The following is a 72,089-nucleotide window of genomic DNA, read 5'->3' as shown; positions in this document are numbered from 1 at the left end:
TGGTACGATCTATGACCATGACCGTACCAGCTATAGAGGCCTTAACAAATATCTACAGTCACGACATTACTTAGCCACGGGTGACCTCTACAGATAGTGCGATACCACTCTCGTAAGAGGGTATGCTGTTATCCACTGGGAGTGGTCCTCTTATGTCTTTCAAGAATAGATAGGGGAGGGAGAAACAGATACCCCGAAGGGCAACGAGAACAGATACCTCTCTGAGATAAAAAGCCTAACAAGACACTTGATGCAATATGCATGTCAATATAGATACACTTCAGACATACAGGCTTCATTCCACTTTTCTTTTTCTTTGCTTTAATACTTTTTTCTTTTACCGATTACATATTATATTTATTGTATGCAAATTCATCAAGTGTTTGCAATTCACATAACATGCTTGAAAACAAGAACAATTTAATTCATATCAATAAGAGGCATACAAAAAAAGAAAAATAACAATCATAATAAAATAGTTTATCTAAAAATACTCCTTAAGATATTGAAAAAATACTAGATTCCTTATCGAAACCTCGATATTTTCTCATTCACCGTTCTTCTTTCTTTTTCTCTCTCATTCTTTCACTAGACTACTATCTCTCTCTCTAGATCTATAAAAAATTGAAGAATGGAAGTGTGTAGGGGAAGGACAATTTATAGAGTTTTGCAACCATCGAATCCATGCCAAGTAGCAAAATCTAGTGAAGAAAGAGGAAAAAAATATGTTCGGCACAAAAAATGAGGGAGGATGACCTCCTCCATCGGTGGTGGCAGCGGCAGCGCACTGTCCGAGGTTGCAATGCCCTGACCGACGCGCTACAGGCTAGCTTACAGGAGCACACGCCTCTACTGTGCACACAGGCCTACTACGCACAGGCCCCAAGTGCACAGAGCCTATCCACGTAGGCCTGTTGCGCGTGTAGTGTGTGACGCCTATTCGTGCGAGCGGTGACGTGCAGACAGCCCACCTGCGTGCGAAAGGATGCGTGCAGGTCCTAACCCCGTGTCATGCATGCGTGTGCGCGCTGTGGTCACGTCCCGCAGAAATTATGCAGGAGTGCGCATACGCATAGTGTCCAGCACCCCGCAGGCAATTTGTCTCCCTGCTAGTTTTTTCCTGTGGGATTTTCTTTTCGATTCGCCGTTTTTCAAAATTTTTCTCAATTTTTATAATTAATTTAAATGAGTTTGAATTAAAATTAAACTAAATAAAATTAAATAAGAGAAATAAATAAAAATCAACTAAAATTACGAAATACGATAAATATTAAGTGGCGTAAATAAATTAAGTTTAACGTGGCCAAAGACTCGAATAAATAGTGTTTTCAAATTATTTTAACATAGTGATGGACAGGGTGTTACATCCCCCCCTCCTTAAAAGAATTTAGTCCCCAAATTTGCCTCAAATAAGTCCATATATTTTTTTTTAATTTTGTCCTCCAAATCCCACGTCACTTCTTCTGGGGTATGATACTGCCATCGTACCTTGACCATGGGAATTTTCGTGTTATGCAAAGAACTTATTGGTCCACCCAAGAATCTCCACAGGAACCTCCTCATAAGTCATGTCAGCCTGTACCTGCACCTCATCACGATGAATAATATGAGAATGATCAAGGCGATACCTCTTGAGCATCGAGACATGAAAGACATCATGCAGACCCATGAATTCTCGGGATAGAGTGAGGTGGTATGCCATAGGTCCAATGCACTCGATGATCGAAAAAGGTCCCACATAACAAGGGCTCAACTTCTCTCTCTTTCTACACCGCATCTTGCCTTTGTAGGGGTAGACTTTTAAAAAAACTTGATCTCCCACAATAAACTCCAAGGGTCACCTATGATTATCCGCATAACTCTTTTGGTGGCTCTGGGTAGTTGCCAAATTCTTGCAGATGATTGCGACCTTCTTGATGGTCTCCTGAATGAATTTTGGTCCTAAGTGGCACTGGTTCCCAACTTCACTCCAACAAGTAGGGGAATGGCATGGCCTTCCATATAAAGCTTCATATGGGACCATATCGATGCTGGAATGATAACTGTTATATAAATAAATTCACAAAGAGAAAGATACTCATACCAGTTATCACCAAAGTAGAGAACGCAAGTATGTAACATGTCTTCTAAGCTCTGCATCATACGTTTTGATTGACCATCCATCTGGGGATGATAAGCGATATTAAAGTACAACCAGACCTCAGAGCTTCTTGGAAGCTGTTGCAAAAGTAAGAAGTGAACCAGGGATCGTGGTCGGACACAATGGATGAGGGAACTCCATGAAGTCAAAAAATCTCATCAATATATAAACGAGCTAACTTGCTAGTGGAGTCCGTGGTTCGAGTAGGTAAGAAATGGGCAGTCTTGATCAGCTTATCCATGATGACCTAGATGGCATTTTGACTAGAACAGGTCCTGAGCAATCCAGTGACAAAGTTTATAGCCACATGCTCCCATTTTTATTCGGGAATCGGGAGACCCAGTAGCAAGCCATCGAGTCTCTGATGTTCTGCCTTTATTCATTAACATGTGAGGCATCGATAGACGTAGTCAACTATATCCTTCTTTATTCCTGGCCACCAATGTTGTTGCTTCAAGTCTTAGTACAATTTGGTACTTCTGAGATGAATGGATAACTTGGAAGCATGAGCGATCTTGAGTACATTCATATGTACAGTAATGGGGACCCAAATTCAGTTCCAGAATCTAAACAATCCATCATCTGAGATCCTGAAATTAGGAGATTCATCAGACATTAACTTACCTAGATTCTTGGTGAGTTCTGGGTTCGTGGCCTGTGCTTCCTAGATCTTCATAAAGAAATTTGGTATAACTCGTATCTGGGCGAGATAGGTGCCCTTGCCACAGTACCTAAAGCAGAGCGATTGTACAGTATCCATTATCTTCCAACTGGAGGCCATGGTTTGAGCCAGCACAGCAGGCTCCTTTCGGCTTAATACACTAGCGAATACATTTTTTCTTCCGAGGTGATAAATGATCTAGCAACTGTAATCCTTCAGAAGATCCATCCAGTGCCTCTATATCATGTTTAACTCTTGTTGAGAAAAGATGTACTTAAGACTCTTATGGTCAGTGTAGATTTCAAAAGTCTAACCATACAAGTGATGCCTTTATATATTCAGGGCAAAGATAAATGGCCACCAACTCCAAGTCATGGGTAGGGTAGTTCTGCTCATGAATTTTGAGCTGTCAGGACCCAAAGGTGACTACTCTGCCATGGTGCATCAGGACAAATCCCAAACCAATATGAGATGTATCGCAGTAAACTTGGAATCTCCCAAAATCATTAGGGAGGATTAATACAAGAGCAGACGTGAGACATCACTTCAGTTCCATGAAGCTTTCACTACACTCATAATTTCAGACGAAAGGTACTCCCTTTTGGGTGAGTAGGGTCACAGGGGCAACAATCTTGGTAAATCCGTCAATGAATCATCAGTAGTAGCCTGCTAAGCCAAGGAAACTACGTACCTCGGCCACGTTGGTGGGTAGACTCTAGCTGACCACCGATTCCACCTTGGACAGGTCTACAGAAACTCCTTCACTTAAGATTACATGATCGAGAGAAGAAACTCAATCCAACCAAAAAGAGTACTTGCTTAGTTTTGCATACAATTAGTTTTAGCGGAGAGTCTCCAACACTTCAGCCAAATGTACAGCATGTTCCTCAAGACTTTTGGAATACACTAGAATGTCATAAAAAAAACGATGATGTACTGATCTTATGTGTTCCAAAAGACTTGGTTCATTAGATCCATGAAGGCTGCTAGGGCATTGGTCAATCTGAACAACATCACCCTGAACTTTTACAAATCGTTCTTGCACCGAAAGGCAGTTTTTAGAACATCTTCTTCTTTAACTCTCAACTGGTGATATCCAGTCCTGACATTGATCTTAGAGAAGATCGTGACTCCTTACAATTGATCGAATAGATCATCGATCTGGGGTAAGGGGTACTTACTTTTAACGGTCACTTGGTTGAGTTCCCTGTAGTCCACACAGAGTTGGAGGGAACCATCATTTTTCTTTATGAACAACATCGGAGCGTCCTAAGGGGAATGGCTACGGCAAAGGAATTTTAAGGTGATAAGGTCAGAAAGCTGAAGTTCCAGTTCTGTTAGCTTAGCATGACTCATGCGATAAGCGGGCTTTGAGATTGGTTGGGTTCCAAGCAACAATTCAATCAAGAACTCTACCTCACGTGGGGGAGGTAGACTATAACCACCCCCTATTACTGTGCTAAGATGATTAAAAAACTCTATTTATTTGGATATTTGGCCGCTTTAAACTTAAATTAATTTATACTGTTTAATATTTTTTTAGATTCGTGATTTTAATCTATTTTTATTTTTATTTATTTATTTTATTATTTTAATTTTATTTTAAAATATTTTAAATTAATTTGTTTTATTTCAAAAGGAAAATTTAGCAGAAAAAAAATCAGAAAATGGCAAAATGGGAGGAAACCAGCTCGTAGAAAAAATCCTGCGAGAAAATTGTCTGCCCGCACGGGTGCTGGGTACTGTGCACATGCGCATGCGCGCACAGTGCGCACGTCCTGTCCACACGCTAGCACGCACGTCCACTCTGCACGAACGACACGGGGTCAAGACCTGCGGGCGCGTCCTGCATTGTGGAGGTGGGCCATCTGTAGGTCACACTGCACATGGACTGGCGCCACACACGGTGCGTGCACCGTCCACGCAACAGGCCTGTGTAGACAGGCCTTGCTGCACGCGCGGCACCTAGTAGGCCTAGGCCCTACGCGCGTAACCACTGCCTTGGGCGGTGCGCCACCACCACCAGTGGAAGAAATTTTTCTCCCATTTTTCGTGCCAAGAATTGTTTTCTCCTCTCTCTTCACCAGATTTTTCCATTTGGCACGAATCCAATGGTTTCAAAATTTTATAAATTGTCCTTCCCCTTCCCCTCCTCTCCACACTTCCATTTCTTCCATTTTTCAAGATTTAGAGAGAGAGAGTAATTAGTGAGAGAAGAAGAGAAAGAAAAGAAAACAGTGAAGAAGAAAAGATCAAGGCTTCGATAAGGAAACTAGTATTACTTTTGATGTCTTAAATTAGATAAGGAAATTTAATATGATTGTTATTTTGTCTGTTTTGCATGCCTCTGTGTTCAAATGAGTCGAATTGTTCTGATTTTTAAGTATGTTATGTAAATTACTGACACTTGATGAATTTGCATGTAATAAATATAAAATATAATCCGTAATAATAAAAGAAAGAAAAAAGAGAAAAGTCGATTGTGGTCTGAAGTATGTCTGTATTAACATGCATATTGCATCAAGTGTCTCATTAGGCTTTTTATCTCTGAGGGGTATTTGTTTCCCCCTCCCCTATCTGGTCTTGAAAGATGTAAAAGGATCGCTCTCAATGGATGGCGACGTGCCCTCTGACGAGAGTAGTATTGGATTATCTATAGGGGTCACTCGTGGCTAAGTAAAGTCATGATTGTAGATATCTGTTAGGACCACTATGGTTGGTACGACCGTGGTCATAGATTATACCATGGTTTGGCCAGCCAGAAGTGGGTTTGAGTAAATTGCTCTATCTGTATCTGATCTAGTCATTCCACTTGGGTAGTTAAAAATCTGTATCTACCCTCAGAGATGGAAGTTTGTAATGACTTCGTGCGTCATGAAATGAAATATTTGTACATTTCATGATTTATTTGATTTTCTCTATTATTTGGCATGATGTGTGTATATTTGATTTTTTGTGCTAACATACTATTTTGATATTCAAATAAATGGCTTCCTTTTCAAATGATGAGTTAGGTCAACAAGGAAATTAGACGGTGAGATAAAATAATAAAATTTTAAAATCTTACGATATTAATTTAATATTATTTTCCTTACTAAGCATATGGAACTCACTCTTTTTAGTTTTTCCCTAAATGAGAAAGAAAATGAGGAACCGTAGGCAGACTTACCTTGAAAGTTTATGAGGATACCGATCCACAAGTCTGAGTGCATTACTGTTCCCGCACTTTGATGAATTCCAATAGCATAGTGAAAGAAATGGACCTTATATTTTGTATTTTGTTGCTATTTCTGGCCTCAGTGATATATATATATATATTTGGAACATTATATATATTTATCAGGAATTTGTTAAGCTTTGATTCTGCTGCATAAATATTATTATGCAATTGTTATTCTGAATCTGTACCTGACACCCATTTGCCTTAATTTGCACATGTGATGTCACAGGTGGTATCAAAGCATAATTTCAGGGAACAAATCCCTTGCACTGAGGTCTAGGATAAATAAACCTTTTTAGAGTATCTAGCGAAGAAAAATGTCCTCTTTTTAAAAACTAAACCTCCAACCTGCATCTTCTTTTTTTTGTAGGAATGACGCAGGGAAGACCATCCGTAGAGCGTACTCAAAGACCTAAAGCCCCGGATCATCCAACAAGGACTAAACTTATAGAACTTTTCTAAGTCATTCAAGGATTAACTGCAGCTGTAGGACAAAACCAGCTAACCCTTGTCCACCCCCTGCCCCTAAATTTTGAAACACAGATCGGTCTATCTCCGACAATATACCAGAGTTTAGGAAACTTAACCCTCCCCCCACTTTGAAGGTGGCCCTGATCCTTTAGTACCTGAAGCTTGGATCCTACAAATAGAAAGTTCTTCTTTGTACTAGACCTTATCGAAGAACAAAAAGTCCCTCTTATAACCTTCATGTTAAACAGGGAAGCTGAACACTAGTGGCGACCTAAGAAAGAAGTCCTACCTACCCCTACTACTTGGGAAGTTTTCATGGATGCTTTCTTTGATAACTTTTTCCCTACCTATGTTTGGAAAAAGAAAGATGAGGAACTTCAAGACCTCCATCAAGGAAGCTTGTCTGTAGCCCAATATATGGCCTAATTTGTTCATTATCTAGGTTTACCCATTTGATGATCACCCTCGAAAGCCGAAAAGCTCAGAAGTTTCTCAAAGGCCTTCGTGCCGACATTTATGACCGGGTTGTGACGCTAAGACCCAGCTCGTATGTAGAGATGCTTAAACATGCTTAATTGACTGAAGATCATATCTCAGTTAAGCACCAATGCTTTGCCCGAGTTCGTGCCCAACAACAACCCCAATAGCTTAGAAAAAGATTGCTTGACCCAGTAACTAAATCTCTTGACAAACGAAATAAAATTTTCATTCCTCCTGCCTTTCCCCCACCTACAGCTTCACTTGCCCGAGCTAACCAACCTTGTCAACATTGTGATTGTTCGCATGGTGACCTGTCTTGTTTGCGTATTAATAACGCCTACTATCGGTGCAGAAGCACCCAGTACTTTATAAAAGACTGCCGTTAGCAACTGAAGGATGTAGCCTGACCCATAACACAAGGTCGAGTGTACCACTTAGATGAATCTGAAGTCCTTCCTGCTCCTGTTCTCATCCAGGGTATGCTTTCTATTCATAATACTCTTGCCAAGGCTTTGATCGATACTAGTGCAACTCACTCTTTTATTTCCTGTGAATTTGCTTATAACTTAGAATTTATATTAGAAGCTTTAGGAAAAATGTTAATAGTGGAAACTCCCTTTAAACGACTATTAGAGGCTCATTGCATATATAAGGACTGTAAGATAAAAACTTCAAGAATAGAAGTATGTGTAAACCTGATACTATTAAGTAGACTTTATAGGATTTGATGTAATATTATATATGGATTGGTTGAAAAAGTATAGAGCCATAATAGACTGTGAAAGTAAAATTATAAACTTACAAACCCCAAAAAAGAAATAAAAGTTATTGTTATCATTTTTTTTCTAACAAATGATTGAACATGAATATGGACATTGATCCTATTGTGTATTCCATACTCATTGTTTGCAATTTTCTAATGTCTTTTCCATCGAACTCCCTAGTCTACCTGCCCCACGTGAGGTAGAGTTCCTGATTGAATTACTGCCTAGAACCCAGTTGACCTCAAAACCTGCGTATCGCATGAATCGCACTGAGCTAAGAAAGCTGGAACATTAGCTTTCTGATCTTATCACTCAAAAATTCATTTGCACTAGCCATTCTCCTTGGGGTGCTCCGGTGTTGTTTGTAAAGAAAAAGGATTGTACCCTCTAACTCTACATGGATTATAGGGAACTCAACCGAGTGACCATTAAAAGTAAGTATCCCTTACTCTGGATCGATGATCTCTTTGATCAAATACAAGGAGCAACGGTCTTTTCTAACATCGATCTCAGAACCAGGTATCACTAGTTGAGGGTTAAAAAATAAGATATTCCAAAAACTACCTTTCGGTGTAGATATAGATTATACGAGTTTAGGTGATGTATATTCGGATTGACCAATGCCTCAGCAGCTTTCATGGATTTAATGAACTAAGTTTTCCAATACGCACTAGATCGATAGGTCATTATCTTTATTGATGACATTCTGGTGTATTCCAAAAGCCATTGAGAACACATGGTGAATTTGGCTGAAGTGTTGGAGACTCCCCGCAAAAACCAACTGTATGAGAAACTAAGCAAGTGCTCCTTTTGGCTTGTCAAGTTTCTTTTCTAGATCATGTAATCTTAAGTGAAGGAGTTTCTGTAGACCTATCTAAGTTGGAATCAGTAACCAGCTGGAGTCTGTCAGCCAATATGGCCGAGGTGCGTAGTTTCCTTGACTTGACAGGCTACTACTGATGATTCATTAATGGATTTACCAATATTGCTTCCCTCATTACTCAACTCACTAGAAAGGGTGTAACCTTCGTTTGGAATTATGTATGCGATGAAAAATTCATGGAATTAAAGTGCCATCTCACCTTCGCCCCTGTGTTGATCCTCTCAAACATGAGGGAAGATTCCAAGTTTACTGTGATGCATCTCATATTGGTTTGGGGTGTGTCTTGATGCAGCATGGCAGAGTAGTCACATTTGGATCCCGATAACTCAAAGTTCATGAGCAGAACTACCCTACCCATGACTTGGAGCTGGTAGCCATTATCTTTGCCTTGAAGATATAGCGGCATTACCTGTATGGTCAGACTTTTGAAATCTATACTGGCCATAAGAGTCTCAAATACATCTTTTCGCAATGGGTGTTAAACATGAGGCAAAGACACTAGATGAATCTTCTGAAGGATGATGATTGTCAAATTATTTATCATCCTAGGAGAGAAAATATAGTCATCAATGCTTTAAATCAACAAGAACCTGCTGTGTTGGCCCAAACCATGGCCTTAAGTTAGAAGATGATGGACACTGTGCAATCACTCTGCCTTAACTATTATGGCAAAGACACCTACCTCGCCCAGATCTGAGACCCTATCAGATCTCTTTATAAAGATTTAGGAAGCACAAGCCACAGACCCAGAACTCATCAAGAACCTGAGTAAGTTCACTTTGGATGAATCTCTTGATTTCAGGATCTTTAATGACAAATTTTTCATATTCTAAAATCGAATTTGGGTCCCCAATGCAGTACACACCAATATACTCAAGACCGTCTATGCTGCCAAGTTATCCATTCATCCCGAAAGTACCAAGATGTATCGAGACTTGAAATAACAATATTGGTGGCCAAGAATGAAGAAGGATATAGTTGACTACATCTTACGATGCCTCACTTGTCAACTAATAAAAGCAGAACATCAGAGACCCGGTGGCTTACTACAGGGTTTTCCGATTCCCGAATAGAAATGAGAGCACGTGACTATGGAATTTGTCATCAAATTGCCCAGGACCTATTCTGGTCAAAATGCCATTTAGGTCATTGTGGATAGGTTGACCAAGACTGCCTATTTCTTGTCTATTCAAATCATGGACTCCACCAGTAAGTTAGCCCGCTTATATGTAGACAAGATTGTTCGACTTCATGGAGTTCCCTCATCTATTATATCCTACTGCGACCCCCGGTTCACCTCTCACTTTTGGGACAGCTTTAAAGAAGCTTTAGGGTCTGGTTTGTACTTCAGCACTGCTTATCATCCCCAGATGGATGGTCAGCCTACGCGTACGATCCGGACATTAGAGGATATGTTACGTGTTTGCATTCTCGACTTTGCTCGTAACTGGTATGAGTATCTTCCTCTTTGTGAATTTATTTATAATAATAGTTATCATTCCAGCATCAATATGGCTTCGTATGAAGCTTTATATGGAAGGCCTTGTCGTTCCCCTCCTTACTGAAATGAAGTCGGGAACCAGCACTACTTAGGACTAGGCTTAATTTAGGAGACATAGAGAAGGTTGTAATCATCCGCAAAAATTTGACAACTATCCAAAGCCACCAAAAGAGTTATGTTGATAATCGTAGGTAACCCTTGGAGTTTGCCGTGGGAGATCAAATTTTCTTTAAAGTCTATCCCTACAAAGGTAAGATGCGGTTTGGAAATAGAGGAAAGTTGAACCCTCGTTATGTGGGACCTTTTTTTTATCATCGAGAACATTAGACTCGTGACTTACCACTTCACTTTATCTCATAAATTCGCGGGTTTACATAATGTCTTTCATGTTTCAATGCTCAAGAAGTACCACCCTGATCCTTCTCATGTTATTCCTCGTGATGAGGTACAGGAACAAGGTCGATATGATCTATGAGGAGGTTCCTATAAAAATTCTTGGGTGGATTGATAAGGTCTTACGTAACAAGACGATTCCCATGGTGAAGGTACATTGGCAACATCACACCTCAGAAGAAGCGACATGGGAATTAGAGGACGAAATGAGGAAAAGTTATCCAGACTTATTCAAGATAAATTTGGAGACCAAATATTTTTAGGTAGGGGGATGTAACACCCCATCTATCATTGTGCTAAAATAATTAGGAAACCCAATTTATTTGGGCCTTTGACCACTTTAAATTTAAGTTAAGTGTTTAACATTTCTCTAGATTCGTGATTGTGATCTATTTTAATTTTTATTTATATTATTATTTTAATTTTTATTTAATTTTATTAATTTTGTTTTTATTTTATTTTGAAATATTTTAAGTTGATTCATTTTATTTCAAAGGAAAAATTTAGAAAAAAAAATCAAAAAATGTCAAAACTGGAGAAAACCTTTTTTTCCCTCGTTTTTCATGCCAAAAATCTTTTTCTCCTATCTCTTCAACGGTTTTCACCACTTTGAGCGAATCAAACAGTTCTGAAATTCTAAAAATTATCTTTCCTCTTCCCTTCTTCTCCACACTTCTATTTCTTCCATTTTTTTAAATTTAGAGAGAGAGAGATACAGTAAAATAGTGAGAGAAGAAGAGAAAGAAATGAAAATAGTGAAGAAGAAAACATCAAGGTTTCGGTAAAGAATTTAGTATTACTTTTGATGTCTTTAGGAGTATTTTTAGATAAGTAAACTTAATATAATTGTTATTTTATCTGTTTTGCATGCCTCTGTGTTCAAATGGGTCAAATTGTTATGATTTTTAAGCATGCTATGTGAATTACTGACACTTGATGAATTTGCATGTAATAAACGTAAAATGTAGTTCGTAATAATAAAAGAAAAAAAAAATTGAATAAAGCTTGTGTGGTCCGAAGTATGTCTATATTAACATGCATATTGCATCAAATGTCTCGTTAGGCTTTTTATCTCTAAGGGGTATTTGTTCCCCTTATCCTTCGGGGTATCTGTTTCTCTTTCCTCTTTAAGAATTTGATTTGGAGATCGAGGACAAAAAGGGAATTGAAAACTTGACAGCAGACCATCTCTCTCGGTTGGAGAATCCGAAAGACAAAACAATTCATGAAGATGCATTCAATAATAATTTTCTGGATGAGCAACTATACATGGTTGAGGTAAGTAACTCTCTTTGGTATGCAGATTTTGCTAATTACCTTACTGCTAATATTATCCCAATTGATTTTTTTTACCAGCAAAAGAAGAAATTATTTTATGAAATTAAGAATTACTTTTGGGAGGATCCATTCTTGCATAAGATATGTGCAGATGAAGTGATAAAGAGATGCAACCATGACATTGAAGAGGTCTTCAAATTTTGTCACACTAAGGAAGCTGGAGGGCATTTTGGAACCACAAGAACTGCAACAAAGGTGCTCCAATCAGGTTTCTATTGGCCTAACGTGTTTAAAGATGCCCACAGGTATGTTCAGTCATGTGATGAACGCCAAAGAACATGTAATATTTCTAAAAAACATGAGTTACCTTTTAACAACATACTTGTTTGTGAGATTTTTGATGCGTGGGAAATAGATTTCATGAGACCCTTTCCTAGTTCTTATGGTAATAAATATATTGTAGTTGTTGTAGATTATGTGTCTAAATGGGTCGAAGCTTCTGCTTCTCTTACTAATGATACAAAGATAGTCTACAAATTTTTTAAAAATATTTTCACTAGGTTTGGCACACCAAAAGCTTTAATTAGTGATAGAGGCACACATTTTTGCAATACACAATTAGAAAAGCATCTAGATAAGTATAGTGTGAAGCATAAATTAGCTATGCCCTATCACCCTCAAACTAGTGGACAAGTGGAAATCTCGAATAGAGAATTAAAAAGAATCCTTGAAAAAACTGTTACACACACTAAAAAGGATTGGGCATTAAAACTTGATGACGCTTCATAGGCTTACAAGACTACCTTTAAAACCCCTATTGGTATGTCTCCATATAGGATTATTTTTGGAAAGCCATGTCACTTACCGGTAGAGTTAGAGCATAAAGCATATTGGGCATTAAAATTTCTAAACTTCGATTTGAAGGCTGCACGTAAACGTCAGGCCCTTTAACTTAATGAGCTAGACATAGTTGTGTCTCAATACATATGAGTTTGCAAAGATCTACAAGGAACAGATAAAGAAGTGGCATAATAAACACCTATTGCAACAAAACTTCAAAGTTGGGCAACATGTGCTCCTCTTCTACTCTCGACTTTAGTTGTTTCTAGGCAAGTTACAATTAAGGTGGTCGGGTCAATTCATAATTGCTCAGATGTGGTGAAGTGGAGAAATTGAAGTAACTCACTTGGAGAAAGGTACTTTTAAGGTTAACGGTCAATGATTAAAACCATATAATGTAGGAGATGAGCTCATGACCATTATTACCCCTCTTAACGACTCTTAAAGACACTTGCTACGTCAAGCTAAGAATGAAAAACAAAGCACTAATTGGGAGGCAACCCAAATATGTATATTTATGTTTATTTTTTTCAAACTTTAGATATTTAGGAAATAGTGTTAGGTAGTAAATTTAAAGTCACTTCTGATAGGAAAAATAAAATTTCAGCATATACAGTACTTATCACACGGCTGTGTGTCAAGTGCACACGCATGTGCGTCTCCCGTATGAACAAGATACAATTGTTAGTCAAGCCATGGTTGTTTCTATACTTCCTGGACGCGACATAGGCCCATATCGCTTTAACACACGCCCGTGTCATTCTAACACATGGTCGTGTTGTGTGTGTTTTTTCAAAAAAATAAAAAACACAGGCTCTTTTGAACTCGTGTATAACCCCCCCCCCTTTATTCTTCCTATTGTTTTCCACCATGCCCCCTCTCCAACTCCAATCTCTCTCATTGTTTTTCACTTCATCACAAAAGAAAAGAAAAAACAATCGCTCTTTTTCAAAACTCACATAATCTCCTTGCTATTTATTGAGTAATTCACATAATAAGGTAAGTTTCTTCCCCTTTCTCATGTTTATTCTTCACTTTTAGGGTTTACTTTTCAATTTTGAATTCTCATGGGTTTGGGTAATTATGATGCGCATTATTGGTGGAGTTGATATGGGTTTTGCTTGGGTAAGTTATTGATGTTTAATTTTGCTCCAATTATGCCATGAATTTAAATTTAGGGTTCTAAGTTGTATAATTGCTCTTGAACCCGAATTGGGTAGTTTTGTACATAATGGGTGCCTTGCTTGATGTTTTGCCACATTGTTAATCATGTTAAGTTTATGGAACTAATTGATGAACATAAATTAATCCTATTAGGTGTTTTAGGATTGTTTTTACATACAAAATACCTAATGTTAATTTAATTTTTATTTATTTTAAGAAACACCAACATGATTCTTATGGGTATACTCTGTGGTCTCATTATTCTATTGTACCCCCACTTTGAATAGTTTCTTTTAATTGTAGGACAATGGCTACTGGCAGAAAGCAATCGAAGGCATTCGCCTAAAGGAGTATTGCTACATCTCCAGAGGCGGTGATCGACTGAGTGCTTACCTTTGATAATGAAACACATCAAGAAAGATTCCAATACATCAGGAAGCACAAAATGGAACCCCACAAGTATATTTGTTTTTTTAATTTGGAAAAATTTGGATTGCAGGATGAAGTTATGAGGTTGATCTCTAATGTAAGTTACAAATGTCTTGTGAATATCCGTAGGCCATCCTATTGAGAATTAACCTATGAATTCTTAACCACTTTTGTACTTTCTGATGATGGTTTAGAAAATGAGGATGCAATCCAATTTTGTCTCATGAATAGGGACTTTAGCATTCATGTTTCTACTTTTGTAGTGCATTGTGGTTTTTATACTTTTAAATATGTGAATAGTGTTGCATATAGAAATAATTATGTTGATTTCCCTAATTCATTCATACCAGTTGCATTTTGGTTGGAAATTCATTGTGTAGATCTTCATTACAACCCAAATAGCTCCAAGAGCACTCTTATCAATAGCTATACATTGAAGTATCTCCATAAGTACATTGCATGCAGTATTTCATGTAAAAAGGAGAGTGCCAGGGTATGTGATATTCCAAATGCCAATTAAGGTATAAGGATGTCAGATACAGAAACAAATTATGAGTGCATTATAGAAAAATATATATAGCGGAATAAATAATTACAATCCCTTACAAAATAATAATAGAGTTCCATACATCACTGAGGTGGAAACAAAATTAATTACAAGCCTTTACATAAGATGGACTCATCAGAGTGCAGAATAATTATGCACTCATAAAGGTTCATAGATCCACATGATCTTCAAAGACTTCAAGGGGTAGGTCAGCAATTAGTTCTTCACTATCTTCCTCATCTGGAGGGGGGCATGGAAAAGGGTGAGTTCCATATACTCAAAATAGTATTCAACTAACATCATAAGATTTTAAAGGTGATTAAAAGTACATCATTACTTACCATCAAGAGTCATGTCAGGGTTTTTAATTATGAAAATAATTTATTTTATCAAAGAAAACATCAAACCTATCATGTACAATCATGTTAATCAAATCAATCATGTTAAAAATGAAGAAAACCAAACAAATCATGATATGCACTATCTTTCATTTTTTTCTTTATGCAAAGTAATTTCGACTTGCATTTACTGAGGGTAATATAGACTCCTGACTACCCATATGGAATGACCAATTTATTTCATTTATAATAGTAATTTATGGCTTACCAAACCAATAGCACATTTACAGCTTGGCAAACCATGACACAATCTATGACCACGGTTGTGCCAACCATAGTGGTCCTACATGTTAACTATGGCCACAATTGTATTTCGCCAAAAGTGGCCCCTACAATCATATCGCATCACCACTCTCGTCAAAGGGTACACTGTCATTCACAGTAAGTGGTCCTCTCATGTCTTTTTAGACTAGATGGAGGAGAAACAAAAATCCCTCAGAGATAAAAAGCCTAACGAAACATTTTATGAGTTATGCATGCCAATGTCAATACAAATTTCTCATGTCTATACATCATGTCATACTTATTTTTTTTCACCATCATATGCATCACATATCAATATTTATCTCAAGCATTAAATCATTTAAATTACACATGTAAATAATAAGTACATATACATTCATAAAACATGCATTAACACATAAAATTACTTCATTTTAAGCATAATATTTAATCGTGCAATGATTAATTTAGAGTTTGTTAACTTTATTTTAGAAATACTCATTAGAATGTTTAAAAGTAAATACTAAATTTCTTACCGAAATCTTGATATTTCCTATGCCTTTTCTTCTTTTCCTCCTCTCCCTCCCTCTCTAGATCACTCCCTCTCTCTTTAAAGCTCTTTGGTGAATAGAAGAATGAAATGGAAGTGATGAGGAAATAGTGTAGTGAGGGTCCCTATTTATAGAAAATGGAGACCATTAGATTTACGTCAACTGATGAAATCTGGTGAAGAGAGAGAAAGTCAATGGGAAAGGTGAGATGTGACGACTGACGAATAAATGATGCGATGTGACGGCAACACAAAAATCAGAGGTACACCACCCAAATGATGGCAAAATGTTCCCTAAGCGACGACAACGCACACTGCCCGAAGGTGACGCATAGTGCCCAAAGGGGCAGCACGCACTCCTGTGGCAACGCCCACTGCTCCAGCTTGCCACGCCCGATGGGCCTAGCCTGTTCAGTGCACAGGCCTACTGCACGCAAGCCTACTGTGCGCAGGCCTACTACACGGACGATGTGCATGCCCGTCTGCGCACAATGGGATGCGTGCATAGATCACGCCTCGCACCTCGCACGGACTATACTACTTAAGCACATGCACATGCATGTGGCGCAAAAAACCCCTGTGGGCGTTCCCGCAGGATTTTTTGCCTTTTTCTCCATTTTTTCTCAAAATATTTTTATTTAATTTTAAAAATATAATTTTCCTATGAGAAAAATAAAATAAAAAATTTTGATAATTATTTAACCAAATAAAATGTGAAATTAAAATATAAAATATAAAATTCATCAAAAATTTAAAAATACGAAACATTAAGGAGTTTAAAAGACCTTATGGCCTGAATAAATAGGGGTTCACGTTACAAATTAAGCATAAAGATTTTCAGGGTGTTACAAGGTAGTTACTAAAATTGACTTATTCTATTTATGGTGCACGGTGAAGAATGAAAATATGAATTTGGGTGCATGGTTTGCTTACCAAATAAAAAGCATTACACATAAGAAAAAAGGTACCATTCTTATAGGGGCCTATGTCACAATGCTAGTAGACAACTTAGATGTTTTTGACGAAGCAACATAGAACTTAACAAAGGCTTGTGATGTGGAACACCTAGACATAACATGCCTTCAAAGAATGGGAATTGTTAAGAAGAGAGGAAATACTTGGGTTTTAAAGGATGGGAATGTAGTGGTTGATGACTCCATGGATAGGGTGGGCCTAGCTCTCCCCAGGCTAATGTAGGAGCAGGTTCTAGTTCAAGTTCCATCATAGAGGAGATATTAGAGTAGCTTAGTAGGGTACAAGAAAGAAATAAAGAATGTCAAAGGTGAATGGAGCATTTATATGATGGCATACTTTCAGCGTATAAGATTTCAACCCCCACCCTACCCACCGTCAAACAGTTAATCTCACTTTTGTTTTTATTTTATTTTTATTTTTTATGTTTCTTTTTCAGGCTTTCTTTACCTTTTATATCTTTTAGTTCCCTTATTTTCTTTACCACTTAACTTGCTTGCCCAGTTTTTTTTCTTTAGTGTTTGTCAGTATGTTTTTTTAGGTTTTTTTCTTTTTGCAAACTTCACTGAGGCTACAATGGATTATATTCCATCAAAATTTCAGGGAAGTTTCATTTATTTTGCTGTCATTGTCTTTTATTTTTTTGCTTTGCGAAATATGGGGACATAGTTGCATTTAAGTGTGGGGGATTGGTATTCAAATTCTTTATAATTGTTGTTTTCCTCTAAATCTTTATGTAGTTCCATGGATTGATCTTGATGTGTCCTGTTGTGTCATGACTACCTATGATAATAATTATGACATTAAATCTATATATTCTGGGATAAGATTGTTTGTGGAAACAATTTAACGATGGAAGTATTTGACCTTATTTAGTTTATTCAAGTTTTAAGAATTTAGAATCCTCTACATCCTTTGAGTCATGAAATTTGTTCTTTTATCTAAATTGAATAATTCTTACAAAAGAAAGTGTATTTTGGTACAGAATTAGATATATATGTATGCAAAAAAAATAAAAACAAAAAAGAAAAATAAAATATTCCATTGATCACTCAGTTTTACACACCAATGGACGTATCTTAGGGTTCGGCACTATACTACCTTAACCAAAGGTCTCAATTTTGAGCTCTCGGAACGTAGCTACCTTTGATAGGGAGGTCTTACTCCTTAATGGACCGATTTGGCTCAAAAAATAAAATGGTGGTCATGAGTAGAACTAGTAGCTAAAAAAAAATAATTACACTGCTGATCACTCAATTTTACACCACCAATGGGAGTAGGTTAGTGGTTCAACTCTATGCTAGCTTAACCAAAGGTCTCGATTTTGAGACTGGGAATGCAGCTACTTTTGGTAGGGAGGGCTTACTCCTTAGTAGACCGATTTGCATCAAAAAATAAAATGGTGGTTATAAGTATAGCTAGTAGCCATTCGGAAGTGTGACCAACTGAGTAACTAGGGAACATCACCAATGTCTACACTCGCGTAAAAAATTAACTAACATTCTAGATAAACTAATGAGGAGTGTAAAAATAAAGTTGCATGTATTGTAAAACCCCGCCTATCACTGTGCTAAAATAATTAGGAAACTCTATTTATTTGGGCCTTTGACCACTTTAAACTTAAGTTAATTTACGTTGTTTAATATTTTTTTAGATTCGTAATTTTGATCTATTTTTATTTTTATTATTTTTATTTTTATTTTATTTTATTTTAAAATATTTCATTTTCTTTTATTTTATTTCAAAGAAAAAATTTAGAAAAAAATTAAAAAATGGCGAAACAGAAGAAAACTAGCTTGTGGGAAAAATCCCGCAAGAAAACTGTTTGCCAGCGCGGGTGCTGGGTACTGTGTGCGTTCACATGCACACAAAATGGTCGTGGGGCGTGCGCACAACGTGCACAACCCATCCGCACGCACGCACGAGACGTGCTCACAGCGTGTACGGTGCAGGGTCAAGACCAGTGCGCGCGTCTTGTCGTGCACAGGCGAGCCGTCCGCGTGTCAATTCTTGCACGAACTAGCACCACACACTATGCGCGTGTCGTCTTCACAGCAGGCTTGCATGCAATAGGCTGCGAGCGCAACACCTAGTACCCCTAGGCCCTGCAAGCATGGCAGCAAGCCTACGCACATGTAGGCTAGCCTGCAGTGCATTAGTCGGGCACTGCCACTTTAGGCAGTGCACCATTGTTGCCTTAGGCGACACACCACCCCCGTCGATGGAGGAAATTTTTTTTTCCCTTTTTCGTGCCAAAAATCTTTTTTCCTCTCTCTTCACTAGAATTCATCACTTGGCACAAATCCAATAGTTTTAAAATTCTATAAATTGCCCTTCCCCTACCCTCCCTCTCCATACTTGCATTTATCCCATCTTTTAAAGGTTTAAAGAGAGAAAGAGAGATAGTAAATTAGTGAGAGAAGAAGAGAAAGAAAGAAAAATGGTGAAAAAGAAAATATCAATGTTTTGGTAAGGAATCTAGTATTACTTTCGACGTCTTAAGAAGTATTTTTAGATAAGCAAATTTAATCTGATTGATATTTTGCCTATTTTGTATGCCTCTATGTTTAAATTAGTCGAACTGTTCTCGTTTTCAAATATGCTATAAGAATTATAGACACTTGATGAATTTGCCTATAATAAATGTAATATGTAATTCGTAATAGTAAAAGTAAAAAGGAAAAAAAGAGAAAAGTAGAATAAAGCCCGTATGGTCCGAAGTGTATCTGTATTGACATGCGTATTGCATCAAGTATCTCGTTAGGCTTTTTATCTCTGAGGGGTATCTGTTCTCCTTGTCCTTCAGGGTATTTATTTTTCCCTCCCCTATCTGGTCTGGAAAGACAAAAGAGGACCTCCTAGTGGATGACGGCGTGCCCTCTAACGAGAGTGGTATCGCACTATCTGTAGGGGTCACTCGTGGCTAAGTAATATCGTGACTATAGATATCCATTAGGGCCACGATGGATGGTACAGCTGTGGTCATAGATCATACCATGGTTTGGCTAGCTGAAAATGGGCCTGAGTAAATTATTGTATCTGTATCTGATTTAAATGCCATTTGAGTAGTTGAAAATCTTTATCTACTCTCAGAGATGGAAGTTTGTAACGACTTCACGAAGCATGACATGAAAAATCTATGCATTAAATGATTTATTTGATTTTCTCTACTATTTTGCATGATATATGTATATTTGATTTTTTGTGATAACGTATTATTTTGATATTCAAATAAGTGGTTTCCTTTTCTAATGATGAGTTAGGTAAACAAATAAGCTAAACGGTGAGATAAAATAATAAACTTTTGAAATCTTACGATATTAATTTAATACTGTTTTCCTTACTGATCATGTGGAACTAACTCTTTTCATCCCTCCCCCCCAAACGAGGAAGAAAAAGAGGAACCGCAGACCTACCCTTGAAAGTTTATGAGGATCCCTTGGATCCACAAGTCTGAGTGCATGACTATTCTCCCACTTTGATGAATTCCAGTAGCATAGTAAAAGAAGTGGCCCTTATGTTTTGTATTTTGTAGCCACTTCTGCCCTTAGTGATGTATGTATTTGGAACATTATATATATGTTTATAAGTGATTTTTTAATGTTTGATTTTGTTGCACAAGTATTATCATGCATTGGTTATTTTGAATCTGTATCTAATATCCATTTGCCTTAATTGGCACCTGGGATGTCACAAGAACCAAACATTGTGTATTTGGAAACTATCCCATTTGCTTTAAGAAACTTTGTAAATGAACCAAGTGGTATTATAGTGTATCTATCATAATACTCTCCACCTCCACTAGTCTTCACGATCTTAATTTATTTCTCGCATTATTTCTCTACTTGATCCTTAAAAACTTTAAAGGCATATAAGGTTTCATCTTTATTACGAAGCATATAGAGATACATTTGCCGTGAGTAGTCATTTATAAAGGTGATGAAGTATTCTGACCATATGCGTCCATGTATAGACAACAAATATCCAAGTGTACAATTTCTAATATATTTGAACTCCTCTTGGCACCTTTATTTAACTTGTTGGTCTACTTGCCCTTAATGTAGTCCAAACAAGTGCCAAAATTAGTAAAATCTAAAGTTTCAAGTACTCTATCTTTTACTAATCTTTTAATTCTATTAACAAAGATGTGCCCTAATCTTTGATGCCACAAAATAGAGGAGTCCTCATCCATAACACATTGTTTAGTACTAGCTTGAACATCCATAACATCATGAGATATTTTATTTTGTAAACTAACACATAAAAGACCATCAGACAATGTACTATTCCCAAGAAATTTAAATTTATAAAATAAATTAAAACAATTATCTCAAAAATTAAAAGAATATCCAAAAAGTATAAGTCTTGAAATTGAAATCAAATTTCTAGAGAAACTTGGAATATAAAATACTTTCTCCAACTTCAAAATAAAACCACTACTTAAAATCAAATTGCATGTTCCTATGGCCTCCACATGTGAACGCATCTTGTTTCTTGTATAAATGCATTGCTCACTTGCCAATGGTTTCATTAAGTTTTGCAAACCCTGCAAGGAATTCGAAATATGGATTGTAAAACTAGAATCAATCCAACATGTGTTATGACCAACATCAACCATATTATACTCATAACAAATTAATGAGATTATATTACCTTTTTTGTAACACCTTGAAAAATCTTTGCACTTAATCTGTAATGTGAACCCTTATTTATTCGGGCCCTAAGGTCGCTTAAACTCCTTAAATATTTTATAATTTTAATTTTTCGAATAAATATCATATTTCATATTTTAAATTTTGTATTTTATTTAATTAAATAATTTTTAAAACTTATTATTTTATTTTATCGTAAGAAAATTATATTATATTTGTTATTTAAAATATTTTTCAGGAAAAACAGAGAAAAGGCAAAAAAATCCCTCGGGAGTACCGAGAGGGATCCCCCCTGCGTGGGCTCTACATGCTGCTCGTGTGTGCGCATGCATGGCCAACATAGGACAGCCGCACTACGCGCACATTCTATCTGCGCGGGGTGTGAGGTTCGGTCTGCACATGTATCCCATCGCACGCAGAAGGGCGCAGCTCCATGTGCCCTGAACGCGTGTCATCTGCACGGTAGGCATGTGCGTGTGACAAGCTAGGCCTGCACGCAGCTGGCTGGGGCAGTGTGCAATTGTCTCGAGCAGTGCGCACTGTCCCTTTGGGTGCCATGTGCCGCCTTGAGCAATGTTCACTGCCAGTTGGGTGACAAGCCTCCACCAGCTTAGGCGGTGTGCCGTCGTCGCTTGGGTGATGTGTCACTGTCAATTGGTTGGTGTGCCTCCATTTTTTGCGTTGTCGTCACGTCATGTCATCCATCCGTCGATCACATCTGTCAGTCGTCACATCACTTCTTTTCCCATTTACTTTCTCTCTCCTCACCAGATTTTGCCACTTGGTGCAAATCTAACGGTTCCTATTTTTTATAAATAAAGACCCTTCCTTCACCATTTCCTCATCACTTCCATTCCATTCTTCCATCCTCCAAGAGCTTAGAGAGAGAGTGAGTGATTTAGAGACAAAAGGAGAGGAGGAGAAGAAGAAAAGGTATAAGACAACATTAAGGTTTCGGTAAAGAATTTAATATTTACTTTTAAACATTCTAAGAAGTATTTCTAGAATTAAAATTAATGAAGTTTGAATTTGTGATTTGCATGGTTGAATTTTATGCCAAAAGGAAGAAATTTTACGCGATAATGCATGCTTTAAAATTATATATGAACTTACTAAATTTGCATGTGTAAATTATATGATTTGATGCTCGAAATAAATGTTGATATGTAAAGCTATTGACGATAGAAAAATGATTAAGCATTAAATGATGTAGATATGAGAAATATGAATTGGTATTGGCATGTATAATTCACAAAGTATTTTGTTAAGCTTTTTATCTCTAAGGGATTTCTGTTTCTCCCCCATCTGGTCTGAAAATGCGTGAGAGGACTGCTCCCTGTGGATGAAGGCATACCCTCTGACAAGAGTGGTGACGTGATATGATTGTAAGGGTCACCGTTGGCGAAGTACGATTGTAGCCATAATTAACATGTAGGACCACAGTGGTTGGCACAACCATGGTCATAAATCGTGTCATGGTTTAGCAAGCCGTAAATGTGTTATTGGTTTACCAAGCCATAAATGTTTTGTTGGTTTGGCAAGCCACAAATTGCTTTTATAAATGAAATGAATTGATCATTCTATATGAGTAGTTGGGAATCTGTATTACCCTCAGCAGATAAAAGTTAGAATGACTTTGCAAAGAATAACACAAAAGATAGTGCATATTCATGATTTGTTTGATTTTCTCTATTATCAGCATGATTGATTTGAGTGATATTAATGTGACGTGATGGATTTAATATTTTATTCAATAAATAAATTATTTTTATAATATAATGAAGGTCCCTAACATGACTCTCGACAGTAAGCAATGGTTATACTTTAAATTACCTTTAAAATCTTATGATGTTAGTTAAATATTATTTTCCTTACTAAGTATATGGAACTCACCCCTTTCCATGCCCTCCTCTAGATGAAGAAGATAGTGAGGAACCAATCGCTGACCTACCCCTTGAAGTCTTTGAGGATCCTGTGAATCCATAAATCTTTTTGAGTAAATAATTTGTCTCGCACTCTGATAGTTCTTTTACATAATGATAGAAATGACCCTTTTTTTGTATTTTGATATTTTGTATTTTGTTGCCATTTCTAGGCATAGTTATATTTATGCAATTGGGAATTCATTTGTTTTGTAAGAGATTTATAATAAATTGATCTGCTACATATATTGAACTATTATGCACTCGTAATTTGTTTCTGTATTTGGTACCCTTATACCTTGATCAGCCTTTGGGATGTGACAAACGGTATCAGAGCAGTTACACAAAATAATCCCTTATAACTGAGCCTATATGTAGAAAACCCCTCTAGGATACTTTGAAAATATGTCATCTTTCAAAAACTAGACCACCAACTCTTGTCTTTTTTTTTATAGGAATGACGCAAGGAAGACATTTCGTAGAACGTACTGAAAGACCCGAGACATAAGATCATCTGACCAGGGCCATGTTTACCAAACTTTTACGAGCTATCTAGGGTCTGACCGCAGCCATAGGACAAAATAAAGCCAACCCTTGTCAACATCCTCCTGCCCTAGAATATCGGCTGCTGAAATATCTATCTTCTACAATGTAGCAAAATTTAGGAAGCTTAATCCACCCCACTTTGAAGGAAGCCCCAACCCCTTAGTAGTTGAAGCCTAGATCTTGCAGATAGAGAAATTTTTCTCTCTCTTATACCTAATTGAGGAGCAAAAAGTTTTCCTAGCAGCCTTCATGCTAATCAGTGAAGCCGAATACTGGTGGCGACTTAAAAAGGAAGTCCTACCTACCCCAATCACTTGGGAGATTTTCATGGACACATTCTTTGAGAACCTCTTCACAGTCTATGCCCGAGAGAAGAAGGAGGACGAATTTCAGGACCTCCGTCAGGAAAATTTAATTGTTGCCCAATTTGTCCAACTGTCTAGGTTTGCCCCATTAATGGTCACCCATGAGAGTCACAAAGATAGGAAGTTTCTAAAGGGCCTTTATGTTGATATCTATGATCAGGTTATGATATGAGACCCAACTCGTATGCTGAGGTGCTAGAATATGCCCAGTTGGCTGAAGATCTTATCTTGGCTAGGCACCAATGCATCACCCGAGTTCGTACCCAACAGCATTAACAGCAATCCCAACAACCCAAACGAAGACTGCCTGACCTAGTAAATAGCCACCTTGATAAACGACCCTGAGTTGCCACACCCTCTACTCTACCTTTACTTACTAGACAATCTACCCGACTACCCCAACCATGCCAGCATTGTGATTGTGACATCCCAAGTACTAATTGAGGCAAAGGAGTGTCAGATACAGATTCAGAATAACGAGTGCATGATAAAATTTATGTAGCGAAACAAAATTATTACAAATCCCTTACAAATACATATGAGTTCCAATACATATAAAAACTGAGGACAGAAGTGGCTACAAAATACAAAACATAAAGGTCACTTCTTTCACTATGCTATTGGATTCATCAGAGTGCGGGAACAGTCATGCAATTAGACTTGTGGATCCACGGGATCCTCATAGACTTCTAAGGGTAGGTCAGTCTGCAATTCTTCACTTTTTTCCTCATCTAGGAGGGATGAAAAGAGTGAGTTTTATATACTCATAAAGAAAAAAAATATTAAATTAACATAATAAGATTTCAAAAGTTAATTATTTTAACTTACCATTTAACCTCCTCATTTACCTATCTCATATTATGGAAAATCATTTATTTGTTAAGAAAACGATACGTTAATACAGACAACCAAACATACATCATGCCAGATAATAGAGAAAATCAAATAAATTAAGAAATACTCATATTTTCGTGTCATGCTTCTGGAAGTCATTACACTTCCATTTTTGAGGGCAGATACAGATTTCCAACTATCCAAGTGGAATGACCATATCAGATATAGATACAACAATTTGCTCAGGCCCATTTTCGACTGGCCAAACCATGGTACGATCTATGACCACATTCGTACCAGCCATAGTGGCCCTAACAAAAATCTACAGTCATGATATTACTTAATCACGGGTGACCCCTACACAGAGTGCGATACCACTCTCGTCAAAGGGTATGCTGTCATCTACTGGGAGCGGTCCTCTTACGTCTTTCCAGACCAGATAAGAGAAGGAGACATAGATACCCCGAAGGGCAAGGGGAACAAATACCCCTCAAAGATAAAAAGCTTAACGAGACAATTGATGCAATATGCATATAAATACAGATACACTTTTGACCATACAGGTTTCATTCCACTTTTTTTTTTCTTTTATACTTTTTACTGTTACCGATTACATATTATATTTATTACATACAAATTCATCAAGTATCTGCAATTCACATAGCATGCTTGAAAACAAGAATAATTCGACTTATCTAAGTACAGAAGCATACAAAACAGATAAAATAACAATCATATTAAATTAGCTTATCTAAAAGTACTCCTTAAGACGTCCAAAGAACTACTAGATTGCTTACTAAAACCTTGATGGTTTCTCTTTCACCATTCTCCTTTCTTTCTATTCTTCTCTCACTAGACTATTATCTCTCTCACTTTCTCTCTCTCTCTAAATCTTTGAAAAATAGAATAATAGAAGTGTGGAGAGGAAGGGAAGGGGAAGGGGAAGGACAAGTTATAGAGTTTTGGAACTGCTGGATTCACACCAAGTAGCAAAATTCGGTGAAGAGAGACGAATAAAAGATGTTTGGCACAAAAAATGAGAGTGGGGGGCCTCCTCCACCAGTGGCGATGGTGTGCTACCCGAGGCAGTAATGGTGCACTGCCCGAGGTGGCAGTGTCTTGGCAGGTAAGCTGTAGGCTAGCCTGCTGGTGCACAGGCCTCTTGCTGCAAGTGCAGGCTTACTGCACAGGCCCCAGGCGCACAGGGCCTCTCCGCATAGGCATGCTGCTCAGTGATGCGCGGATGGCCTGCCTGCGAGCGACAAGACACGCACAGGTCCTAACCCCGCGTCATGCGCACGTCATGCGGCTACTGTACGCGCATGCACGCGCACACAGTGCCTAGCAGCCACACGGGCAACTTGACTCCCTGTGTGATTTTTTCCGCAGGATTTTCTTCGTGATTCGCCATTTTTGGATTTTTTTCTCAATTTTTGTAATTAATTTAAATGAGTTAGACTTAAAATTAAATAAAATAAAATTAAATAATTAAAAATCAACTAAAATTACAAAATACAATAAATATTAAGCAGTGTAAATTAATTAACTTTAACGTAGCCAAATGCCTGAATAAATAGAGTTTCCAAATTATTTAAGCACAATTATGGGTGGGGTGTTACATTCTCCTACCTTAAAAAAATTTGGTCCCCAAATTTGTCTCGAATAAGTCCATATACTTTTTCCTCATTTCGTCCTCCAACTCCCACATTGCTTCTTCTGGGGTAAGATGCTATCATCGTACCTTCACCAAAGGAATTGTCTTGTTATGCAAGACCTTATCGGTCTATCCAAGAATCTCCACAGGAACCTCCTCATAAGTCATGTCAGTCTATACCTGCACCTCATCGTGAAGACTAATATGAGAAGGATCAGGGTGGTACCTCTTGACCATTGAGATATGAAAAACATCATGCAGATCCACGAACTCTCAGGATAGAGTGAGGCGGTATGGCACGGGTCAAATGCACTCGATGATCAAAAAAGGTCCCACATAACTAGGGCTTAACTTTCCTCTTTTCTCAAACTGCATCTTGCCTTTGTAGGCGTAGACTTTTAGGAAAACTTGATCTCCCAAGGAAAACTCCAAGGGTCGCCTATGATTGTCGGTGTAACTCTTTTAGTGGCTCTAGGCAATTGCCAAGTTTTTACGAATGATTGCAACCTTCTCAGTGGTCTCCTGAATGAAGTCTGGTCCTAAGTGGCACTGGTTCCCAACTTCACTCCAACAAGTAGGGAACAACATGGTCTTCCATACAGAGCTTTATACGGGGCCATACCGATACTAGAATGATAACTGTTATTATAAGAAAATTCATGAAGAGGAAGATACTCATGCTAATTATCACCAAAGTCGAGAATGCAAGCATGCAACATGTCTTTCAATTTCTGGATCGTACGTTCTAATTGACCATCCGTCTTGAGATGATAAATAGTTCTGAAGTACAACCCAAACCCCAAAGCTTTTTAAAAGTTGTCCCAAAAGTGAAAAGTGAACCATGGATCACACGTCCCTTCCACGTGCACGATGCGATGTCAGGACCTACGCGCGCATCCCATCACACACAAGCAGGCCGTGTGCGTGTCACTTCACGCACAGACTGGCGACGTCCCCGTAGTAGGCCTATGCACGCGGCACCCAGCGCGCAGGCTAGGCCCTCCGCACATAGCAATAAGCCTGTGCGCCTGTAGGCTAGCTTGTAACATGTTGATCGGAGCACTACCACCTCGGGCAGTGCGTCATCGTTACCTTGGGTGACACGCTACCACTGCTGGTAGAGGAAGCCCTCTTACCTCGTTTTTCGTACTAAGAATCTTTTTCTCCTCTTTTTTTACCGAATTTTGCCACTTAGTACGAATCCAACAGTTTTGAAATTTTATATGCACAATGAGCCTCTAGTAGTCCTTTAGAGGGAGTTTCCACCGCTAGTATTTTTTCTAAAGCTTCTGGTTTAAACTCTAGATTACAAGCAAATGTAGAAGAAATAATAGAGTAAGTTGCACTCGTATCGATTAAAGCCTTGGTAGAAGTATTATGAATAGAAAGCATACCCTGGATGAGGATAGGAGTAGGAAGGGCATCAAATTCATCTAAGTTGTACACTCGACCTTGCGCTATGGGTCAGGCTACATCCTTTGGTCACTAAGGGAAGTCTTTTATAAGGTGTTGGGTGTTTCTATACTGATAGCAGGTGTTATTGATACGTTGACAGGGCAAGTCACCATGCGAGCGACCACAATGCTGACAGGGTTAGTTAGTTCAGGCAGGTGGAGTTGTAGGTGGGGGCAAGGTAGGAGGAAGGGTAACTCTGGTTCGTTTATCTGGAGGGTTACTTACTGGGTCAGGCAATCTTCTTCTAAGCTGTTGGGTACAGACTCAGGCAATGCATTGGTGCTTGGTCGAGATAAGATCTTCAACCAACATGGCATGTTCGAGCACCTCTGCATACGAGTTCGATCTCAACATCGCGACCCAGTCATAAATGTCGGAACGAGGCCCTTGAGAAACTTTCGGGGGTGGCCATCAAAGGGGCAAACCTAAACAGTTAAATAAAACAAGCTACATATTAGGCTACAGACAGGCTTCTTTGACGGAGGTACTGAAATTCTTCCTCTTTTTTTTTCCGAACATAGGCAAGGAAGAAGTTATAAAAAAAAGCATCCATGAAAACTTCCTAGGTAGTAGAGGTAGGTAGGACTTCTTTCTCAAGTCGCCACTAGTGTTCGACTTCACTGTTTAACATGAAAACTACAAGAGGGACTTTTTGTTCTTCGATCAGGTCTAGGACAGAGAAGAGCTTCTTTGTTTGTAGGATCCAGGCTTTGGCTACTAAAGGATCAGAGCCACCTTCAAAGTGTGGGGGGTTAAGTTTCTTAAACTCTGCTATATTGTGGGAGATAGACCAATCTATGTTTTAGAATTCAAGGGCAGGAGGTGGACAAGGGTTGGCCTTATTCTATCTTACGGCTGCAGTTAATCCTTGGATGGCTCGAAAAAGTTTTGTAAATTCAGTCCTAGTCGGATAATCTGGGGCTTCAGGTCGCTCAGTACACTCTACAGATGGTCTTCCTCACGTCATTCCTACAAAAGAAAGAAAGACACGAGTTAGAGGTTTAATCTTTAAAAAGAAGACTTATTTCTTTCCTAGGTATTTTAAAAGGTTCATCTACCTAAGGCCTCAGTACAAGGGATTTGATTCACAAAATTCTGCTCTGATACCATCTGTGACATCATAAATGTTAATTAAGGCAAATAAGTATCATATACAGATTTAAAATAAGGAGTGCATGATAAAATTTATGCAGCGGAACAAAATCATTACAAATTCCTTAGAAATACATATGAGTTCTAATACATACATATACTGAAGGCACAAGTGCATGCAAAACACAAAACAAAATATAAGGGCCACTTCTTTCACTATGCTATTGGACTTATCAGAGTACGGGAACAATCATGCACTCAGACTTGTGGATCCACGGGATCCTCATAGACTTCCAAGGGTAGGCTAACCTGCGGTTCCTCACTTTTTTCCTCATTTGGGGAGGGGGAGCATAGAAAAAAATGATTTCTATATCCTCAGTAAGAAAAATAATATTAAATTAATATCGTAAGATTTCAAAAGTTAATTATTTTATCTTACCATTTAACTTCCTCGTTTACCTATCTCACATTATGAAAAATCATTTATTTGTTAAGAAAACGATACGTTAATAAAAAAAATCAAACATCCATCATGCCAGATAATAGAAAAAATCAAATAAATCATGAAATGCTTAAATTTTTATGTCATGCTTCGCGAAGTCGTTATAACTTCCATCTCTGATGGTAGATACAGATTTTCAACTACTCAAGTGGAATGACCAGATCATATACAGATACAGTAATTTGCTCAGGCCCATTTCTGGCTAGCCAAACCATGGTACGATATATGATCACGGCCGTACTAGCCATATTGGCCCTAATAAATATCTACAGTTATAATATTACTTAGCCACAAGTGACCCCTACAGATAGTGCGGCACCACTCTCGTCAGAGGGTACGCCCTCATCCACTAGGAGCGGTACTCTTACGTTTTTTCAGACCAGATAGGAGAGGGGGAAACAGATACCCCGAAGGGTAAGGAGAACAGAGACCCATCAAAAATTAAAAATTCCAACGAGACACTTGATGCAATATATATGTCAATATAGATATATTTCAGACCATACAGACTTCATTCCACTTTTCTCATTTTCTTTTTTTTTTATACTTTTACTATTACCGATTACATAATATATTTATTACATGCAAATTCATCAAGTGTCTGCAATTCACATAGCATACTTAAAAATAAGAAGAATTCGACTCATCTGAATACAGAGGCGTATAAAACAGGCAAAATAACAATCATATTAAATTCATTTATCTAAAAATACTCGTTAAGATGTTGAAAGAAATATTAAATTTCTTACCGAAACCTTGATGTTTTCTCCTTCACAGTTCTCATTTCTTTCTTTCTTCTCTTAGTAGACTACTATATTTCTTTCTCTCTTTAAATCTTTGAAAAATAGAAGAATGGAAGTGTGGAAAAGAAAGGTAAAGGAAAATTTATAGAGTTTTAGAACCATCGAATTCGCGTCAAGTGACAAAAACTGATGAAGAGAGAGGAAAAAAAGATGTTCGGCATAAAAAAAAGAGGGAAGAGGGCCTCCTCCACTACCGACGGCGGTGTGCCGCCCAAGGCAGCGACGACACACTGCCTGAGGTGACAGTGCCTCAGCCAGTGTGCTGTAGGCTAGCTTGTAGGCGCACAGGCCTCCTACTGCACATGCAGGCCCCAAGCACATAGGGCCTATCTGTGTAGGCCTACTACACGGACGGCGTGCGCACAGTGTGCGATGCCTTTCCACACGCAAGGTGACATGTATCTTGTCACACTGGCCATGCACACATTCCCTATGTGTGTGTGTGAGGATGGGACGAGCGCGCTGTGTGCACGTCTTGTGGCCAATGTGCGTGCATGCATGTGCATGCGCACGTGCAAAGTGCCCAGCACCCGAGCAGGCAACCTGACTCCCCGCAGGATTTTCTTTCCAATTTGCCCTTTTTTTTATTTTTTTTCGCAATTTTCATATCTAATTTAAATGACTTATACTAAAAATTAAATTAAATTAATTAAAATAAAATTAATAAAAATAAAATTAAATAAATAAAAGTCAACAAAAATTATAAATTATGATAAATAGTTTAGCACAATGATCTTTGGGGTGTTATATATGCTTTTTTACCAAATGGTGGTGCTATATCATGGAGTAGTAAGAAACAATCATGTTTAGCCATTACCACAATGAAAGTTGAGTTTGTAGTTTTCTCAACTGCAGTACAAGAAGCTATTTGGTTAAAAAGGTTTATGGACCATTTGGGAGCCAATGGTATTGCTAGTGAACTAGTAATTGTGAACTGTGACAGTCAAGCAGCAACAACATATACCAAAAATCCTAAATTTTATGAAAAAAAAAACATATAGATATTAAATACAATTTCGTAAAGAATATGGTTGCATGGAAAGAAGTGAACATGAAGTACATATCTACGCACGATATGGTAGCAGATCCCTTTACAAAGCCAAAACCAAGAGATGCATATTATAGGCATATTAAATCATTAGATTTGCATAGGTGTTAAATGTACTTACATTATTAAATCATTAGATTTGCATAGGTGTTAAATGTACTTACATTTTATATATTTCCCAACCATGTTTACTAGTTATGTTATCAATGAAAGACTTTATTTTTTTTTCTTATTGCCTTGTTTACATTTGTTGTAGAGTATACATATACAAACATGTGTACATATGTTGTATACATCTATATATTTAGAGAAAGCATGTAAGATAGATATAAGATTGGCCTTCTCACACAGGCAATCGCCTTCGTTATTTGGTATAATAAAGATGAGATAAATTTAAGCTAATTATGTAGGTGGTAATTGAGAGACAACTTAAATATAATAATTGTTACTACTCATCAAGGTGAAGAATTAAGTCATAATAAAATTGCTAAGTTTATGACACTAAGTGAATAATTTAATAATTATCACTTTATCTGTTTTATTGCCATATTAGAATTCTAAAGAGTTAAAAAAGTATGTAAGTGAACTTGAGTTAGATATTGAGCACATCTAACTATAATATGTATAGTATTTATGAGAAATAAAAGACATACACTCCAAAGGAAAGGAGAGAATACCATAACATGTGATTCATACCACATGTGCAACTAATTTGGCCAAAGGGTAATAAAAGTGAGATCTCAACTTTAATATTGTGTAAGACCCTTAGATTAAGAGAATCTCATCTAATACCCCCATGACTCTAATATGTTTCTTGAACCTTTTAGTTAAGGCTTGCTATCCTAGGATATGACCGAAGGGTCATGAATAATTCGGTCCAATCGAATATGTCTAGAAAAGCGAATTAAATAAAAGGTGAGAGAATCAAGATAAGAGGAAGATCACAATTTAAAGAATATATCACATTATTGATGTATATTTATTGGTCGACCAATTATATTTATATAAGGAAAAACATAATTATGAATGTACTCGATTTATTAGTTAAATGAGATTGTTGGATATATAAATGTGATATGTGATCTAGGGCATAATATACAATTACATACTCCAAGCTTTATAATTCAAGAAGCAATATACTCCTAACAGATATATAGTGTAAGTGCTCTCGAAGTATGCATGGTTACATTTACGTATAAGTCTTGTAAAATTGAAGAAAGAGGTGGTATCATCACATGTGAGTGAAAAATATTGAATTTAATTGGGTGGGTCACCCATGATGGGACTCGACCTGGTTACGATAACCCACTTATTCAAATTTAAAATTAAAATTGTGGATAGTTACTACATTCAGTAAAAATTACCTTTTTGAATAATCTATAAAAAGAGTAAAAAGAAGAAAAGAGAGGACATAACGTACAATGAAAAAAAACATATACAAACTCTCTCTCTCAACCATCTCAATAAAAAGTTTTGCTTCCGTGAAGAAGAAGAGATTTCTAATTAGTTTTTCTTCAAAATTTTAGATTTTTATAAGTGATATTTATACCGTAAAAATTTATATACAATTCGATATGTATAAATATAATTATATGTGATATTATGCAAAATAATTTTAAAAAAATAGTTATAAAATTGATTTGTGAATTATATATTAATTTCATAAATTTCTAATATTTACAGTGTTATAATATGTCAATCTTAAATTTGGGGGGTTAAGAAATGTACCATTATAAAGATAATCCTATATGTATAGATGTATCTATTTATCTTGTGTGCGAAGCTATTCATTTTACAAAAGAATATTTAGTTATATGTATAGATGTTTTTGATTAATGTTCACACTCCTCTGTAAGTGGGAAGTTGATGGTGGCAAAAAGACAATATTGATTTTTTTTTGTTTTAATTTATTTATTGCTTAGGAACAACTATGCATGGTTGCTTAGTGGTGCAACAATGAAATATATGAATGAATTGATAATTTTTATTTTATTTTATTTTTTCAAGTTTAAATATAAATTTAAAGTAATGTATCATATTTTTAGAATATACCAATTCATATGTACACTCTAAATATTTGTAACTAATTAATTAATCATAATTAATACGTATATAAATATATATCTTTAGTTTTCAAACACTTCCTAAAATATTTAAACATTAATGGCCCGTATGTTCTTGCAAGTGGTGGTGGAGTTGGGTTGAGTCCACGTGTATGATTTAGAGTAGCGTACGTTAGAGCGCCGCCAATCCGCACCGTTTTGTTAATTCTGAAATCCTAATTTAAAAATATTTATTTCATTTTCATCTGATTTAAAAATTTAAAAAAATATTCTCATTTGAAAAGTAAAGCAAGGAAAATGCGTCTCCTTCAACGAAAATGCTTTAATGGACCGACCTCAACAATGTCAATCTCCATCTCTCTCTGCGTTTCGTTACAGTTTTGATAACCTAATTTTCTCTCTCTCGGATCATTGACCTTCTCCCTCTGTATTTAAACAGCGATTAATACTCCAAATTTAAGAGTTTGATAGTTAGAATTTTAACCAACTTTTGGTCGTCTTCTGGAATTAGGTTTCTTCTGTGAATTTCTTTCCTATCCGTTTCTTTCAATTTCCTAAAAATGAAGAAACCCAGATTATCCAAATTAGACAGATGGGATAACCTTGACATGTTTGTTTCACTAACCAAGCAAAGATCGGTTCACATTTTGATCGCTCTTGCGCTTTTGTATATACTCCTCGTCAGTATAGAAATTCCCTTTCTCTTCCACACCGGCCTTAATTTCGTATCGCAGGATTCTCTGGTTCGCAACGCCGGGCTGAAGAGTCAGGAAGAATTAGCAGAGAAACGAGCCCCTACTCGTCCTCTGAAGAGTTTGTTTCATGAGGATTCCAACTCACCCTCACGCAGCCATCATCCGGACCGACACATGATCCTCTCCAGCTTGAAATTTGACGCTGAAACTTTTGACCCTAGTCGACAGGATGGGTCCTTCGAGCTCCATAAATCCGCCAAGGTTGCTTGGGAACTTGGTCGTGAGTTATGGGAGGACCTTAAATCGGAGAATGTTGAAAACTTCACAAACAAGTCTGACAACCAATCAGAATCATGCCCGGAATCGGTCTCGGTGTCCCGCTCGGAGTTTTTGGCCCGTGGGAATGTGGTGGAGTTGCCGTGTGGGCTCACTCTGGGGTCGCACATAACAGTAATTGGGAAGCCGAGGGCTGCTCATCCAAAAATGGGCGCCAAGATATCATTGTCGAGGGAAGGGGATGTGTCCGTGATGGTTTCGCAGTTCATGATGGAATTGCAGGGCCTGAAGATTGTAGAGGGAGAAGACCCCCCGCGAATTCTGCATTTCAACCCGAGGTTGAAGGGTGATTGGAGTGGGAAGCCAGTGATTGAGCAGAACACTTGTTATAGGATGCAGTGGGCCCGGGCGCAGCGCTGTGAAGGGTGGAGGTCTGGGGCTGATGAGGAGACTGGTAAGCATTCCCTTTGCTCGAGCTTTTGGTGAAAGAAATTGGTTTTCTCTACGTAATGTCCTGAGTTTATTATTTAGTTTTTAAGAATATCCTAGTTTGTATTACCTCTGTCAAAGTATCTGCTGGATTAGAACTCATTTACCTAACAAGAATCTTTTTGGTTGTTATAAGAGGAAAGCTATCTTGTCATTCGTCCCCTCCCCCCACCCCCAAAAGCGAGAAAAAAAGAAAAAGTAAATTTATCTTGACCTAATTGAAATTCTGGATCCTTGCTGGCTTGGTAAAAAAGAAAACTTTTTCCTTTCGTTTGTTGCTCTTTCATCATTAGAACGTTAGAATCTATGATATAAGCTACTAACAAAAAAACAAAAAATTTGATTCCAAAATTGCTACTTGGTTTCATCCACACTAGGCTGTCTCTGCATTTGCTACTTATGCCATGTGTGAAAAATCAGGCAATTTGTTGTGTCGCAACTTATGGAGTCATCTTGCTGTTATATAACTCTACTGTAATTCATTTTTTGGTTCTCATTGTATTTCTCAATTTTTTTATTGAAAATATATATTTTTTTTGGTTGGAATACTTTGTTATCACAGACTCAGCTAATTTTTACTGGCTGCAGTTGATGGTCAGGTGAAGTGTGAGAAATGGATTCGTGATGATGACAGTAATTCAGAGGGATCTAAAGGTACATGGTGGTTGAATCGGTTAGTTGGCCGAACAAAAAGGGTAACTGTGGACTGGCCATTCCCTTTTGCAGAGGAAAAACTATTTGTTCTCACTGTTAGTGCTGGTTTGGAGGGTTATCATATTAATGTTGACGGGAAGCATGTTACATCTTTCCCTTATCGAACTGTAAGTAATATTATACAGCATAATGATTTTGTGAAACATGTCGACAGGTTAGTAAGACTGTTTGTTAATGCCTACAGGGTTTTGCTCTTGAGGATGCGACTGGCCTAAATCTAAGTGGAGATGTGGATGTACACTCTGTATTTGCTGCTTCTCTGCCTGCATCACATCCTAGTTTTGCTCCTCAGAGACATCTTGACCTATCTACAACATGGCAGGCTCCACCTGTTCCTGATCATCCAGTTGAGCTGTTGATTGGCATTCTTTCTGCAGGCAATCATTTTGCTGAGCGGATGGCGGTGAGGAAGTCTTGGATCCAGCATAAACTTGTTCAATCTTCCAGTGTGGTAGTTCGCTTCTTTGTAGCACTGGTATTGAGAACTATCTCGAATGGTTTAGTGTCTGATTATTATGTACTTGTATCTGAATTAAATGTATCTAAATGCCTTTTGGATTTGGTGTTGGGACAGCATGCAAGAAAGGAAGTGAATTTAGAGCTAAAAAAGGAAGCAGAATTTTTTGGTGATATTGTGATAGTGCCTTACATGGACAACTATGACCTTGTCGTGCTCAAAACTGTCGCTATCTGTGATTATGGGGTGAGTGCTGGAATTATTTTCAACAGCTACTTATGTTTTTAATGTAACCTATGAATTTAGAAAATGAAAACTAAAATAAGTTGTTTACAACTAAACAAGAATTTGAAGAGATTATACTAACTGCTTTGTTTTGTTTCTTTTTACAGGTACATGTAGCCTCTGCCAAGCACATTATGAAGTGTGATGATGACACGTTCGTAAGAGTGGATGCAGTTATTAATGAAGCAAACAAAGTGCCTGAAGGTAGGAGCATGTACATTGGGAACATCAATTATTACCATAAGCCCCTTCGTGATGGTAAATGGGCAGTGACATATGAGGTATGATATAGCTATTGGTCATTTCTCTTTGTTCATTCTGACCTATTTTCCTTGTTGGTTTTCATGAAGGTATAAAGGGTATACCTTAGAAAGGGGAGACAAGATGTTATATGAGGTGTTAATGAAGGTATAAAGGGTAGGCAGAAAATTTAGTAAAAGTTGAGTACTTTCCTTGCTTAAGAGATTTAAGGGCTCTCTCTCATATAATATAGAAATTGAAAGGTTTTCTCTTAATGAGCCCGTATTTTCTTTCCCAGTAAACCCATAACAAGATCCAACCGAGGAGACTGAACACTTCTGTTTCTGTGATTGTATTTGTTTGTTCATAACAGTATATATTTGTTTCATTTACGAAATGTATGGGCTAACAATTATTGATCGCTTCTCTGTTCTCTCTAATGCTGATCCAATTGCATGGATCTCTCTCTCTTGTTTTGACATTGTTTGGGTTGGAAAGTGAATCAATCTGTGTCCAGATAATTCAGTTAGATTTTGTTGGACTTGTGAGCATGCTTTTGACTATGTATTTAAGTAACTGGCAAAGTTATATGCAACCTCGTTTGGATTCTTCATTATGTGAGTTCTCTGTGAAGAAATCCAAATGTTAGTATGTCGTTGCCGTTTTTATTCATTTGGTGGTTGTTTCAGGAATGGCCAGAGGAAGATTATCCACCCTATGCAAATGGACCTGGCTACCTTTTATCATCTGATATTGCTCTTCACATTACATCTGAGTTTGAAAAACATAAACTGAGGGTAAGAAATTGATTTTCTCTCTTCCCCTTTTAAGGTTATTATGTTTACATGGTTTTCTTAAGATGAATTTCACTGTCCAGCTGTTCAAGATGGAAGATGTGAGCATGGGAATGTGGGTGGAGCAATTCAAAAACAGTACAAAACCCGTGGATTATGTACACAGCCTGAAGTTCTGCCAGTTTGGCTGCATAGAAAATTATTACACGGCTCATTACCAGTCTCCTAGGCAGATGATATGTCTGTGGGAGAAACTGCAAACCCAGGGTAGACCTCAGTGCTGCAACATGAGATGATGACTGGTGATGTGTTTCGCAAGCACCTTGAGCATCTAATGAACACGAAGCACGGTGACACTGATGCTGACAGGTTAGCAGATAAATTCATCTGTCAGCAGGTGATAATTTGGGATCAAACCAAGTTTCGAAAGAAAAGATCAAATGAACGGGAAAGGGATAGAGGTTACATTTTATACTGTGACCTACAAGCATCTCCATCATCTATTTGGCGGAAAAAAGTAAAAATGACAAATTTTGCAGTCCTAGCAGTAGATACTCTGTATATTCTGTGGAGGATTGAATTCTTTGTGTTTAGGCTCTTAGTTATTTCTAGGTTGTTTCAATGTGGTTTCAAATTCATTCATTAAATCTGCTTCCTTTCCTTTTCCTTATCATTCTTTCTCTCTTTTCTTTTTGGGGTTTGGGTAAGATGATGGGTAATATATATTTGGAATTACCTTTTAGTTCAATTCATCTACCTTGGAATACCAGCAGCCAAAAGGAGATGAAATTTTATGTTACTAGACTCAAAATAAATAGAAAGTAGTTGAATAAAAGAGATTTTATTTATCTCATTTTCTATATTTTGGGGTTAGAGTGGATAAGCAGTTGTAGTTGGGGTATAGTTATTTGTCATTTAAATGTGAAATGGAAGGATAAGGTTTTTAGTCCTATTACAATGTTTATATTTTTGTAGGTGTTACATGTGAGTTAGTTTGCTTTTATATATAATCTTTCAAAAATATATTGTATTTAATTAAATTAAATTTGTAATATCTTTTGATTATTACTATACATGTTTCTTCTTAGCCTTCTTATTATTACTAAGAACAATAGTCTTGTTATTATAATTATTACTTAGCCTTTATTTATCATTTTTCTTCTTCTTATTACTTAATCTCATTGTTTATTACTTACTATTACTTATCAAGTAGAATATCTTACTCTTATTACTAAGACTAAATATGTAATAGGAAGAAGAAAAGGAAAACGAAAAAGAAGATTATATAGAAATAAGTAGAAGAAGAAAAGAAGAAAAGAAGAATAAAAAAAGAAGACTAAGTAATATGCAGAAGGCTATATAAGAAGAAGAATAACAAGAAAAAAAAAAAAGACTAAGTAATAACTAATAAGAAGAACAAGAAGAAGAAGATTAAGCAACAAGTAAATGAAGAAGACTTAGGAAATTTGAATTAGTTAAATTAGTACATTCTAGCAATCAATTTATATCATGGACCATATCCACTTTTATTAGATAATGATTAGAGTATACTTAAATTATATAGATTTAAGTTAATTAAAATAATTTAATTTTATTAATCATAATAGAGTCGCAAAAGTGTTACAACGCTAACTGTAAAACATAAATAGATTGATACAAGATTCTAAATTTTCTTTCTTACATTACAAAATAAACGTACGAAATAATAACCTTAATTTCAAGGCCTACTTTAAAAAACTTTTCTCTATATCACCGTTCACTCTGCAGTAGTATTTTTGTTATCTGGAGGAGGGTGATAGAGAAGGGTGAGATAAAATATCCGAGTAAATAATATTATGAAATCACAACATACTACATATAATATATAGTTTTTTTCACACAACAAAAACATATATTATATACTCTTTTAAAAAATAAATACATGAATTAGAAAATGAATGCATAAATCAGAAAATAGATTCACAATTGCTTCGGTGTATACTTCACTATTATGGAGGATCAATAACTTACCATACATTATACATAAATACACATACTTATCACTAGTTTCCTATATATCCAAAGACGAAACAATATACAAGAGTACTTTGAAACACTGTTACTCTCCAAACATGGAATAGTCAAGGCATTTAGATCATGTTGATCCTCCCTACAGCCAAATACACAATGCCATGTATGGATGCACACTTATCACTTGCCAATATACTCGAACATGGAACGCCATGTATAGGCACACTGAAACCTAGCATAATGTAGGTATTTTTCGAACTATTCATTTCCATAATAAGTAATACAAACATACTGAAATCACATTTTAAAAACAAAAAGTGAAGTAACATTTATATCGAAGTAAAACTTTAACAAATATTTGCTTAACACATACAAAAGTACAAATAAAATATTTTTTAAAAATATATAAGCCATAATATCACAGCAACTACTTGCACAACTATTTTATATACTGAAAATACATAAAATACTTCAAAGCTATATATACTAATGAATCTATAATACTCACTTATCTTTGGTCCTAAACAAGTCTATTTCAAACATTTCATTTTTATATATCGCTTTATGAGTTCCTTCAACAAAGCTCCAGCAAGATTTGGGTCATTTTATTTCTTCAAAATATCCAACACAATACTAAAAAACTAATACTAAAAATATCAAAGAGAGTAAATTTTAAAACTTAAGAAAAAGCTTACATTTCTCACGGTTTATAACCTCGTTTTGACTGTGAGCCTTCTTCCTCTTCTATTCCTTTTTCTTTGGTCTCACAAATTTAAAAGAGTTTCTTCAAGGTTTTTTTCCAAAAAGCCTCACAATATTCTCACAAAATCACACACTTCACACTATTTCTCCTTCCCTCACCTCTATGCTTCTCACTCTTTCTATCCCATCCACAATGTCTCTTCCTCCATTCCTCCATCCCCTATTTATAGAAGTGGGGAGCTATGAGAGAAAGGTTGGCATCCTTCCACTATACCATTCATCTAAAAGTTATCACATTTTCTTATGTCACTTTGTCTAAAAATTGTCACTTTTTATTATGTTACTTCATCTAAAAGTTGCCACTTTTTATTGTATCATTTCATCTAAAAGGTTACTCCCTTTCATCATGACACTTCATCTAAAAGGTTTCCTCTATATTCATGCCTCTTCATGCTTATTTTAGATTTTTTCACACTCTTCCATTTGCTTCCTCATCCTTGTTCATTATTTTTCTTCTTGACTCTAAATTTAAGTTGAAATAGAGCCTATTATTTTCTTTTAGGCCCAATTAAGCCCATAAGGCCCAAATAACAAGCCATTATAAACTTCTTTACATGTCTCTCATTTTTTCTTTTCACTTGGCTCTAAACTATATTCTTTACTTTATTATATATTTTCAAACACATATAAAGGCTAAATTATATATATCAAACACAAGAAATTAATTCAGGGGTATTTTCTAGCTATCACATTCTCCCCCCTAGAAAGCATTTGGTCTTCTAAATTGGACTTATCAATGGTCACAAATAGATGAGTGTACTTGGCATTCATTTCTTCTTCCGGATCTTATGTGGCTTCTTTAGTTGAATAATGCTGCCACAGTACCTTCACTAAGGATATCACCTTGGACCATAATATTATCTCTTTGCCATCTAGTACCCGTACTGGAAGCTTACTATAGAATAAATTATCCTGAAGTGGATGAGGTTCATCTCGGAGTACATGTGATGGATCTAGGTGATATTTCTTTAGTATTGACACATGGAAGACATTGTGTATGTTGGCTAACTCAAGTGGCAATGCTAAACGATAGGCGATAGTGCCCACTCTATCTAATTCTCACAAGGTCTGATGAATATAGGATTGAATTTTCTTTTCCTCTCAAATCTCATGATCCCTTTAATTGGTGAGTGATATAATTGAATTTTATAGATATTTTTCTATTTCATTTGAGTTAATTTTGATTGATTTTTATCACATATACTGTTGAATTGTTCTTGTCACTTTTACTGAATGATTTTGGGACTTGGAAGCAAATTGTAGTAGATTGGACCAAGATTTGGGCGAAAAAGAGTTGAAATAAGAAGATATGGGAGACATGGCCATAACACATGACCATCTGTTAAGAAGCTAGTATTTATGTTTATGAGGAAGAGTGAGACACAACCATGTAATTGAAGACATGGCCGTGTGCTTTATATTGGGATAACACACGACCATGTGTTAAGAAGCTAGTGTTTCTGTTTTGTTCAGTGAAAGAGACACGACTGTGTACAGTGGTGTCTTCCTCAAAATCACATAAGTTTCCAGCTTGTAGACACGACACGACCACCTGCTTGGGAGACACGGTCGTGTCATGTCTACAAGCTGGAAACTGATGTGATTTTGAGGAAGACACAACCGTGTGTTAATTCAACATGGCCGTGAGATGTAACACCCCACTCATCACTGTGCTTAATTTATTTGAAAAATCCTATTTATTCAGGCCTTTAGTTCACATTGAACTTATTTAATTTGCTCCATAAATTATTATTGTAATTTGTGAATTATACTGATTTTTATTTATTTTAATTTTAGTTTATTTTATTTTATTTTAGTCTAATTATTTATTTTAAAAAAAAATTTCAAAAAAATGAAAAAACGGGAGAAAAAATCCTACAGGAAAGGGTTATCTGCACGGGCGCTCGTGTGCACAATGTGCATGACCCATCTAGGCACGCAGGTGTCAACCCTGCGCACATCTTGTCATGTACAGGCGTCGCACATTGTGTGCGTGTCATCCACGCAGCAGGTCTGCGCTGATAGGCCTCTGTGCGCCTGGGGCCTGGCACGGCACCTAGCACACGCGGTAGGGTGGGCTGTGCACCTGCAGGCTAGCTTGTAGTGCGCCGAGCGGGGAGTCCACTACCGCTTTAGACAGTGTGCCGCCGCCCACCTTGGGTAGCCCGCTGCCACCGCCGGTGGAGGTTTTCCTCCTCTGTTTTTTATGCCGAACATCTTTTTCTCTCTTCACCGGATTTCACCACTTGACGCAAATCCAACGGCTCCCAATTTCTATAAATAGAGACCATTCCTTCCCATTTTCTCCACACTTCCATTTTTTCACTTTTCAAGAATTAGAGAAAGAGAGAGAAAGTGATATAGAGAAAGAGGGAGAGGAAGAAAAGAAGAATGATATAGAAGAAATTATCAAAGTTTTGGTAAGAAATTTAATATTTTTTTAAACTTCTTAAGGGGTATTTTTAGATAATAAGAAAAGATTAAATTGATAATTTGTGATCTTGCCTGTTTTTGCATACTTTTGTGTTTATAGGTTTAATAAATTGAATTGTTCTTGATTTCAAGCATGCTATGTGATTTATAAACACTTGATAATTTGCATGTAATTAAAATAATACAAAATCGGTAAGATTAGCTAGAAAAAAAAGAAAAAAAAAAGGTGGAATGAAACATGAACGGTCCGAAGTATGTATCTGTATTGACATGCATAATGCATCAAGTGTCTCGTTAGGCTTTTTATTTATGAGAGGTATTTGTTCCCCTAACCTCATTCGGGGTTTCTGTTTTCCCCTCTCCCATCTGGTCTAGAAAGACATAAGAGAACCGCTCCTTGTGGATGACAATGTATCCTCTGACAAGAGTGGTGATGTAAATATCTGTTAGGAGTCACCTTTGGCTAAGTACTGTCGTGATTATAGAATATCTGATAGGGCCATTATGGTTGGTACGACCGTGGTCATAGATTGTACCATGGTTTGGCAAGCCAAAAATGTGCCTAAGCAAATTACCGTATCTGTATCTGATCTGGTCATTCCACATGGGTAGTCAGAAATCTGTATCTGCCTTCAGATATGGAAGCATCCGAAGCATGACACAAAAATTTGAGCATTTCATGATTTATTTAATTTTCTCTATTATCTTGTATGATGTGTGTTTGTTTTGATTATATTAACGTGATGTTTTCTCTAATAAATAAATTATTTTTATGGTAAGATAGTTCTATGAAGTAACCAAATGGTAACTATGAATATTAAAATAATTTATCTTTAAAAGCTTACGATGTTATTTAAATACTGTTTTCCTTACTGAGCATATGGAGCTAACCCTTTCCATGTTCCCTCCCAGATTAGGAAAAAAATGAGGAACCGCCAACTGACCTACCCATTGAAGTTTATGAGGATCCTGTGGACCTGCAAAACTTGAGTGCATGATCGTTCCCGAACTCTGATGAGTCCAATAGCATAGTGAAAGAAGTGGCTTTCTTTTGTATTTTGACTTTGTATTTTACAACCACTTTTGACATCAGTTATATATATGTAATTAGAGCTCATATATTTGTAAGCAATTTATATTAATTTGCTCCGTCGCATATAATTTTTATCATACGCTCGTAATTCTGTTTCTATACCTGATACTCACATGCCTTAATTAGCATTTAGGATGTCACTGATGGTAGCAGAGTAGATTATGTGGATCAAATCCCTTACACTGAGGCCTTAGGTAGAAAGACCCTTAGAGTACCTAGGAAGAATAAGTCTTATTTCCAAAAATTAGACCACCAACTTGTGTCTTCCTTTCTTTTATAGGAATGACGCAAGGAAGACCATCCGTAGGGCGTACTGAGCGATCAGAAGCCCCGGATCACCTGACTAGGGTTGAATTTGTCGAACTCTTCTGAGCCATCCAAAGATTGACTGCAACTGTAAGACAAAACCAAGCCAACCCTTGTCCACCTCCTGCCTTAGAATACCGAACGATCGAAAGGTCCATTTCCCACAACATAATGGAGTTTAGGAAGTTAAACCCATAATATTTCAAAGGTGGCCCTGATCCCTTAGTAGTCGAAGCCTAGATCCTATAGATAGAGAAGCTTTTCTTTGTCCTAGACCTGACTGAGGAACAGAAGATTCCCCTAGTAGCCTTTATGCTAAATGCCTGCTATGTGTTCCATACTGATTATTTGTAACTTTTTCGAATGTGTTTCCCATCGAACTTCTTGGTCTGCCTCCCCGGTGAGAAGTTGAGTTCTTAATTGAATTACTGCCCGAAACCCAACCAATCTCGAAGTCCGCCTATTATATGAGTCGTGTTGATCTTGAGAACTAGAAAATAAACTTTCTAAACTAATTACCTAGAAGTTTATCCACCATAGTCATTGTCCTTAAGGCGTTCCAGTATTGTTCGTGAAAAAGAAGGATGGTTCCCTAAGACTTTATATGGATTACCGGGAGTTTAACCGAGTAACAATTAAAAGTAAGTACCCCTTACCTCTGATCGATGATTTCTTTGATCAATTGCAAAGAGGCACGGTTTTCTCTAAAATTGACCTCAGAATGGGATATCACCAATTGAGAGTCAAGGAAGAAGATATTCTAAAGACCGCTTTCTGGTGCAGGTACGGTTTGTACGAGTTCAGAGTAATACCGTTCAGGTTAATCAATGCCCTTGCAGCCTTCATGGACCTCATGAATAGAGTTTTTTGGCACGCCTAGATTAGTACGTCATCATATTTATTGATGACATCTTAGTGTACTATAAGATCCTGGAGGAACATGCAGTACACTTATCTGAAGTGTTAGAGACCCTTCACTAGAACCAACTGTATGCTAAACTTAGCAAATGCTCTTTCTGGTTGGATCGAGTTTCCTTCATCGATCATGTAATTTTGAGTGAAGGAGTTTTTATGAATCCATCCAAGGTTAAAACAATAATCAACTAGAATTCCCCACCAATGTAGCCGAGGTATGTAGTTTCATTGGCTTGGCAGGATACTATCGACGATTCATCGACGAATTTTCTAAGATTGCTGCTCCATTAACTTGACTCACCAGAAAAGGTGTGCCATTTGTCTGTAATTATGAATGCAATGAAAGCTTCATAGAATTATAGTGTGATCTTACCTCTGCTCTTGTGTTGATCCTCCTTGACACTATTAAAAGATTTTAAGTCTACTGTGATGCATCTCATATTGGCTTGGGGCGTGTTTTGATGCATTATGGCAGAGTAGTCACTTATGGGTCCCGACAGTTGAAACCTCATGAGCGAAACTACCCTAACACGACCTAGAGTTGGTGGCCATTATCTTTGCCCTGAAGATATGCGTCATTATCTGTTTGGTTAGACTTTCAAGATTTACACTGAACAAAAGAGTTTTAAGTACATCTTTTTGCAGAAAAAGTTAAAAATGAGACAAAGACGCTAGATAGACCTCCTGAAGGACTATGACTGCAAGATTATCTATCACTCTAGTAGATAAAATATAGTCACCAATGCACTAATCCAAAGGGATCTGCAGTGTTGGCCCAAATAATGGCCTGTAGTTGGAAATTAATAGATGCTATGCAGTCACTCTGCCTCAGCTACTATGACAAAGGCACCTATCTTGCTCAGATCCGAGCTCTACTGTATCTCTTCATGAAAATTTGGAAAGCTTAATCTACGGACCCAGAACTCAACAAGAATCTAAGTAAGTTCTCTTATGATGAATTTCCTAATTTTAGGATTTCAGATGATGGACTGTTTAGATTTTGGAACTAAATTTGGGTTCCTGTTACTGTACGAGTGGATGTTCTCAAGACTGCTTATGTCTCCAAACTATTTATCCATCCTGAGAGTACCAAGATATACTAGAACTTGAAGCATCAATATTAGTGGTCGGGAATGAAGAAAAATATAGTTGACTACGTCTTTCGATGCCTTACTTGCTAGAGAATTAAGGCAGAACATTAGAGACCCGACAGTTTCTTACAAAACGTCCAGATTTCAGATGGAAGTGGGAGAACGTAACCATAGATTTTGTCACGGGATTGCCCAAGACTTGTTTTGGTTGAAACACTATCTGGGTCATCATTGACAGACTAATCAAGACTATCCATTTCTTACCCATCAAGATCACTGAATCCACTAGCAAATTAGCCCGCCTTTATGTTGATGAGATTTTTCGACTTCATGGTGTTCCTTCATCTATTGTGTCTGATCAAGATCCTCGATTTACCTCCCACTTTTGGGACAACTTTCAAGAAGCTCTAGGGTTTGGATTATATTTCAGCACCACTTATCTTCCTCAAACAGATGGTCAGTCGGAACGTACGATCTAGACATTGGAAGACATGTTGCATGCTTTCGTCCTTGACTTTGACGATAACTGGTATGAGTATCTTCCACTATGTGAATTTGCTTATAATAACAGTTATTATTCCAGTATCGGTATGGCTCTGTATGAAGTATTGTACGGTAGGCCTTGCCGTTTTTTCACTTGTTGGAGTGAAGTCGAAAACCAGCGTCATTTGAGATCGGACTTCATCCAAGAGACTATTCAGACGGTTGCATCATCCGTAAGAACTTGGCTACTGCCCAGACCCTTCAGAAGAGTTACACTGATAATCGTAGGTGACCCTTCGAATTCGTCATTGGAAACCAGGTTTTCCTCAAGGTTTTCCCCTACAAGGGAAATATACAGTTTGGAAAAAGAGGGAGTTAAGCCCTCATTATATGGGATCTTTTCGGATCATTGAGTGCATTGGACCCGTGGTGTACCACCTTACTCTACCTTAAGAGTTTACGAGTTTACATGATGTTTTTTACATCTCGATGCTCAAAACGTACCACCTTGACTCTTCTCATATCATTCCTTATAATGAAACGCAGATACAAGTTGATATGACGTATGAGGATTTTTATCTCTGAGGGTATCTATTCCCCTAACCCCACACGGGGTATATGTTTTCCCCTCCCCCATCTAGTTTAGAAAGACGTAAGAGGATCGCTCCCTGTGGATGACGGTGTATCCTCTAACGAGAGTAGTGATGCGAATATTGTTAGGGGTCACCTTTGGCTAAGTACTGTCGTGACTATAGAATATCTGATAGGACCATTATGATTGGTATGGTCGTAGTCATAGATTGTACCATGGTTTGGCGAGCCAGAAATGTGCTTGAGCAAATTGCCGTGTCTGTATCTGATTTGGTCATTTCACACGGACAGTCAAAAATCTGTATCTGTATTTAGAGATGGAATTCGTAACAACTTTGCGAAGCATTACACAAAAATCTGTATCTGTATTTAGAGATAGAATTCGTAACAACTTTGCGAAGCATTACACAAAAATCTGATCATTTCATGATTTATTTGATTTTCTCTATTATCTAGTATGCTATGTGTTTGTTTTAATTATATTAACGTGATGTTTTCTCTAATAAATAAATTATTTTCATAAGGTAAGATAGGTCTATAAAGTAACCAAATGGTAACTATAAATGTTAAAATAATTCACCTTTAAAACCTTCTGATGTTATTTAAATACTGTTTTTCTTACTGAGAATATAGAACTTACTCTTTCCATCCCCTCCACACCCCCAGATGTGAAAGAAAATGAGGAGCCACCAGCTGACCTACCCATTGAAGTTTATGAGGATCCCGTGTCCCTGCAAAACTTGAGTGTATGATCGTTCCCGCACTCTGATGAGTCCAATAGTATAGTGAAAGAAATGACATCTTTTGTATTTTAACTTTGTATTTTGCAACCACTTCTGCCCTCAGTTATATATATGTAATTGGAACTCATATATTTGTAAGGGATTTGTATTAACTTGGTCTGCTGCATATAATTTTTTTTTATGCACTCGTAATTTTGTTTCTGTATCTAACACCCACATGCCTTAATTAGCATTTGGGATGTCACATGGGACATGCTAGATTAGATTTGAACTCAATCAAAATATTAGGTTTTGAACTATACAAATATGGTATTATCTGAAAAAAGAAGAAGAAGAGACTGGAGGAGGAGAAAAGAAGAAAAACGATAGCAGACAGAAGAGCTTATTCTCCAGGTTTTATTTTAGATCACTTTATGAATTATTTTATGTTTTTTTAGATTTATTTCTTGTAATTTTCTTTAAGATGAGTAACTAAACTCTTATGTTGAGATTTTTGATGAAACCCTAAGGGATGTTTTGTGATTTCCTTATTTAATCTACGAAAATATTTTTTTCCAATCCTTATGTATTACCTTGTGGCTTAATGCATAAATAGATTGGTCACCTATTTATTGATTTGTGATGAATGATTGAATTGAGAGATTGATTATTTGATAGAATATCAAGTTAGCATAATAGATTGAATGTGAGTAGAGATATTTGGCATGATTTATGTAATTAATGATTGAATATCAATGCACTGATTCATATTGATCCATAAAGATGTGTGTATTATTATGAATTAGTTAAGGCAATTGATCTTGAGAAAGTGATTATTATATAATTGAATGAAATTGGGTGAAAGTTTCTTGTTGTAGATTGAATTAAGAAAATTTACGGTCGAACTTAGGGTGGATTCTTGGATCTTAAAAGTTATCATATCTCAATTGTTAATAAGTTTAATTAATTGCTTTCTTAGTTAATCATTAGTTTATATTCATCCCCTTAATCATTAGCTAAATAGTATAAATCAGTTGCCTAGCTATGCAAAGTTCTTAAAGGAGATTCTCTCCAACAAGAAGAAGTTGAGAGACGTGGCCATGGTGATGTTTAACGAAGAATGCTCAGCTAATCTACAAAGTAAGATGCCATAAGAGTTGAAAGATCCAGGTAAGTTTACTATTTCATATGACTTAGGTGATCTTTCAATTGAAAAAACATTATATGATTTAGGAGCTAGCATTAATTTAATGTCATATGATATTTACAATAAACTAGGATTGGAGGAACCTAAGGCTACTAGGATTACTTTATAATTAACAGATAGATCTATCAAAATTCTAATTGGAATAATATAAGATGTGCTAGTTAAGGTTGATAAGTTTATATTTCAAGTAGACTTTGTGATCTTAGAAATGGAAGAGAACTTCAAGATGCCAATTATCCTAGGAAGACCATTTCTTGCAACTACTAGAACTTTAATTGATGTTCATGATGGTAAATTGACTCTTAGGGTATATGATGAGAAAATTACTTTTTATATATTTGAATCCATGAGAAATGCACGTATGATACTTGTTTCATGATTGATGCACTTGATCTGGTCGTGCAAGGTGTTTTTCAGGAAAATTACTTTAAAGATGCATTGGAACAAGATATCATGAATGGAGAAAAGAGTGACATGAAGAATGAAGAAGTTAAGGAGCAAGTAGCTTTGTTGGAAGCGAGACCTCAGTTTAATGCACCAAAGAACTTCATATTTGAGGAGATCCGTAGCTCTAGTGAAGAAAAAAACAAGCTATCAGCTAAAGAGCCACTAAAGTTAGAGTTGAAACTATTGCCATCATACCTAGAATATGTATTCTTAGATGATAATTCTAGGTTATTGGTGATTATTTCTTCATATTTATCAAACCTAGAAAAGGAGAAGCTACTGAGGATATTAAGAGATCACAAAACTTCCATAACATGGAAGATTACTGACATAAAGGAGATAAACCCCTCTTTTTGTACTCATAAAATTCTAATGGAGGATGGACACAAGCCTTGTGTGCAGCCCCAAAGGAGGTTGAATCCTAAGATGAAAGAGGTGGTAAAAGTAGAGCTGATCAAGCTTCTTTATATTGGAATCATTCGAAGTATGTTTGAGCAATCTTGAGCAGGTATTAAGGAGATGTGAGGAGACCAATTTGGTGCTCAATTGGGAGAAGTGCCACTTCATGGTAAGGGAAGAAATAGTCTTGGCCACAAGGTGTAACGCAAGGGGATTGAGGTGGACAAGGTAAAGATCGAGGCCATAGAGAAGCCGCCATCCAAGGTTTCAATCAAAACAGTAAGGAGTTTTTTAGGACATGCAAGATTTTACTGGCAGTTTATAAAAAACATCTCCAAGATAATGTGACCATTACCAACCTTCTATAGAAAGAGATGCCCCTCTACTTCTCTAAGCAATGCATGGAGGCATTCGAGACTCTCAAGGAATAATTAATCAGTGCACCCATCATGGTGGCATCGAATTGGGATCTCCCGTTTAAAATCATGTGTGATGCAAGTGACTATGCAATCAGAGCTATTTTGGGACAACGCAGGAATAAATACTTTCAACCTATCTATTATGCTAGCAAGACTCTAACTGACACCCAACATAATTACACAATAACTGAAAAAGAGCTGCTAGCCGTTATCTTTGCCTTTGATAAATTTAGAACTTATCTTATTTTATCTAAAGGGACTATTTTTGCAGGCCATTCAACATTAAGACATCTCCCAACTAAGCAAGATGTGAAACTAAGATTGATTAGATGGATCCTACTTTTTCAAGAATTTGATTTGGAGATCAAGGACAAGAAGGATTTGAAAACTTGGCAGTAAACCATCTTTCTCAGTTGGAGAATCTGGAGGATAAAACAACTCATGAAGATGCATTCAATGACAATTTTCTGGATGAACAACTATACATGGTTGAGATAAGTAACTCTCCTTGGTATGCAGATTTTGCTAATTACCTTGCTACTAATATTATCCCATGTGACAAAAGAAGAAATTCTTTTTTGATATTAAGAATTACTTTTGGGAGGATATGTGCAGATGAAGTGATAAGGAGATGCATCCCTAATAGTGACATTGAAGAGATTCTCAAATTCTGTCACACTAAGGAAGTCGGAGGGCATTTTGGAGCCATAAAAACTGTAGCAAACATGCTTCAATCAGGTTTCTATTGGCCTAAATATGCTTAAAGATGCCCACAAATATGTTAAATCAAGTGATGAATGCCGAAGAGCATGTAGTATTTCTAAAAAACATGAGTTACCTTTGAATAACATACTTGTTTGCGAGATTTTTTATGTGTGGGGAATAGATTTCATCGGACCGTTTTCCAGTTTTTATGGTAATAAATATATTCTAGTTGTTGTAGATTATGTGTCAAAATGAGTTGAAGCTTCTGCTTCTCCTACTAATGATATTAGGATAGTTTGTAAGTTCTTAAAAAAGATTTTCACTAGAGTTAGTACACTAAGAGCTTTGATTAATGATACTGATACAACACATAATTAGAAACATTTTTAACTAAAAATGGTGTGACGCAGGTTAAAAGGTGAGGCAGAACACTGGTGGCGACTTAAGAAAGAAGTCCTACTTACCCCTACCATATGGTAGGTTTTCATGGATGCATTCTTTGACAACTTTTTCCCTGCCTATGTTCGAAAAAAGAAGGGGGAGGAATTTCAGGACTCTGCCAAGGAAACTTGATGGTTATCTAGTATGCAGCCAGTTTTGTCTAACTGTCTAGGTTCGCCCCTCTAAAGATCACCCCTGAAAGTTGTAAAGTTAGGAAGTTTTTAAAAGGCCTTTATGCCGACATCTATGGTCGGGTTGCGATACTAAGACCCATCTTGTATGTGTAGGTGCTAGAGCATGCCAAGTTGGTCAAAGACCTCATCTCGACCAAGCACTAACGCATTGTCCAAGTCCATACCCAATAACAACCCCAACAGTCTAGAAGAAAATTGCCCGACCCAGTAAGTAGTCACCTCGATAAACGAACCAAAGTTGCCTTTTCCCCTACCTTACCTTCGCCAACTGGATAGCCTGCCTGACCTACCCAGTCCTTTCAGCATTGTAGTCGATCGTGTGGGGACCTACCCTATTGGTGTATCAATCATGCCTGTTATCGATGCGAAAACACCCAATATTTTATAAAGGACTGCTCCCAACAACCAAAGGATATGGCCAGGCCTATAGTATAAGGTCGTGTGTAACCACCTAGATGAACCCAATGCTCTCCCCACTCCCGTTCTTATCCAGGGTATGTTTTCTATTCATGATATGTTTACCAAGGCTTTGGTTAATACAAGTGCTACTCACTCTTTTATATCCTGTTCATTTCCTTATAAACTTGATATTAGGCCAAAACCTCTAGCGAAAATATTACCGGTAGAGACTCCCTCTAGGGGATTATTAGAAGCTCACTGTGTATATAAGGATTGTAAGCTGAAAGCTTCAGGGATAGAAGTATTTGTGAACTTGATACTATTAGATTTCTTAGGATTTGATGTGATATTAAGAGTGGACTTATTAGAAAAATATAGAGCAATAATTAATTGTAAAAGTAAAGTTGTAACCTTGCGATCCCCGAAAAAGAAATATAGATCTATTGTTATTATTTTTCCTAACAATTGAATAAACATAAATATGGGTGTTGATCCTGCTGTGTATTCCATACCGATTGTTTGCAATTTTTTGGAAGCCTTTCCCATTGAACTTCTTAGTCTACCTCCACCATGAGAGGTGGAATTTCTAATTGAATTGTTACCTAAAACTCAACCACTCTCGAGCTCGCCTATCTATGAGTCATGCTAAGGTCGTAGAGCTAGAAAATTAGCTTTCTGAACTGATTGCCCAGAAGTTTATCCGCCCTAGTAATTTTCCTTGGGGCGTTCCAGTATTATTTGTGAAAAAGAAGGATGGTTCCCTTAAACTTTATGTGGACTACTAGGAACTTAACCATGTAACGGTTAAAAGTAAGTACCCCTACCTTGAATCAATGACCTCTTTGACCAATTGTAGGGAGCCATGGTCTTCTCCAAGATCGACCTCAAAATAGGATATCACCAGTTGAGAGTCAAAGAGGAGGATATTCCAAAGACTGCTTTCTAGTGCAGGTACGATTTGTATGAGTTCAGGGTAATGTCGTTCGGGATAACCAATGGCCCTACAGCCTTCATGGACCTCATGAATAGAGTTTTTCAGCACACACTAGATCAGTACGTCATCGTATTTATTGACCACATCTTAGTGTACTCCAAGAGCCTAGGGGAACAAGCAGTAGACTTATCAAAAGTGTTGGAGACCCTTCACCAAAACAAACTGTATGCTTAACTTAGTAGATGCTCCTTTTGGTTGGATTGAGTTTCCTTCCTTGGTAATGTAATTTTGAGTGAAAGAGTTTCTGTGGATCCATCCAAGGTTAAAATAGTGATCAACTGGAATCTGCCCACCAATATGGTTGAGGTACATAGTTACTTTAGCTTGGCAGTTTACTATCGGCGATTCATCTACATATTTTCAAAGCTTACTACTGCATTGACCCAACTCACTCGAAAGGGTGTGCCATTTGTCTAGAATTATGACTGTGGTGAAAGCTTTATGGAATTGAAGCATCATCTTACCTCTGTTCCAGTGTTGATCCTCCCTAACAATACTGGAAGGTTTTAGGTTTACAGTGATGTATCTCATATTGACTTGGGGTGCATTTTGATACAGCATAGTAGAGTGGTCACTTATGGATCCTAACAGTTGAAACCTCATGAGTGAAAGTACCATATCCACGACTTGAAATTGATAGCCATTATCTTTGCCCTAAAGATATAGTGTCACTACCTGTTTGGTCAAACCTTCGAGATTTACACTGACTATAAAAGTCTGAAGTACAACTTCTAACAGAGGGAATTAAATATGAGACAGAGACATTGGATGGATTATAACTGAAAGATCATCTATCATCCCGATAGAGAAAATGTAGTCACTGATGCACTAAACTGAAAGGAGTCTGCAGTGTTGGCTCAAGCCATGACCTTAAGTTGGAAGTTAATTGATGTTATGCAGTCGCTTCGCCTTAACTACTATGGTAAAGGTACCTATCTCACTCAGATTGGAGCCCTGACGGATCTCTTCATGAAAATTTGGGAAGCTTAGTCCACTGGCCAAGAACTCACCAAGAATCTAGGTAAGTTCTCTTCTGATGAATTTTCTGATTGTAGGATCTTAGATGATGGACTATTTAGATTTTAGAATTAAATTTGGGTTCCCATCGCTGTAAGGGCAGATGTTCTCAAAACTACCCATGCCTCCAAGCTATCTATCCTCCTCGGGAGTACCAGGATGTACCAAGACTTAAAGCGTCAATACTAGTGGTCGGGAATAAAGAAGGACATAGCCGACTACGTCTCCTGATGCCTTACTTGTTAGAGGATTAAGGCAGAACATCAGAGATTCGAAAGTTTGTTATGAGGTCTCCCGATTCCAGAATGGAAATGAGAGCATATAACCATGAATTTTGTCACCGGACTGCCCAGGACCTATTATAGTTGAAATGCTAGTTAGGTCATCGTTGACAAACTAACCAAGACCACCCATTTCTTGTCCATCAGGACCACTAACTCCACCAGCAAACTGGCTTATCTTTATGTTGATGAGATTGTACAACTTCATGGTGTTTACTCATCCATTGTGTCCGATCGAGATCCTCAGCTTATCTCCCATTTTTAAGATAGCTTTCAAGAAGCTCTAGGGTTTGGATTGTACTTCAACACTACTTAACATCCCCAAATGGATGGTTAGTTAGAACGAATGATGCAGACATTGGAAGATATGTTGTGTGCTTGCATCCTTGACTTTGGTGATAATTAGTATGAGTATCTTCCCCTATGTGAATTTGCTTATAATAATAGTTGTCATTCCATTATCAGCATGGCTCTGTATGAAGTCTTGTATAGTAGGCCCTAATGCTCTCCCACTTATTGGAGCGAAGTTAGAAACCAGCGTCATTTGGGATCGGACTTCACCCAAAAGACTGTTGAGAAGGTCATCATTCGTAAGAACTTGGCTACCGCCTAGAGCTACTAGAAAAGTTACACTAATAATCGTACGCAACCCCTAGAATTCACTGTTGGAAACCAGGTCTTCCTCAAGGTTTTCCCCTACAAGGGAAAAATGCAGTTTTTGAAAAGAGGGAAGTTAAGCCCTCAATATGTGGGACCTTTTTGGATCATTGAGCGCATTGGACCCACCGTGTACCGCCTTACTCTACCTCAAGTGTTTATGGGTTTATATGATGTTTTTCATGTCTTGATGCTCAAAAGGTACCACCCTGATCCTTCTCATATCATTCCTCACAATGAGACGCAGGTTCAAGCTGATATGATTTATGAGGAGTTTTCTATGGAGATTCTTGGATGAATCGACAAGGTCTTGCGCAACAAGAGGATTCCCATGGTGAAGGTATAGTGGTACCATCGTACACTAGAAGAGGCAACATGGGAGTTGGAAAACGAGATGAGGGAAAAGTTTTCGGACCTGTTCGAGACAAATTTGGGGACCAAATTTTTCTAAGGTAGGGGGGATGTAACACCCTGCTCACTACTGTGCTTAATTTTTATTTAGAAAATCCTAATTAATCGAGCCTTAAGGCCACACTAAACTCATTTATTTTATTTTGCAGCTTATTATTGTAATTTATAAATTAGCTGATTTTTTAATTATTTTGATTTTATTTAAAATTATTTAATTTTACCTAATTTTAGTTTGATTTAATTATTTAATTGTCATTTTTTAAAAAAATAAATGATTTTTAGGAAAAACAGAAAACAGGGGGGAAAAATCCTGCGGGAATAGGCTACCTGCACGTGCCCCTGTACACAGCACAGTGCGCACGTCCTATCACGTGTGGCGTGGAGGATAGGCCTACGCGCGCATCCTATCATGCGCAGGCAGGACCTCTCCTCGCGTGTCACATCGTGCGCAGACAGGCAGGCGACGCACACTTTGTGCGGGCCATCTGTGCAACAAGCCTACGCGGATAGGCCTGTGCGCCTGGGACCTACCCACAGTAAGCATGCACGTGGCAGGGTAGCCCAGTGCTAGCAAGCTAGGCCTGCAGCGCATGCGCCGGGTGGGTGAGGCCACTGCTACCTTGGGCAATGTTCTGCCGTACACCTCAGGTAGTGTGCTACTGCTTGTGGTGTCAGTGTCGGTGGAGGAGGTATTTTTTCTCTGTTTTTTGTGCTAGCCATCTTTTTACTCTCTCTCTTCACCAGATTTTGTCACTTGGTGCAAATCCAACTGTTTTATTTTTTATAAATAAGGGCCCTTCCTCCCATTTTCTTCTCACTTCCATTCTTCCACCTTTCAAGAATTAGAGAGAGAGAAAGAGAGTAATCTAGAGAGAGGAGAGGAGAAGAAGAAGAATAGTGGAGAAGAAATTATCAAGGTTCTGATAAGGAATTTAGTATTTTTTTTAACGTCTTAAGGGGTATTTTTAGACAAAAAAATTAAATTTATAAATATTTGATTTTATCTGTTTTGCATGCTTTGTGCTAGTAGGCTTAATAAGTTGAATTGTTTTTTATTTTCAAGCATGCTATGTGAGTTATAGACACTTGATAATTTGTATGTACTTAAAATAATAAAAAACTGGCAAGGTTATCTAAAAAATAAAAAGAACAAAAAAAAAAAAGATAAATGGAATAAAGCATGAATGGTCCGATGTATGTATTTGTATTGACATGCATAATGCATCAAGTGTCTCGTTAAACTTTTTATCTCTGAGGATTATCTATTCCCCTATCCTAATTTGGGGTATCTGTTTTCCCTCTCCCTAATCTGGTTTGGAAAGACTTAAGAGGACTGCTCCCTATGGATGATGGTGTATACTCTGACGAGAATGGTGATGCGAATATCTGTTCAGTTAGGGTTCACTTTTGGCTAAGTACTGTCATGACCATAGAATATCTAATAGGACCACTATGGTTGGTACGACCGTGATCATAAATCGTGTCATGGTTTGACAAGCTGGAAATGTGACTGAGCAAATTGCCGTTATCTGTATCTGATTTGGTCATTCCACAAGGGTAGTCAAAAATCTGTGTCTGCCTTCGGAGATAGAAGTAGTAACGACTTCGTGAAGCATGCACAAAAATATGAGTATTTCATAATTTATTTAATTTTCTCTATTATTAGATATGCTGTATGTTTTATTTTGACTGTTAGCTATAACGTGATGTTTTCTTTAATAAAAAAATTGTTTTCATAAGGCAAGATACGTCTACGATATAACCAAATGGTAAGTGTTTATGTTAAAATTATTCATCTTTTAAACCTTACGATGTTATCTAAATACTGTTTTCTTTACTGAGCATATGAAACTCGCTCTTTCCATGCCTCCCCTCCAGATGAGGAAGATAATAAGGAACTGTCAGGTGACCTACCTATTGAAGTTTATGAGGATCCCGTGAATCCGTAAACCTTGAGTGCATGATTATCCCCGTACTTTGATAAGTCCAATAATATAATGAAAGAAGTGGCCCTCTTTTGTATTTTGAAATTGTATTTTACAGCCACTTCTGACCTCAGTTATATATATATATATATATGTAATTAGAATTCATATATTTGTAAGGGATTTGAATTAATTTGCTTCGCTGCATATAATTTTTATTATGTACTCGTAACCTCTTTCTGTATTTGACACCCACATGCCTTAATTACCATATGGGATGTCATATAATCAGTTATCATACATTGTGCATAGGCACATATACTTATCACTAGTTCCCATGCACCTGAACACAGAACAACATATATGAGTACCTTGAAATACGGCTACTCCCAAACACGGAAAGACATACATGAATACCTTGAAACATTGCTATCTCCCAAACACAAATGGATCAAGACACGCAGATCGCATTGATTCCCCATACACTCAAATATGAAACAACATGTATGGATGCACATTTATCATTTTACCAATACACTCAAGCACAGAACAACATGTATACGCACACTAAAGCATAACATAATGCATGTGCTTTCTAAACAACTCATTTCTATAATGAGTGATTCAAACATACCAAAATCATATTTTAAAAATAAAAATGAAGTAACACTTATACCGAATGAAAACTTTAACAAATACTTGCTTAGCACATATGAAAGTACAAATAAAATAATTTTTAAAAATATGTTAGCCATAATATCATAACAACTACTTGCAAATATTTTTTATATTGAAAATATGTAAAATACTTGAAAGTTATATAGGTTAATGAATCCATAATACCCGTTTATCTTAGCTCTTAAGCTACTGTATTTCAAACCTTTCATTTTTATCTATCACTTTACGAATTCTTTTGGTAAAGTTTCAAGATGATTCGGGTCACTTTATTTCTTAAAAATATCCAACACAATACTAAAAAACTAATCCCAAAAACATCAAAGAGAAACTAAATTTTAAAACTTAAGAAAAAGCTTACCTTTCTCACAATTTATAACCTCCTTTTGACCGTGATCCTTCTTTCACTTCTCTTTGTTTTTCTTTGTTCTCACAAATTTGTTGGAGTTTTTACTAGGTTTTTATCTAAAAAACTTCACAATACTCTCATAAAATCACATGTTTCGCACTCTTTCTTCTTCCCTCATCTCTATGGTTTTCACTATTTCTCTCCCATCAACAATGTGTACACCCCCGCTCACCACCACGCTAAATTTATATTTGGAAAACCCTTATTTATCTGGTTCTTAAGGCCACTTGAACTAATTTAAATTTATTTTGTGACTTTACAATGTAATTTGTAATTTAAATTCATAATTTTAATTTTATGTTGATTTCATTATTTTGATTTTTATTTAATTTTATCTGTTATAATTATTTTATTTTATACACTATTATTATTATTATTTTATTTTATTTAAAAATAATTTTTAGGAAAAAATGGAAACAAGGGGGAAAAATCCCGCGAGAAAGCACCCACGGGAGAGGTTTGCCTGCGTGGGCACCGCACACTGTGCGGCCGCGACCAAGCATAGGACATGCACACTGGGCGCATGTCCCATCTGCGCGGAGTGCGGGGCAACTCTTACGCGCGCGTCTTGTCACGTGTAGGAAGGCCAGTTCGCACGCGTCACATCATGCACGAACAAGGCTAGGCGCTTCGCATTGTGCACGTGCGGTCTGCGAAGCAGGCCTACGTGGATAGGCCTGCACGCCTGGGGCCTGCGCACGCGCAGGCTAGCTCCTACGCGCGGTAGGGTAGGCTAGCGCCTACAAGTTAGGCCTATAGCTCGCAACCAACATTATAGGGCATACTTCTACCTTGGGCAGTGTGCCACCGCTGCTTTGGGCATCGTTCACTACCTTGGGCACCGTGCGCTGCCTTGGGCGGTGTGCCACCACCAGTGGAGGAATGTTTCCTCTATTTTTTATGTTGTCATTGCGTCACATCAAATCAATCATCTTTCAATCAACTCTCTCTCTCTTCACTGAATTTCACCATCTAGTATAAATCTGACGGTCCCCATTTTCTATAAATAGGGATCCTTTCTTCCATGTCCTCATCACTTCCATTCCATTCTTCTATCTTCTAAGAGTTTAGATAGAGAGGGAGTGATCTAGAGAGAGAGGGAGGGAGAAAAGAAGAAGAAGAAGAGTGTAGGAAAAATTCGAGGTTTTAGTAAAGACTTTAGTATTTCTTTAAACATCTTAAGGAGTATTTCTAAAAAAATTAATTATGAAATATGTGTTTTGTGTTTTGTGTTTTGCATGTTCCATATTTAGTAGTTTTATAAGGTGATTTGTTCCTGATTTCAAGCATGCTATGTGATTTTATAGGCATTTGATGATTTGCATATAAATTAAATAAAATGAATCTGGTGTTATTTTCCTGAAAAATATAAAAAAAAAGAGAGAAGGAGAATGAACCTGAATGGTCCGAAAAATATATCTATCTGCATTGACATGCATAATGCATCAAGTGTCTCGTTAGACCTTTTATCTCTGAGAGGTATCTATTTTTTCCTCCCCCATCTAGTCTGGAAAGATATGAGAGGACCACTCCTTATGGATAACGGCATACCCTCTGACGAGAGCGGTGATGTGAATATCTATTAGGAGTCATATTTGGCTAAGTATTGTTGTGACTATAGAATATTTGATAAGACCATAATGGTTGGTACGGCCGTGGTCATAGATCGTACCATAGTTTAGCAAGCTAGAAATGTGCCTGAGCAAATTGTTGTTATCTGTATCTGATCTGGTCATTCCACATGGGTAGTCGAAAATCCGTATCTACCCTTAGAGATGGAAGCTGGAACAACTTTACAAAGCATGATACGAAAATCTGTGCATTTCATGATTTATTTGATTTTCTCTATTGTCAAGTATAATATTTGATTTTGACTGTTGTGACTATGACATGATGTTTTCTTTAATAAATAAAATTATTTTCATGAAGTAAGATAGGACCCTAATGTGACCTGATAGTAAGTATTTATGATATAAATATTGACCTTTAAAATCTTACGATGTTATTTAAATATAGTTTTTCTTACTGAGTATATGGAACTCACCCTTTCCTTGCCCCCCCAGATGAGGAAGATAATGAGGAATCGACCACTGACCTACCCCCATTGAAGTCTATGAGGATCCCGTGGATCAATAACCCTTGATTGTATGACTTGTCCCGCATTCTGATGAGTCCAATCGCATAATGATAGAAGTGGCCCTTTTTGTATTCTTAGTATTTTGATATTTTGTATTTAGCCACTTCTGGCTTCAGTTATGTATATGTGTAATTGAAACTCATATATTTTGGTAAGGAACTTGTAATAATTTATTCCGATGCATAAAATTTTATCATGCATTCATAATATATCTCTGTATCTGGCACTATTATGACTTAGTTTGCATTGAAGATTTCACAAATGGTATCAGAGTAGTTACGCAGACCAAATGTTTTACAACTGAGACTGTAGGTAAAAAAGACCTTAGGATATCTAAAAAAATAAGTCATCTTTTCCAAATTAGACCACTAACTCGTGACTTCCTTTCTTTTTTAGGAATGATGTGAGGGAGACCTTCCGTAAAACATACCAAAAGAAGCTAGGCCCAAGACTATCCAACTAGGGAAACTTTACCGAACTCTTTCGATCTATCGAAGGATTAACCACAACTATAGGACAGAACCAAGCTAACCTTTGTCAACACCATGCCCAAGAATACTGAACAGCCGAGAGGTCTATCTCTCACAACATAGTAGAGTTTAGGAAATTTAGCCCACCACACTTTGAAGGTGGCCCTAACTCCTTAGTAGGCGAAGCTTCGATCCTGTAGATAGAGAAGCTTTTCTCTATCCTAGACGTAACTGAGGAACAAAAAGTTCTCTTAATAGCCTTTATGTTGATCGATGAAGTAGAACACTGGTGGCGACTTAAGAAGGTAGTCCTGCCTACCCCTACCACCTGGGAAGGTTTCATGGATGCATTCTTTGATAACTTTTTCCCAGCCTATGTCTGATAGAAGGAGGAGGAATTTCAAGACCTTCGCCAAAGGAATATAACAGTTGCCCAATATGCAGCCTGATTTGTCTAATTATATAGATTTGCTTCTTTAATGGTCACCCTCGAAATTCACAAAGGTAGGAAGTTTATAAAAGGCTTTTGTGCCAATATCCATCATCGGGTATGTTGAGACCCAACTCCTACATTGAGGTTTTAGAACATGTCTAATTGGCCAAAGACCTCATTTCAGCCAGTCACTAAGGCATTGTTTGAGTCTGTACCAACAACAATAACCCCAACAACCCATAAGAAGATTGCCTGATCCAATAAGTAGCCACCCCGATAAACGAACCCGAGTTGCCCTCCCCCTACTCTACCTCCACTAGATAGCTTGCTTGACCTTCCCAACCATGTCAGTATTGTGGTCACTTGCATGGTGAATTACCCTATCGGCATATCAATCACGCATGCTATCGGTGCAGAAGCACCTAACACCTTAAAAAGGTTTGCCCTTAGTGGTCAAAGGATGTGGCCAGACCTGTAGCCCAGGGTCATGTGTACCACCTAAATGAACCCGGTCCCTCTTGTAGCTTTCATGTTAAACGGTAAAGCTGAACACTAGTGGTGACTAAAGAAAGAAGTCTTGCCTACCCCTACTACCTGGGAAGTTTTCATGGGTTTTCTTTGATAATTTCTTCCCTACCTATGTTTGAAAAAAGAAAGAGGAGGAATTCTAGGACCTCCGCCAAGAAAGCATGTCTGTAGCCTAATATACAGCCTGTTATGTTCAACTATCTAGGTTTGCCCCTTTGATGGTCAACCCCGAAAGTCGAAAAGCTAAGAAGTTTCTCAAGGGCCTTCGTGTTGACATTTATAACCAGGTCGTGATACTGAGACCCAGCTCGTATCTAGAGGTGCTTGAACATGCCCAATTGGCCGAAGATCTTATCTCGGCTAAGCATCAACACTTTGTCAGATTCTGTGCCCAACAACAACCCCAACAGCTTAGAAGAAGATTACCTGACCCAGTAAGTAACCCTCTAGACAAACGAACCAAAATTGCTCTTCATCACCTACAGCTCCACCTGCCTAAGCTAACCAACCCTGTCAACATTGTGGTTGCTTGCATGGTGAACTACCCTGTCGGTGTATCAATAATGCTTGCTATCGGTGCGGAAGCACCCAACACCTTATAAAAGACTTCCCTCAGCGATCAAAGGATGTAGCTGGACCTGTAGCACAAGGTCGAGTGTACCACTTAGATGAATTTGATGTCCTTCCTGCTCCTGTCCTCATTTAGGGTATACTTTCTATTCATAATACTTATGTCAAGGCTTTAATCGATACTGGTGCAACTCACTCTTTTATTTTTTTGCATTTACTTGTAACCTAAAATCTAGACTAGAAGCTTTAGGAAAAACGCTAATGGTGGAAATTCCCTCTAAGAGACTATTAGAAGCTCATTGTGTATATAAGGACAGTAGGATAAAAACTTTAGGTATAGAGGTATATATAAACCTGATACTATTAGATTTTGTAAGATTTGATGTAATATTAGGAATGGACTGGTTGGAAAAGTATAGATCTATAATAGACTATGAAAGTAAAATTGTAACCTTATGATCCCAAAAAAAAAATAAAAGTTATTGTTATCATTTTCCTAACAATTGAATGAACATAAATATGGACGCTGATCCTTCTGTGTGTTCCATACCAATTTTTTGCAATTTTTTAGATGTCTTTCGCATCAAACTCCTTGGTCTACCTCCCCTATGTGAAGTAGGGTTCTTGATTGAATTATTACTTGGAACCCAACCGATCTCAAAGCCCGCATATTGCATGAGTAGTGTTGAACTAACAGAGATGGAACATCAGTTTTTTGACCTTATTACTAAAAAATTCATTCGCCCTAGCCATTCCCCTTGGGGCGCTCTGATGTTGTTCGTAAAGAAAAAAGATGACACCCTATGACTCTACGTGGATTACCGAGAACTCAATCGAATGCCTGTAAAAGCAAGTACCCTTACCCCGGATCGACGATCTCTTCGATCAATTACAAGGAGTCATGATGTTCTCTAAGATCGATCTCAAAACTAGGTATCAGCAATTGAGAGTTAAAGAAGAAGATAATATAAAAATTTCCTTCTGGTGCAAATACGGTTTGTATGAGTTTAAGGTGATGCCATTTGGATTGACCAATGCCCCAACAGCCTTCATGGACCTAATGAACTAATTTTTCCAGCACGTACTAGATCGGTATGTCATCGTTTTTATTGATGGTATTTTAGTGTATTCCAAAAGCTATGAGGAACACATTGTGCATTTGGCTTAAGTGTTGGAGACTCTCTGCCAAAACCAACTGTATGTGAAACTAAATAAGTACTCCTTTTAGTTGGATAGAGATTCTTTTCTGGGTCATATAATTTTAAGTGAAGGAGTTTTTGTAGACCCGTCCAAGGTGGAATCGGTGATCAACTGGAGTTCACGCACCAATATGGCCGAGGTATGTAGTTTCCTTGACTTAGCAGGCTACTACCAACGATTCATTGATGGATTCACCAAGATTGCTACCCCTATGACTCGACTCACCCGAAAGGGCGTACCCTTCATTTGGAATTATGAGTGCAATGAAAGCTTCATGAAACTAAAGCATCGTCTCACCTTTGATCCTATGTTAATCCTCTTTGACAATGTTGGGAGATTCCAAGCTTACTGTGATACATCTCATATTGGTTTGGGGTGTGTCTTGATACAGCATGGTAGAGTAGTCGCCTTTGGATCCCACAGTTCAAGGTTCATGAGCAGAACTACCCTACCCACGACCTGGAATTGATAGCCATTATCTTTGCCCTGAAGATATGGCAACATTACTTGTATGGTCATACCTTTAAAATCTACACTGACCATAAGAGTCTCAAGTACACTTTTCTTAATAGGAGTTAAACGCGAGGCAAAGACACTGGATGGAGTTTCTGAAGGATTACGACTGCCAGATCATTTATCACCCCATGAAAGGGAATGTAGTCGTTGATGCCTTAAGTCGAAAGGAGCTTATTGTGTTGGCTCAAACCATGGCCTCCAATTAGAAGATGATGGACACTGTATAATCGCTCTGCCTTAACTATTACGGCAAGGGCACCTATCTCGCCTAGATCCAAGCCATACTGGATCTTTTATGAAGATTTGGGAAGCACAGGTTAAGGACCTAGAACTCATCAAGAATCTGGGTAAGTTTAATTTTGAGGAATCTCTTGATTTCAGGATCTCTGATAACGAACTTTTCAGGTTCCAAAACAAAATTTGGGTTCCCATGGCTGTACGTAGAAATGTACTCAAGACTACCCATGCTTCTAAGTTATCTATTCATCCCGAGCGTACCAAAATATACCGAGACTTAAAAAGACAATATTGGTGGCCAAGAATGAAGAAGGATATAGTTGACTGCGTCTCACTATACCTCACTTGTCAACGGATAAAGGCAGAACATCAGAGACCTGGTGGCTTACGACAGGGTTTTTCGATTCCCGAATGGAAATAGAAGCATGTGACTAAGGATTTTATCACCAATTTGCCCATGAATTGTTCTGATCGAAATGCCATTTGGGTCATGTGGACAGGCTGACCAAGACTGCCCACTTCCTGCCTATTTGAACCACGGACTCCACCAGTAAGTTAGCCTGTCTATATGTTAATGAAATTGTTCGACTTCATGGAGTTCTCTCATTCATTGCATCCGACCATGACCCCCGGTTCACTTCTCACTTTTAAGACAGCTTCCAAGAAGGTTTAGGGTTTCGGTTGTACTTCAGCATCGCTTATCATCCCCAGACGGATGGTCAGTCAGAACGTATGATCCAAACATTGGAAGACATGTTACGTGCTTGTGTTTTTGACTTTGATGATAACTGGTATGAGTATCTTGCTCTTTATGAATTCATTTATAATAACAGTTATCATTCTAGCATCAGTATGACCCCGTATGAAGCATTGTATGAAAGGCCATGTCTTTCCCCTACTTGCTGGAGTGAAGTTGGGAACCAGCGCCACTTAGGACCAGACTTTATTCAGGAGACCATTTAGAAGGTCACAATCATTTGCAAGAATTTGGTAACTGCCGAGAGCTGCCAAAAGAGTTACACCAATAATCGTAGGCAACCCTTGGAGTTTGCCATGGGAGATTTAGTTTTCCTAAAAGTCTACCCATATAATGGCAAGATGGGGTTTGGGAAGAGAGGGAAGTTGAGCCCTCATTATGTGGGACATTTTTTGATCATTGAACGCATTGGACCACTGGCATACTGCCTCATTCTCTCCCGAGAGTTCACGAGTCTGCATGATGTCTTTCATGTCCCGATACTCAAGAGGTACCACCCTGATCCTTCTCATGTTATTCCTCGCGATGAGGTACAGGCTGATATGAAAGGAGGTTCATGTGAAAATTTTCAGGTGGACTGATAAGGTCTTACGTAACAAGATGATTTTCATGGTGAAGGTACGATGGCAGCATCATACCCCAGAGAAGTGACGTGGGAGTTGGAGGACAAAATGAGGAAAAAGTATCCAAGCTTATTTGAGACAAATTTAGGGACCAAATTGTTTTAAGGTGGGAGGGATGTAACACCCCGTCCATAAATAACTGTGCTAAATTAATTTCGAAACCCTATTTATTCGGACGTTTAGTCACTTTAAACTTAATTAATTTACGCTGTTTAACATTTATCGTTATCAGTGATTCTGGTTGATTTTTATTTATTTAATTTTTATTTTAAATAATTTTAATTTAACTAAATTAAATTGAAAATGAAAATTTAGAAAAAAATTAAAAAATAGCGAAACAGGAAAAATTGTTCTGGGAAAAATCCCGCGAGAAATCTAGTTGCCCACGCAGATGCTGGGCATTATGTGTGTGCGCGTTCTGTCTCGTGCAGGCGGGCCATCCACACGTCACCTCGTGCATGGATAAGCCTGTGCCCTTGGGGCCTACGTACAATAGGCCTGTGCGCGCGATGCCCAGTGCACCTATGCCCTGCACAAGCGCAAGCTAGCCCTTACGCGCACGGAAGGAGGCCTATGCGCTTGCAAGGTAGCCTGAAGCGCACCGACCAGAGCACTGCCACCTCAGGGAGTGCACTGCCATTGCCTTGGGTGGCGCACCCCGCTGTTGGAAGAGGCCCTCCTTGTTTTTTTTGTGCCGAACATCTTTTGCTCTTCTCTCTTCACCAGATTTCACCACTTGGTGTGAATCTGATAGTTCTAAAAGTCTATAAATTGCCTTCCCCCTTCCCTTCCTCTCCACACTTCCATTCTTCCATTTTTAAAGGTTTAGAAAGAGAGAGGAGATAGTAATCTAGTGAGAGAATAAGAGAAAGAAAGTAGAATGATGAAGGAGAAAACATCAAAGTTTCGGTAAGGAATCTAGTATTTATTTTAACATCTTAAGGAGTATTTTTAGATAAATGAATTTAATATGATTGATATTTAGCTTGCTTTGTGTGCCTTTGTGTTCACAAGAGTCGAATTGTTCTTATTTTCAAGCATGCCATGTGAATTGCAAAAACTTTATGAATTTGCATGTGATAAATATAATATGTGATTGGTAACAGAAAAAGTATAAAAGAAAAAAAAAAGAAAAAAGTGGAATGAAACTTGTATGGTCCGAAGTGTATTTATATTGACATGTAAATTGCATCAAGTGTCTCGTTAGGCTTTTTATCTCTGAGAGGAATCTGTTCTCCTTGCCCTTTGGGGTATCAGTATCCCCATCCCCTATTGGTCTTGAAAGATACAAGAGAACCACTCCCTGTGGATGATAACATACCTTCTGACGAAAGTGGTGTCGCACTATCTGTAGGTGTCACTCATGGCTAAGTAATATCGTGACTATAGATATCTGTTAATGCCACTATAGCTAGTATGATCGTGGTTATAGATCGTACCATAGTTTGGCCAGCCGAGAATGGACCTGAGTAAATTGTTGTATCTATACCTAATCTGGTCATTCCACTTGGGTAGTTGGAAATCTCTATTTACCCTTAGAGATAGAAATTATAATGATTTCGCTAAGCATGACACGAAAATCTGAGCATTTAATGATTTATTTGATTTTCTCTATTATCTTGCATGATGTATGATTTTCTGTGTTAATGTGTCGTTTTCTTAACAAATAAATAGTTTTTCATAATGCGAGATAGGTAAACGAGGAAGTTAATGGTAAGATAAAATAATTAACTTTTAAAATTTTACGATGTTAATTTAATACTGTTTTTCTTACTGAGCATATGGAACTCTCTCTTTCTATACCCCTCCCCCAGATGAGGAAAAAAGTGAGGAACCGCAGACTGACCTAGCTTTGGAAGTCTACTAGGATCTTGAGTATCCACAAGTCTGAGTGCATGACTACTCCCGCACTCTAATGAGTCCAATAGTGTAGTGAAAGAAGTGACCCTTATGTTTTATTTTGCATTTTATAGCCACTTCTGGCCTCAGTATATGTATGTATTAGAACTCATATATATTTGTAAGGGATTTGTAATGATTTTGTTTCGATGTATAAATTTATCATGCATTCGTTTTTTTGAATCTATATCTGACACTCATTTTCCTTAATTAACACTTTGAGATGTCACAGCAAGCCTGCACTATAATACCCTGCTCACTGTCTTGCAAAATTGTATTTGAAAAATCCTATTTATCTGGGCCTTAAGGCCACACTGAAATCATTTAATTTTATTTCGCAGCTTTATATCGTAATTCGTAAATTTTGCCGATTTTAATATTTTATTTAATTTTACCTAATTTTATTTTGATTTATTATTTTTATTTTTAAAATAAATGATTTTCAAGGGAAAATGGAAAAAAAGTTGAAAAATCATGCGGGAAAACTCCCGCGGGAGAGGGATTACCTGCATGGCCACCATGCACTGTGCACGCGTGACAGGCGCAGGATATGCGCAAAGTGTGAATGTCCCATCAGTGTGAGGTGGGGGCCAAACCTGCGCGCATGTTTTATCGCACGTAGGTAGGCCCTTTGAGCGCGTCACATCGCGTGCAGACAGGGCTGGCATCGCACAATGTGCATGCACTATTCGAGCAACAGTCCTACAGGCCTGGGGCCTTCATGTAGTAGGTATGCATGTGGCTTGCAAGTGTCTTGTTAGACTTTTTATCTCTGAGGGGTATCTATTTTTTCCTCCCCCATTTGGTCTGGAAAGACATGAGAGGATTATTCCCTATGGATGGCAGCGTACCCTCTAACGAGAGTGGTGACATAAATATCTGTTAAGGGTCACCTTTAGTTAAGTACTGTCATGACTATAGAATATCTTATATGAGCACTATGGCTGGTAGGACTGTGGTCATAGATCGTACCATGGTTTGACAAGTTAGATATATACTTGAACAAATTACCGTTATCTGTATCTAATCTAGTCATCCCACATGGTCAGTCAGAAATCCATATTTGCCCTCAAAGATGGAAGTCAGAATGACTTTGCAAAGCATGACATAAAAATCTAAGTATTCATAATTTATTTAATTTTCTCTATTGTCAAGTATGCTATTCGGTTTTAATTGATGTGACTATGACATGATGTTTTCTTAATTACTAAATTATTTTCATAAGGTAGGACAGGACTCTGATATGACATTGTGGTAAGTGACTCACCTTTCAAATCTTACGATGTTATCTAAATACTACTTTCTTTATTAAGCATATAAAACTCACTCTTTCCATGGCCTCCCCCAAGATGAAGAAGATAGTGAGGGACCATCGGCAGACCTACCTATTGAAGTCTATGAGAATCTTGTGGATCCGCAATCCTTGAGTGCATGATGGTTTTTGCAGTTTGATGAGTCTAATAGCATAATGATAGAAGTGGCCCTTTTTTGTATTTTGACATTTGTATTTTGTACCCACTTCTGGCTTAAGTTATATGTGTATTTGGAACTCATATATTTCTAAAGAATTTGTATTAATTTGCTCTGCTGTATATAATTTTTATCATACACTCGTAATCTTTTTCTGTATCTGACACTTACATACCTTAATTAGCATCTGGGATGTCACATGCGCAGATAGGCATGCATGCCTGGGGTCTGTGCACGCGGCACCCCAGCGCGCTGTCGGCCCTCTGCTTGCCCCGGCTGGGTGAGGTGTAATGCTACCTCGGGTAGTTTGTCACCACCCTCTTTGGATGGTGTGCTACCGTCTTGGGGTGTGTTGCCGTTAATAGAGGAATTTTTTCTCTATTTTTTTTGTCGGGTCAAATCTAGAATCTTCCATTCAACTCTATCTCTTCATCAAATTTTGCCACTTGGCACAAATATGACGGTTCCCATTTTCTATAAATAGGGACCCTTCTACCTTCTAAGAGTTTAGACAGCAAGGAGTGATCTAGAGAGAAGAGGAGGAGAAGATGAATGGTGTAGGAAAAACTTTGAGGCTCGAGTAAGAAATTTAGTATTTCTTTAAACATCTTAAGGAGTATTTTTAGAAAAACTAAAATTATGGATATGTGATTTGGTGTCGTTTGCATATTCTATTTTTAGTAGTTCTAAATAGTTCTTGATTTCAAACATGCTATGTGATTTATAGGTACTTGATTATTTGCATGTAAATAAAATAATATGAATCCAGTAATATCATCTAGAAAATAAAAAAAAAAGAGAAGTGAAATGAAGCCTGAATGGTCCAAAATATGTGTGTGTCCGTATTGACATGCTTAATATATCAAGTATCTCGTTAGGCTTTTTATCTCTGAGGGGTATCTATTTTTTCCTCCCTCATCTCGTCATGAAAGACGTGAGAGGACCGCTCCCTATGAATGACGACATACCATTTGATGAGAACGGTCCGTGAATATCTGTCAGGAGTCACCTTTTGCTAAGTACTGGCTATAGAATATCTTATAGAACCACTATGGTTGGTACGGCTGTGGTCATAGTTGTACTATAGTTTGGCAAGTCAGAAATATGTCTAAGCAAATTGCCGTTATTTGTATCTGATCTGATCATTCCATATGGACAGTAGAAAATCCGTATCTGCCCTGAAAGATAGAAGCCAGAACGACTTCGCGAAGCATGACAAAAAAATCTAGGCATTCATGATTTATTTGATTTTCTCTATTTTCAAGTATGCTGTTTGTTTTTTATTGATGTGACTATGAGATGATGTTTCCTTAATTAATAAATTATTTTCATAAGGTAGGATAGGACTCTGATATGACATAATGATAAGTGTTTATGGTATAATTATTCACCTTTTAAACCTTGTGATGTTACCTACTAAGCATACCGAACTCACTCTTCCCATGCCCTCCTATATGAGGAAGATAGTGAGAAACCATCTGCTGACCTACCCCTTGAGTCTATGAGGATCTCGTAGATCTGCAAACCTTGAGTACACGATTGTTCCCGCACTTTGATGAATCTAATAACATAATGATAGAAGTTGCCTTTTTTATCTTAATATTTTGTATTTTGATGCCACTTATGGCCTTAGTTATATATATGTGTGATTGGAACTCATATATTTTATAAGGGATTTGTAATAATTTGCTCCGCTGTATATAATTTTTATCATGCGCTCATAATTTGTTTTTAAATCTGATACCTTTATGCTTTAATTCACATTGGGGATGTCACAGATGGTATTAGAGCCATTACGCGGACTAAATCCCTTACAACTGAGGCTGCAAGTAGAAAGATCCTTAGGATATCTAGGAAAAATAAGTCATATTTTCCAAATTAGACCACTGACTCGTGTCTTCCTTTCTTTTATAGGAATGACACAAGGGAGACCTTCTATAGAACATACCAAGAGACCTAAGGCCCAGGATCATCCGACCAAGGCCGAGTTTATCGAACTCTTTCGAGCTATCCAAGGATTAACTGGAGCTGTAGGATAAAACCAAGCTAACCTTTATCAACACAAGGTGTTGATACCAAACAGCTGAGAGGTCTATCTCTCACAACATAGTAGAGTTTAGAAAATTTAACCTGCCACAATTTAAAGGTGGCCCTGACCCCTTAGTAGCTGAAACTTAGATCCTGTAGATAGAGAAGCTTTTCTCTGTCTTAGACTTAACCGAGGAACAGAAGGTTCCCCTAGCAGCTTTTATGTTGATTCGTGAAGTAAAACACTAATAGCGGCTTAAGAAAGAAGTTCTGCCTACCCTTATCACCTGGGAAGTTTTTATGAATGCATTCTTTGATAACTTTTTTCGAGCCTATGTCCGAAAAAAGGAGGAGGAATTTCATGACCTCCGGCAAGGAAATCTGATGGTTGCCCAATATGCAGCCCGATTTGTCCAACTGTTTATGTTTGCTCCTC

The 72,089-nt window shown here is 37.5% G+C and overlaps 1 protein-coding gene across 3 annotated transcripts; it reads left to right on the top strand.

Moving 5' to 3' along the window:
• Positions 1-34,133: 34,133 nt before the first annotated feature.
• On the top strand, positions 34,134-38,652 carry LOC110809461 (Galactosyltransferase family protein). 3 transcript variants are annotated; one of them, XR_015816327.1, is made up of 8 exons: positions 34,134-35,274; positions 35,898-36,130; positions 36,208-36,498; positions 36,598-36,726; positions 36,873-36,969; positions 37,116-37,173; positions 37,695-37,802; positions 37,883-37,998. XR_015816327.1 is itself a non-coding variant. In XM_088211416.1 (7 exons), exons 1-7 carry the CDS (start codon positions 34,410-34,412, stop codon positions 38,093-38,095), a joined length of 2,013 nt encoding a protein of 670 aa, XP_088067542.1. In that variant the 5' UTR covers positions 34,137-34,409; the 3' UTR covers positions 38,096-38,652. The 3 variants fall into 3 exon arrangements, 1 of the variants encoding a protein (XP_088067542.1); XR_015816328.1 differs by having other exon boundaries at positions 37,116-37,182; XM_088211416.1 differs by lacking the exon at positions 37,116-37,173 and having other exon boundaries at positions 34,137-35,274; positions 36,873-37,046; positions 37,883-38,652.
• Positions 38,653-72,089: the final 33,437 nt, after the last annotated feature.

Source organism: Carica papaya, chromosome 9 (genome assembly GCF_054855325.1).
Source record: "Carica papaya isolate Zhongbai chromosome 9, ASM5485532v1, whole genome shotgun sequence".
Classification (NCBI taxonomy): Eukaryota; Viridiplantae; Streptophyta; class Magnoliopsida; order Brassicales; family Caricaceae; genus Carica; species Carica papaya.
This window is presented reverse-complemented; position numbering and strand designations above follow the sequence as displayed.

What these genes read in the sequence shown, in the direction of transcription:
- LOC110809461 (XM_088211416.1), top strand. Translation starts at nt 34,410, where the DNA reads ATGAAGAAACCCAGATTATCCAAATTAGACAGATGGGATAACCTTGAC. An exon ending in CATCTTTCCCTTATCGAACT is followed by an intron (nt 36,131 to 36,207) that starts GTAAGTAATATT and finishes TAATGCCTACAG; the next exon opens with GGTTTTGCTCTTGAGGATGC. An exon ending in TTGAAAAACATAAACTGAGG is followed by an intron (nt 37,803 to 37,882) that starts GTAAGAAATTGA and finishes TTCACTGTCCAG; the next exon opens with CTGTTCAAGATGGAAGATGT.